The following is a 72,089-nucleotide window of genomic DNA, read 5'->3' on the forward strand; positions in this document are numbered from 1 at the left end:
TAAGTTTTATAGTATTCTTTAAGTCGATTTTTCTCAAGTATTGTATTTTTGAGTTGTGTCACTCTTCTTGCCGAGGTGCGATATGGTAGCACCTCCTTCACCAGCTTGCATGTGACGGTTAGAAGGAATTTTCTAGAACTGATCCGATCCGTCTTCCAACCTGATTCGTCCGACCATAGTCTAAGTGAGACCATCAGATGTCGTACTGAGTCGAGAGGTGGTGGTGGTGTCGGCCACAGTAGGTGCCAGCATTACTTTGGCCCAGCCCTATGTCAGGGTTCAGGTCAGGCGCGTGGCCCACGTAAGAGCCCTGTGACGTTAACCTGTGGCGCCCCCGGCACGGCGGCGGCCAGCTCTTGGGCAGAGCAGCAGGTGATGAGCCCCTTGCTGGGTCGGTTCCAGTTGCGCCTCGCCCAGCCCGCTTTGGTGCACACGTTTTCGGGGCACACCTGCGTCAGCACCTGCACCGCCTTGCACGTCGCGAATGGGTTGTTGAGCCCCACGAAGACTATCGCCGTGCCCGACCGCGGGTCGTGCACCAGCTTCCAGAAGAACAGCGGTACCGCAATGCGGCGGCCCCCCGCCAGGTACAGCTCCTCTGTGTCATCCAGCGACAGCACGCCGTGTGTCCCAGTCCAAACCTGCGCAATGTCAAGGAAAAAAGGTTTTTTGTTTCCAGTGTAAAATTTATAGCATAAAACAAGTAGAGTAGCCAACTCCTTCCCAAAAGTGTCTTATCTACACTCATGCTCATAAATTACGGATAATTACAGAATGTGGTGCCATGCAATGAGACACTACACAAAACTGGCGCTAATAGCATAGGCACAGATCTGTAAGTCCACAGTATTGGTGATAAGTTGAGAAAACCGTCCCGAAACGCATGTGCTACAAAACGCCACTGTTTCCTGCACATGTACCCCGACATCAATATGGGATAAGACCACCATGCACACGTACACAGGCCGCACAACTGGTTGGCTTACTCTGGATCAGGTGGTCGACCAGCTGCTGGGGTACAGCCTCCCATTGTAACACCAGTGTCTGTCGGAGCTCCTGAGGTGTCCTAGGGGTTTGAAGACGTGCAGCGATACGTCGACCGAGAGCATCCCAGACCTGCTCGAAGGGGTTTAGGTCTGGAGAACAGGCAGGCCACTCCATTCGCCTGATATCTTCTGTTTCAAGGTACTCTTCCACGATGGCAGTTTGGTGGGGCCGTGCGTTATCATCCATGAGGAGCAAGGTGGGACCCACTGCACCCCTGATAAGGCGGACATACTGGTGCAAAATGACGTCCTGATATACCTGACCTGTTCCTCCGTCAAAGACAAGAAGGGGTGTACGTGCACCAATCATAATTCCACCCCACACCATCAAACCACGACCTCCATACAGGTCCCTTTCAAGGACATTAAGGGGTTGGTATCTGGTTCCTGGTTCACGCCAGATGAAAACCCGGCGAGAATCACTGTTCACACCATACATGTACTCGTCTGTGAACATAACCTGGGACCACTGTTCCAATGACCATGTACTGTGTTCTTGACACCAGGCTTTACGGGCTCTCCTGTGACCAGGGGTCAGTAGAATGCACCGTGCAGGTCTCTGGGCGAATAAACCGTGTCTGTTCAGTCGTCTGTAGACTGTGTGTCTCGAGACAACCGTTCCAGTGGCTGCGGTAAGGTCCCGGGCAAGGCTACCTGCAGTACTCCGTGGCCGTCTGCGGGCACTGATGATGAGGTATCGGTCTTCTTGTGGTGTTGTACACTGTGAACGTCCCGTACTGTAGCGCCTGTCTGCTGAAATAGTTGCCATAATCTTGAGATCACACTTTGTGGCACACGCAGGGCCGGTGCTACGACCTGCCGTGTTTGACCAGCCTCCAGTCGCCCTAGTATTCTACCCCTCATAACGTCATCAATATGTGTTCTTTGAGCTATTTCCAGCACGCAGTCACCATTAACACGTCTGAAAACATCTGCACACTTACTCGCTGCACCGTACCCTGGCATGCACCAACACACCTCTGCGTACGTAGACTGCTTCCAGCGCCACCGTGCGACGACCGCAGGTCAAATGCACCGCATGTTCATACCCCGAGGTGATGTAAACCCGCAAACCGCCCACCAGAGCGTTGTTTCACCATGTATCAGCATTATCCTTAATTTATGAGCATGAGTGTACATCCATACTGTGAATACTACTGTGTAATACGTGGCAGTGAGTACTTCTGGTTGTACCGAATATCCCCGTTCTTTCTTTCTCATTCATTTAACGAGTGATTGCTTAAATTCCTCTGAGGGCTCTGTCGTACGTGGGTGGTTTGATATGACTGGCAAATTTCCGTGAAAGAATGTAACTTTTTCGTTGCACCCCATATTTGGTAAGTTTGATTATTACAAGGAACATATAAAGAATTCCAACAATGTACAGCGCACAGTTCATCTTTGACATCTGTCATGATTGGTCAGTGTGTCGACTTGAAACTTCTTAATAAAAATTTTACGTATTCTGAAATCTCTGAGAAGGTCAAACTTCTACGTTATTTAATTCTGCTGCTAAGTGAAATTGAATGCAAGTGAACCTACATTCTTTTTACTTATTTCTTATCATGTCAACACTGATCCACAATATTCTGCTCAAAAAATGATAACCTGACTTCAAATAATTAATACAAAAGAATGGCCCTGAATTAGAGGAAATCCTAGCAATAACGTGCACATTACATAAGTCACTTACCTCACAAAAATCTTCATTACCAGAACTACAGCAATGTCGCAAGCACCATTATTGCCAGGTAAATGAAAGATTCTAACTACTGAGGGCTACTGATAGGCATGTGGTTAACAAAGGAAAGATTTTGTTGCAATGCGAACACAGTATTTACCTTAAGAATGTAACACCCAGTTCAAGAACTATATAATCGTCCATGACATCCAGTTCCAAAAATTATATAATCATGACTAATATTCCGTCTCAAAGTCCGACACCTCCAGATCGTCCGCTCGTGCTAATACTGCGCCTCCATCACCGGTGACTACTCACTCCTAACTTCCATCACTGCTGGCTGTTCACCTCCAACCTCTAGTCCGACCAGCCACAGAGAGTCTCTTACAGACTGCCACAGTGCAGTCAGAGATTTAATACAGAGCGCTACATAGTGCTACCAACATACAAACACATAAACAGCCTACTTACAGACTGCGATTGTAAGTGGATAAAACTGAGTTTCTTGCTGTTATCAAACATTTTAATTTGGAGAGCTAGATTTCCCATAAATCAAAACAGTTTCCACCATCACTGAAAACCTTTTACTAATGAATCGACAAATTTAAACGTGGTCCAACAAACATAGAAAGCGAAGCACGCACCGGCCACCCAACTGAGGTCGCTAGAAAGGGAACCATTAACAAAATCCATGGTATGGTGATGCAAGACCGCTGAATAAAAATTAATGAGATTGCTCAGTTAAGCGAGTGCATAACATCCTGCACAGAGAATTGACTATGAAGAAGCCGTGTGTGAAATGGGTGTCGCAGTTGCTCACAGTCGATCAAAAGTTCATCTGGTACAATTCACCACAATATATTGCGATGTTTGATCGCAATCCTCAAGACTTTTTGCGCTGATTTATGACTGTTGATGAAACTTGGATACATCATTACACAAGAATCGAAACGGCGATCAAAATAATGGACAATGGCCGATGAAAGTGCACCGAAGAAAACAAATGCCATTTTATCAGCTGATATGGCGATTACCATTGCTTTTTGGGACTCCCGAGGAATAATCGCCATAGATTACTGGGAAAAAAGCAGAACTATAAGTTGACCCTATTATGCTTCTTGTTGGACCGTTTCAAACTTGCGTTAGCTGTAAAAGTGCTCTTTCACCATGATAATTCACCGTCAGCGATAGCAGTGGGCCGGCCGAAGTGGCCGTGCGGTTAAAGGCGCTGCAGTCTGGAACCGCAAGACCGCTACGGTCGCAGGTTCGAATCCTGCCTCGGGCATGGATGTTTGTGATGTCATTAGGTTAGTTAGGTTTAACTAGTTCTAAGTTCTAGGGGACTAATGACCTCAGCAGTTGAGTCCCATAGTGCTCAGAGCCATTTGAACCATTTGATAGCAGTGGGCTTTGAATTGTTTCCTCATCCAGCCTTTTCACCAGACTTGGCCACAAGTGAGTTTTTCCTGTTCCCTAACTTGAAATTTTGCATTTCTGGGAAAAAATTTTCATAAATTGTGGACATGGTACTCGCAGTCAACGAGCATTTTGTAGAGTTTGATAGAACCTTCTTTTCCGGTGGGATGAAAAAGCTGGACGATCGCTGGACCAAGTGTACATCCCTGAAAGGAGACAGTGTCGAGGAATAAGGTAAATGGTTTACGAAAAAACGTTTTTACCAGTCGTATCAAACCACCCTCGTACACACGGTGCTTGAAAAGCAGTGTCACATATTCCTACAGGAGGTTATATTGATCAAAACTAGAAGAAAACCTCCTCTAAGAGTATGTCCAGAAACCATTACCTGTTAAGGTATGACACAGTCTGTCGTCTCATTCCCATCTGTTACAAAGAAGTACACACACGTGGTGTCGCATCTGGCTACCATGCATTTTGCCACATCCTTCACCACTTCTTTGCAGTGAATCACATGCTCTTTCAAACACATCTGGCTCCAATCTGACTGTGTCACATGCCTTGATTACTCGCTCCCGTAACTTCAGCACACTGTCGATGGATTGAGCCTATTGAATGTCTCCATGCAGGAAATCCAATGGATTCAGTTCTGGTGACAAGACAGGTCATGCTACCGCACCTCATTGACCAAGCCATCATCCATGAAACATGGCTGTGGACTACAGTCGCACGATCTCGGGAAACTGAAGCTATTAACGGATAATCCTTGGCACCGATCGTGAATGGATCGGAATATATGCTCAGTGTACCCTGTTAGTTGTATTTGGTATGGGTCCCACACACTTGAGCAATATTTTAGGACAGCTCTCTCCCATTACCCTATCAGTGAACCGAAGTCTCTCACCTACTTTACCTTTGCCTAAAGCATTTCATTTAGTAAGAACTAACCAGGTATTTTTTGAACTAGGTCGATATGGTGAAATGGTTAACGCCCTGAGTAAGAACTAACCAGGTATTTTTTGAATTAGGTCGATATGGTGAAATGGTTAACGCCCTGTGCTTATATCTGGGACGATGGTAATCCAGATTACGTTTCCCATGGCTCCCCTGGATCACTTACGGTAAATATTGGATTGGTCCCTTAGAAATGGTCACGGTCTATTTTCTTCTCCAACCATGCCCTGTTTGATCTTGTCTTCAGATTTGCCTCCACACAGTTTAATAACGTTCCTGATTAGATGTTGCATCCACTGTACAAAGTTGTGCGTAAAAGGGAGAATAATTTGCAATTATTTCTCTCCCAGAAACATGCAATGGGTTAACAAGAATTTGTGGATACTTGCATGGGCATCTGATATTTTGTTTTGGGCCATCCCAAACAGTTTCAGGGAGTCACTCATGGGGCTGCTTACTCTTGTTCGCTCTCCATGTGTCGCATTCACAATTTTAACCAGATGCACACGATAACTGCCATTTGGAAGACAGTGTCGCACCACGGCTCTGTCGGGCATAGCAGAAGTGACGCATGAATGACTCAGCAGACGCTACGGCCGCAGTTTCGAATCCTGTCTCAGGCATGGATGTGTGATGTCCTTAGTTTAGTTAGGTTTAAGTAGCTCTAAGTTCTAGGGGACTGATGACCTTAGAAGTTAAGTTCCATAGTGCTCAGAACCATTTGAACCATTTTGGCTCAGCAGAGAGGCACCGTCGCACAGGAATCAATGGTGGGAGTTCTTACACAAGAAGCTGTATTCAGATTGTGTTAACATTGCGGAAGTCGTCATCTGAGCCCCCTGAAAAGCAAAGTTACCACACCATCACAGCACAGCAGGACCGCAGTACCGCTGACGTAGGAGAAAGATTGGGCAACCAAAGTAGTGATGTCATGACTGCCCATTGGGTCTGCCTTAGGCCCTGGGTCTGCTACAAAGAGCGTGTTGCAATTTCAGCAACAGTGACAGCCCGAGGTAAGATAAGCATTGCTTATTTTAGACAAGTAGTATCACACACCATTAGGAGCAGATACAAGGAGAAGTCTACATCAGTCAACATACTGAATTGGATCTTCAAGCCATCACTACGAGATTCTGCCTTAGCTAGCGAGTCTGCCTGAGTCTGAATGCTGCTGACTTGATGCTTACCAGCCAGTGGGCCACTTGCAGTCAAACCTCCATCCACTGGACGCCACGCACCTGGGACACTTAGCCACCCAGCTGTCATCACCATGTGAGGGCAAACTCTGGTGCTGCTCGTGTCACTCTGTGCAGACAAACTTTGCTGCTGTTCACACTGTGTGAGAAAACTCCTTGGCTGCCAGCAATAATGCTGCTATCCACACCGAGGTCCATGCTTCGTCTCTGCACGCCTTGATACGTCCTGCACTGACTCGCGCATCTGCCCAGCCAACACGGCTGACTTCACGGTGTCTGTCACAAAGAAGACCCTGTGAGCTGATGCACCACTGTACCAGTGGAGTTATAACTACTTAGCTTCACCTGCCACCTGTCAAACAGGGGAGGCACCGCACGTGGGCAGACAGAAGGCCACTTGTAACTTAATCATGCTTCACCACCCAATGCCAACTTGTATCTTGGGGGTGCTGAACACTGAAGTAATTCGACACAGAACAAACATTTGATTGAATTTCCTGTTTTTATGACTGAAGGTCGGCAAACCATCTGGTACGTATCCACCACATCGATACAACCCCACCTTGGGTGGAGAGCTGATGACCATCCTGAGCACTGAAGGCCCAGCTCCACCACCTACCATAGAGGTCACCCACCTCATGGCCCCTACAACAGTAATCTGACCATCCTCATTAATTGCAGGTAACAGCTCATCCTGGTTGTACTGAGCCCTGTTGTAAAAACTCTGAATCAGGTATGTATATGTCACTTAAAGGAAATGGACATTTTTTGCGTAATTAAAATATCCACAGAGGACCTGCCTGCAGCATGCAGTTTTTCGAAATGACTTCTCGTGTTTCCAAATGAACATGACGTTGAGCTTCATTTATGTGTAGCTGCAAACATGATTCACATGACTGTGTAAAATGTGACAGCGTATGTTGGTGACACTCTGTCCACTGTAATCTAGAAAATTTATAGTTTATAGCACTTCCAGGTTTAGAGAAAGCTCTAGGCAATAGTAACTGTAATACAATCTCTGAAGTCCTGGAGACATCAGGGAGACAAAATAGGGAGTGAAACGTTATCTATAACCCCTACTGTTCCAGTTATGAGAGTCATCCATGTAGGGAAAATATTTTTAGCGAGGAGACGGGATAAAAGTTGGCTTTGCTGGTCTGTCATGACGGCGTTTTGGTTGCATCTAAGGTGTGCTTTCCTTCGAGAGCCGGATGTTTGTCACTACAATATTTAAAAAAGGACCGTCTGTGGTCCCACAGCATTCATATGTCCCTCACGTTACGATTAGCTCCGACACACTGACCCATTTTTAATCCACTGAACTTCCTCCAAGGAACTACCACATTAAACGCATACCTGATTAATTACGAAACTTTATTTATGGTGCGTCTAAAGACGACAGAAGATGGAAGAAAGGCGAGCCTGCTTATATAACATTTCTAGATTTAGGGTAGGCTTTTAAAATGTTGACTGGAATATAATCTCTCAAATTATGTAATTAACAAAGATAAAATACATTAAGCGAAAAGTTATCTACGATTTTCACAATTTTACAGACTGAAGTGTCGAAGGATATGAAAGGGAGGTATCAGCTGCTAAGCAAGTGAGACAGGATTGTAACAGACCCCCACTACTGTTCAGTCTATCCACTGAACAAATTGAAAAGGAAATCAAAGAGAAATTGGGAAAGAGAATTAAAGTTCAGGGAGAAGAAATAAAAACTATGAAGTGTGTCGATGAGAGAGTAATTCTCTCACAGACGGCAAAGGACTTGGAACAGCAGTTGAAAGGAATGAACAGTATCTTGAAACGAAGTTATTAATATTAATGAAATTAAAACAAGAGTAGTGGAGTATAGTCAAATTAAATCAGTGATGCTGAAGGTGACTTTCTGATTCGGAAATGACACACTGAAAATAGTAGATCAATTTTGCTGTTTGGCTAGCAAAATAAATGATGACAGAAATAGAGAGGATATAAAACGCAGTTTGGCATCGGCAACAAATAAGTTTCTTGAAAAGAGATATATGCCAATAATTTGTGTAAATTTATGTGTTAGGAAGTCTTTTTGATAGCAGTTGGAGTGTAATCTTGTACAGAGATGAAACATGTACGATAAGCAGCACGGACAATACAGATATGTCAAACGTGGAGTTGGAGAAGGATACTGATGATTAGATTGCTACGTCAGATTACTAACCAAGACGTACTGTGTCTAACAACTTGATAAAAGAAAGGGGTCGGATGACATAACACATCCTCAGCCTATAATGAATGTTCAGTTGTTAACTGAGAAAGTGTGGTGTATAAATTGTAGAGGCAATCCAAGGATTGACTACTCGACTACAGTATGCAGCTTCAAATGGATGTAGGTTGAATCTGTTACATAGAGTTGAAGAAGGCTGCATAAGATAGATCAACTTGAAGAGCAGCATCATACGATTCTTCCAACTGAAGACCACAACAACAGCAGCAAAAACGAGGTTGGGAGTACTCAACAGACCTACAGCAATTACTGAAACCATGATCATTGAATAACAATACGTATGCCAACAACTGAGTTCTACATGAGTGATGTGTTTACAATGGGAAAAAAATGTTGAGAAAATGTAGGAATTCAAACTGAAAACGCATTTGCGTCTACGTCTATGTGTATACTGCGCATGTCAACTTACGATGTTCGACGTAGGGTAGTCCTAACTTGCGTACTGCTGTCACTACCTGTCTTTGGTGTTCCAATCGCGAATGGTTGGTAATAATCCTTCTGAGATCGAATCTCTCTAGTTTTACCTCTGTGGACTTCTCGTGAGATATCCATAGGACGGTGAAATATAATAACTGATTCTTCTAGGAAAATGTGCTCTCGGAAATTTAACATTTAAACCACACTAAGACTCTGAGCGCTTTGTATCGACGACCACCGGAGATGGATGAAAATCTCCGTGATGCTTTCGCGCAAAGTAAATTAACCTGTGAAAAAACGAGCTGCTTTTCTTTGAATCTTACCTATTCTCTGTCAACCCTATATGACACTAATCCCAGACTGAAGAGAAATACTCAAGCGTTTGTTGAATGCGGATTTTGCAGACGACTTCCCGTGTGGGTGGGCTATACTTTCTAAGGTTTCTACCTTACGTGCGGTTAGTTCATATAATCATTCCACTTTAAATCGTTTCGTATCCTTCCTTCTAGACATTTTGTGGATGTTGCTGCTTCCATTGATTGTTCTGCAATTTCCCGTGTACTCATACGAGTACAATAACAGTTCTTTCTGCTTATTTATGGCCGGCCGGTGTGGCCGAGCGGTTCTAGGCACTTAAGTCTGGAACCGCGCGATCGATACGGTCGCAGGTTCGAATTCTGCCTCGGCCATGGATGTGTGTGATGTTCGTAGGTTAGTTAGGTTTAAATAGTTCTAAGTCTAGGGGACTGATGAGCTCAGATGTTAAGTCCCATAGTGCTCAGAGCCATTTGAACCATTTTTGCTTATTTATGCGCAATATGCTACGTTTGTTTATGTTAACCGCCAATTGACGATCTCTGCACCAAGTGTCAAACCCATGCACGGTTTCCTTAATTTCCGTACAGTTTCCTAGCGTTGCAACTGCTCTGTACACAATATCATCGGTGAGATGCCTCTTGGAACTTCTAACGTCGTTCATATGTCAGTTGTATATATAGTTAAAAGTAATGGGACCCTCCTTTGGGGTACATCTGAAGTCAATTGTACACTTGAAGATTTCTCTCCCCTAAGAATGACAAGCTCTTTCCTGTGCGTTAAAACAAAACACCGTCTGAACAGACCTTGAAGGTCCAACGGTACTTGTTGGCCGCCGTGTCATCCTCAGCCTGAATTCAAATACAGAAGTATGTAAACAGGCAGAATACAGCGCTACGATCGGCAACGCCTATATGAAACAACAAGGGTCTGGCGCATTTGTTACATCGGTTATTGCTGCTAAAATGGTAGGTTATCAAGATTTAAATGAGTCTGACGTCGTGTTACAGTCGGCATACGAGCGATGGGACACAGCATCTCCGAGGTAGCGATGAAGTGGGGATTTTTCCGTACGACCATTTCACGAATGTACCGTGCATATCAGGAACCCGGTAAAACATCAAATACCCGACATCGCTGCGGCAGGAAAAAGATTCTGCAAGAATGGTACCAACGACGACTGAAGAGAATCGTTCAAGGTGACAGAAGTGCAACCCTTCCGTAAATTGGTCCAGATTTCAATGCTGGGCCATCAACAAGTGTCAGCGTGCGAACCATTCATCGATATGGGCTTTCGGAGCCGAAGTCCCACTCGTATACCCTTGATGACTGCACGACACGAAGTTTTACACCTCGCCTGGGTCTGTCAACACTGACATTGAACTGTTGATGACTGAAAACATGTTGTCTGGTCGTATGAGTATCGGTTCAAATTGTATCGAGTGGATGGACGTGTACAGAAAAGAAGACAACCTCATGAAGCCATGGATCCTGCATGTCAGTAGGGGACTGCTCACGCTGGTGCAGGCTCTGTAATGGTGTGTGCAGTTGGAGTGATATGGGACCCCTGATACGTCTAGATACGACTCTGACAGCTGACACGTACATAAGCATCCTGTCTGATCACCTGCATCCATTCATGTCCAGTGTGCAATCCGACGGACTTGGGCAATTTCAGCAGGACAATGCAACTCCCCACACGTCCAGAATTGCTGCAGAGTGGCTCCAGGAACACTCTTCTGAGTTTAAACTCCCCAGATATGAGCATGGTTGAGGATATCTGGGATGCTTTGCAACGTACTGTTGAGAACAGGTCTCCACCTCCTCATACTCTTATGGATTTATGGACAGCCCGGCAGGATTCATGGTGTCAATTCCCTCCAGCACTACTTCAGTCAGACATTAGTCGAGTGTACGCCGTGTCGTGTTGTGGCACTTCTGCGTACTCGCGGGGGCCTTACAAAATATTAGGTAGGTGTACCAGTTTCTTTGTGTCTTCAGTGTATATACTGTGAAACGTAACGGTCTCATAACAGTCCCTTAGGGACTTCTGAAGTTAATTTTTCAGTATGCTAGGAACTCTTCACTTCGAACATACATTTGGTCTGCTATCCCGTACTATCGGATTTTGTTCATTAGGCGGCAGTGGGGATCTGTATAGAACGCCTTCCGGAAGTGAAAGAACACGACATCTGCCTGGGCACTGTTTCTTACTGCTTTCTGTATTTAGTGGACGAAAAAAGGGAGCTTAACTTCATATGAACGTTGTTTTCCGAAACCGTGTTGGTTCCTACACAAACTTTCGGTCTCCAGAAATGTCATAACGCAGAAGCATAAAACACCTTACAAAATACAACTGACCGACGTCAGAGATATAGGTCTACAGCTTTGTCTGTCTGTTCGACTTACTTTCTTAAATACAGGAATGACGTATGCCTTTTTCCAGTCATTACGAATGCTTCACTTCTCCAGAGCCCTACGGCACACGCTGCTAAGACAGGGACAAGTTCTTCCGCATATGTTATACAGGTTGTCTCAGAAACGTTTCGACAAACTTCAAGAAGTTGTAAGTGGCGTCTTCAGGAACAAATCGAGGACAGGAACCTCTGTCCGGAAACGTTATTCAGCAACACTACAGAACGTTGAACTTACAGGCACCCGCGCCTGGCACTAGGCTACCAATTCGGCAGCAAACGCGACTTCGTACGCTGACGAAGCGTAGGCGGCACGTCTCGTAATGTTGCTTGTTATTCAGTGATCGAGCAAGATTTTCACGGTCGCCAGTGGAAAAGATGGAACTAGTGGAGAAGATAGAGCTAGCTGCCGCGTAGACATGCCTTGTTTGCTATGAATACAATGCTCTGTTGTCCCAGTAGATGACGGTTTCCATCTGCTGTTCATTTTTCTCTTAGAATCTGTAGTGTTCTTTGGTATACAGGAGAAACATAAACTGCACATGGAAACCTGTGAACAAAACTGTCATGCACTGAGACAACAGAGCATCGCATCTATAGGACACGCAACTATCTTCATCTTCTCCACTGACAGTCGTGATCACTGAACAACAGACAACATTGCGAGCTATTTCTCCTACGCTCCATCAACGTACAAAGTCACGTTTGCTGCCGAAGCGGTGGCCCGTTGGCAAGTGCCGGCGCCTACAACTTCGACGCTCTGTAGTGTCTTTGGATGATGTTTCCTGACAAGAGTTCCCATCTCCGATTTCTTCCTCAAGATACCCTCTACAATCGTCGAAGTCTGTCACGATATTTCTAGGACACCCTGCATAGGTGCCTGAAGAGGTCCAGTGGTCTCTTCTCTGTTGATCGATTTCAGTTGATTGTCTATCCCGCGATCATTTATTTTGATACCCGTTAATTTGTCACTAACGAAACGATTTTAAACAAAGAAAAACAGTACGGTCTTCGTCAGTGAAAGAGTTGTCGAAAAATTACTTTTTTATTTCGGCATTCTCTGTGTCATCCTTCATTTCGGCGTCATTGTGGTCACAGATAGCTTCGATCCGTAAAACGACTTCGGACCTTCTGTCATATTGGTAGATAGAATTTTACTTTCGACTTTTCTGAAAAATTCACGCGTGGCTCCCTTTCCCCAGTTTGTCTGAAGCTCTGGCAGTTTTGCTTTTTCTTAGCACTTTCCTAACACGGCTGTTCAACAACGGCGGGTCTTGTCACAACTTTGCTCGACACATAACTGTCTTAGGCGCAATGTACAATACTCTTGAACTTTGTCCGTTTATGCTCAACATTTTCAGTTCTGGAGATGAATGTTTATGTTGAGCGCTCAAGTAACCTTGTAACAACGACTCTGTACTATTGTACATGTAAGTAATTCTTTTCATCTGATTTTACGATAAACTTATGTAATTGATGTTCTGATTTCATTTATTTTTGTTTCATGCCATTATATTAAGAAAACTGTAAATAAGTTTCAATGTGAATATTAATGTTTATGTCAAATGTCAAGTAATATTGTAATAGAGTTGAAATGTAACAAATGTTGAAACTGTTGTAAGATGTTTAAAATTGTAACTGTGTGTCTGGTCGATACGTAGGCAATGTGTTAGGATATGTAGAATGCAAAACCTCGGGTGAATACCCGGTCTGTCAGGGAGCGGTAATAGGTGGATGGCAGGCGAGCGCGGGAAAATGCGCGCGGGCACTGCACGGCAGAACGGGCACAGGAGTAGTTGGAGTTTGGCACTGGTTTGAGCATCACCTTCTGGAGCGAGGAGGCTCTCCTGGAAAACGTAGCTTCACTGAGCCTCGGGTATGCCGTTCCAACACCCACACAGCATGGCAAAATTCTATAGGCACTAAATGAAAAAGGATTGCGATGCTAAGAAGAATTAAAGTGCCGATACGTCAAGAGCCATAGCTGTGGCTGTATGTGTGCTCTGTGCCTCGCCACCTTGCCGCCCACCAACCGCCGCATCGATACTAGCAGGTTGAAACTTTTAGTATTGTATTCGTATTGATCAGAGAGTGAACTGTGTTTGTTTGGTGCAATAATAACGTAAATCTTACCAGAAACTTTCCATCATTTAATTATCCTCACAACTAACCTATACAGGGTCCTTTCCAAACGTTGTGCAACCCGAGTGTCCCGAAATGAAAATTAAAAATTGTGTTAATAATAATTATTTGCAGAACTAGCTATATTAGAATGGTGTTTAAAGAAATGTATTGTTAATGAACCAGTAAATGAATAGCGAAGGTCTAACGAAGTCGAAAGATAACTTTAGTATTGATACAGTAATGAAGTTTATTACTTCGAGACAGATTTAAATGAGCAGTAAATAAGATGAAAAGAGTAGTAACTTATATACTGGAAATCTTGAATGAATAATAAATTCCGTAATCATTTTTTAAATACAGCGATCATAACAGTTTCAGGGTTCCCCCCTCATTCATTTGAATTCTGAAGTATTCTAAATTGGTTTGACCAGCAAAAGTTAAAGTCAACAGAATATTCAAAATTTATCAGTTGTTTTTTTAATCAAAATTGACATTTTGTGTGTGTGGCATGAAAGTACAATTTCTAGGGTAACCTATGCCCGATTTTAATCAGATTAACAGACAGTATAAAGTTTTGTAGTAAACATTATAGTGTAGTGTTATGTATTCATGATTTTCCATATCATTACAGAACGTGAAACTATCAGTTCAATAGATTTTCTGGTTCTAAAATTCTACTATATTATGCAGTGTTACAACTTGCTGTTTTGCATGAATATATACCAACTTGTACAGGGAAGAAACTCAGTTAATGCCTAATTAGTCTGGCGGCCATATTATTGTCACATTGGTAGCATCTGACTTGTGATTGCATTTGGAACTTACTTGACGAAACATTGTTATTACAGAGTGGATGTAAGTCTGACTGACCACCATTCAGGTACACGCGGTCGATATCTATGCGAAAATCCTTTCTCATAAGGTGAATCCCGCTCACTTACCATAGCACAGGCTTTAACGAGTACTGTGTCAGGGATTACAGCCTATTGCACTGTTTTTAGTCTCACTTTCTAAGTAGAAATATCTTCCTACTTTTGTTTACATTCCTAGTTACAGCAGTATTCAGTTGTTTTGTAACAATCTTATAATCACTGATTCTGTTAACTGAGTCGAAATGTTGGGTCCAGTTGGTGACAAGGAGAACTTAGATGCTACCTTTTCGAGTCGGTTTTGCGATTAACTACTTAAGATAATTTTCAGATAAGACATTTAGAATTTATTTCACACACTTCCCCGTCCAAACGCCTGCCCTGATCACTTGACTCTCGCTGTCTATAGAAAGTAAGTGGAAATCTCTCCATAATACTTCAATATAACCAAAAATGTACACGAAATCTTCCCCAAATTTTCCCTCGAATATTCCGCCATTAGTGCTTCTGTGGCAGGGGGTCTATAAAAGCATCCGGTGACCATATTTGATCCACCTTTAACACTTATCTTCAGACAAATTACTTCACATCCGAGATTGTGCTAATCGATTACGAACCAATAACACGTAACGTATTATTTACAGCTATAACCACGCGTTCTCCAACAGCGTTCAATTTTTACGATATGGATTCCAATCTGAATGTATAATTTCAAAGCTATTAACAAGTGGTTTCAGCTAGATTTCTGTCCTTAGTACTACATGAGCCTTATTAATGATAATAAGCGAGAATAGATCTAGGATCTTTCCATTGATACTCCTGCCATTTAACAATTGCTTTCTCTGGTGAATGCTACACCATGTAATTATATGGACTCATTTTCTTCCCTGTGTGATGTCATAACGTGCCTTATAGAGCCCGTGAAGGGATTTATCTACCCTAAAAAAATCCACAAACACCACACTTATTGAGCTACAATAGAAGCCGTTTCATGCGTGCGGTGCACTCCTGGAAATGGAAAAAAGAACACATTGACACCGGTGTGTCAGACCCACCATACTTGCTCCGGACACTGCGAGAGGGCTGTACAAGCAATGATCACACGCACGGCACAGCGGACACACCAGGAACCGCGGTGTTGGCCGTCGAATGGCGCTAGCTGCGCAGCATTTGTGCACCGCCGCCGTCAGTGTCAGCCAGTTTGCCGTGGCATACGGAGCTCCATCGCAGTCTTTAACACTGGTAGCATGCCGCGACAGCGTGGACGTGAACCGTATGTGCAGTTGACGGACTTTGAGCGAGGGCGTATAGTGGGCATGCGGGAGGCCGGGTGGACGTACCGCCGAATTGCTCAACACGTGGGGCGTGAGGTCTCCACAGTACATCGATGTTGTCGCCAGTGGTCGGCGGAAGGTGCACGTGCCCGTCGACCTGGGACCGGACCGCAGCGACGCACGGATGCACGCCAAGACCGTAGGATCCTACGCAGTGCCGTAGGGGACCGCACCGCCACTTCCCAGCAAATTAGGGACACTGTTGCTCCTGGGTTATCGGCGAGGACCATTCGCAACCGTCTCCATGAAGCTGGGCTACGGTCCCGCACACCGTTAGGCCGTCTTCCGCTCACGCCCCAACATCGTGCAGCCCGCCTCCAGTGGTGTCGCGACAGGCGTGAATGGAGGGACGAATGGAGACGTGTCGTCTTCAGCGATGAGAGTCGCTTCTGCCTTGGTGCCAATGATGGTCGTATGCGTGTTTGGCGCCGTGCAGGTGAGCGCCACAATCAGGACTGCATACGACCGAGGCACACAGGGCCAACACCAGGCATCATGGTGTGGGGTGCGATCTCCTACACTGGCCGTACACCACTGGTGATCGTCGAGGGGACACTGAATAGTGCACGGTACATCCAAACCGTCATCGAACCCATCGTTCTACCATTCCTAGACCGGCAAGGGAACTTGCTGTTCCAACAGGACAATGCACGTCCGCATGTATCCCGTGCCACCCAACGTGCTCTAGATGGTGTAAGTCAACTACCCTGGCCAGCAAGATCTCCGGATCTGTCCCCCATTGAGCATGTTTGGGACTGGATGAAGCGTCGTCTCACGCGGTCTGCACGTCCAGCACGAACGCTGGTCCAACTGAGGCGCCAGGTGGAAATGGCATGGCAAGCCGTTCCACAGGACTACATCCAGCATCTCTACGATCGTCTCCATGGGAGAATAGCAGCCTGCATTGCTGCGAAAGGTGGATATACACTGTACTAGTGCCGACATTGTGCATGCTCTGTTGCCTGTGTCTATGTGCCTGTGGTTCTGTCAGTGTGATCATGTGATGTATCTGACCCCAGGAATGTGTCAATAAAGTTTCCCCTTCCTGGGACAATGAATTCACGGTGTTCTTATTTCAATTTCCAGGAGTATATTAAGGGGTGTCCTACAATTCTCCACTTTTAATCTTTCTTTTATTGATATAACTACCACGAACAGGGAGAAACAGTAGGATATACGAGGTGCGACAATAAAGTAACGAGACTGATTTTCTTTGCAAGATGTGACAACCCTGCGGCCTTGTGTAGGCACAATATCTTTGACCTTGATCTATAAGCTGCTTCTAGTCCAAGTGGCACATCGATGCAAATACTCAGTCGTGAGTTGTGCTGTAATAAGTTCACACGTGTTTCTGTCTCTCGTCAAGAAAATGGAACCGTATGATACTGCCCAACGATATGCCATTTCTTTTTGCGTTAAATTGGGTGAAAACACGACGACACCTTACGATAAGCTTCAGAAGGCTTTTGGAGAGGAGGTCATGTCAAGAGCTCAAGTTTTTTGTAAGCATAAAATGCTTAGTGAAGGCAGCACGAATGTTGAAGATGAAGACCGCAGTGGACGACCATCAACCTCACGGACGGATGTCAACTTGGCCAGGGTGCGTGAACTCGTACGATCTGATCGAAGATTATCCATGAAAATGATTGCTGAAGAACTGAACATCAATCGAGAAACGGTTCGTCTGATAATAACTGAAGATCTTGGTATGAGAAAGATTGCAAATGGTCCCCAAAAATCTCACATCACATCAGCGAGAAACACGGAAAAATGTGGCAGCTGATCTGTTAGAGCAAACGGAAATCAATCCAGAATTGTTGAGCTGTGTTATCACTGGTGATGAAAGTTGGTTTTTTTCAGTACGATCCTGAGACAAAACGTCAAAGTTCGCAATGATGCTCAAAGGGTTCACCCAGACCCAAAAAAGCTCGCATGTCAAAGTCAAAAGTGAATTGCGTTTTTCCGCTCAAGTATGATCTCCATAGCGCCGCTGTCCGCGTTTTCGCCACTTATCACGTCCGAGGCGGAAGATAAGAAGTTGAAAATCATTTCACTCTTTTAAGCTGGGTCGATGAGACTGACATGGCACCAATAAACCAGATTGTATGTTGAAGGGGAAAAGTAAATAGTTGGGTTCTGTAGTAAAACTGTGTCTTCTGAGTTCGTTATTTGGATATGTACTCTTCGAATTTAGATGTTATAGTATCCGTTCTCCTGGATTCCATACCCAAGCACTTTAACTAAATCAAGTAAACATGCAACCAAGAAAAAGAAAAGCAGAGAGAGAAGATATTTCATATACGACACACAGAACATGGGACGCTATGGTTAGAGGGTCTTTAAAAGTTAGCCTTATCACTGACGAGTATAAGAGGAATGCACATGCGCAACGCATGGAAGACTACAGAGCCCTCTCAGACGACGACCACTGGGAAGACCCTGCAAAAGATAACGTGACTGAGACGGAGATGGTCGACAGGCCTAAACCTTGAAAGGAAAGAACGAGAAGATTCCGTTCACATATTTATCACTAACAAGGAGAGTATCTGGTCTCGGACAAACACATGTACACCACAATCCCGATCGTTAAAAGGTCCCTTATTGCACCGCTGATATTCATTTATCTGTAAACCTCTGCAGTCGTCCATTAGAGGACCCTGAATATGCCATGCCGAATTCGACGTTCGTCTACCGCTACGCCAGTCGAGACCAGTAGAGATGGTGCAGTGTGTATGTGAAGTTGCATTCTGTGAAGTTATCTGCGTAGCCAAGCGTCAGATTGATCGGCATTTGGTAACCAATTATCCTAATGCATTGCAGTTGGTTGACACGAAGTTATGATGAACTCTTCTTCGTGAAAATCGTATTGATGTAGATGCATCATTCGTATGTCCGCCCCAATAGCTTGTAAGTAGGCTCTTTAGGTTTTTATGCTGGTAACACCACGTAGCGCTCTGTACGAAAATCACTGGCTGTGCTGTGTGCAGTCTGTGGGTGGTTGGCATTGTTGGAACATTCGTTATTTTATTGTTGGGCAGCTGGATGTGAACAGCACGTAGCGTTGCGCAGTTGGAGGTGAGCCGCCAGCAGTGGTGGATGTGGATTTTTGAGAGCGGATGTTCTGGACGTGTGTCCGCCAGAAAGAGTAAATTTGTACGATATATAATGACTTTTGAACACTATTAAGATAATACATTGTTTGTTCTCTATCAAAATCTTTCAAAAAAAAATGGCTCTGAGATTATGGGACTTAACATCTATTGTCATCAGTCCCCTAGAACTTAGAACTACTTAAACCTAACTAACCTAAGGACAGCACACAACACCCAGCCATCACGAGGCAGAGAAAATCCCTGACCCCGCCGGGAATCGAACCCGGGAACCCGGGCGTGGGAAGCGAGAACGCTACCGCACGACCACGAGATGCGGGCCAAAATCTTTCATTTGCTAACTATGCCTATCAGTAGTTAGTGCCTTCAGTAGTTAGAGTCTTTTACTTAGCTGGCAGTAGTGGCGCTCGCTGTATTGCAGTAGTTCCAATAACCAAGATTTTTTTGAGGTAAGTGATTCATGAAAGTTATAGGTTATTGTTAGTCAGGGCCATTCTTTTGTAGGGATTTTTGAAAGTTAGATTGCGCTGCGCTAAAAATATTGTTTGTCAGATTAGTGTTGATCAGAATAAGTAAAGAGAGAAATGTCTGAGCACGTTCAGTTTTGCTCAGCTGTTTGAAAATCAAATAATGTAAGAGGTTTATGAGCACAGTAATTCATAAATTTTTCTAAGGGGACGTTTCAAGCTGAGTGGTGCCGGCACAGTAGCTCAGCGTGTTCGGTCAGAGGGTTTAGCTACGCTCTGTAATAAAAAAACTGAGTGAACGGATCAACGAACAAGCTGAACGGGTGTCATCGGACGTCCGCCACGAATAAATTCAACGAACAATATATATAGAACAAAATGAGATTATAAAAAAAGAAAAAAGAGTGGTCAGCGTGACGGATTGCCGTCCTACGTGCCCGGGTTCGATTCCCGGCTGGGTCGGGGATTTTCTCCGCTCAGGGACTGGGTGTTGTGTCGTCTTCATCATCATTTCATCACCATCCGGCGCGCAGGTCACACAATGTGGCGTCGAATGTAACAAGACCTGCACCAAGGCGGCCTGACCTGCCCGGCAAGGGGCCTCCCGGCCAATGACGCCAAACACTCGTTTCCTTTTCCATCATTCGTATGTTTCCTGGTATCTGTTATAGCGCAAAAACATTATCACCGACTAGAAACGTATACTGTTGTAACACTAACACATAATTATGATGATAATTATCATATTATGATAATGGAGAACACCTCACTGCAAGCGGTAATGAGACGGCAAGTTCGAGAAGAGGTGATGAAAGCAGTGAAATTGAATTCCAATCTTCTCCTGATAAGAAGTCTTAAAGTCGAAAGTGTCATCTCGGTGTTTGACGACAACACACTCAAGAACATGTACGATGATTATAACGTCAAAGGTTTCAACACAGGTGACAAGCTCCTGGTCCGCAGCTCGTGGTCGTGCGGTAGCGTTCTCGCTTCCCACGCCCGGGTTCGATTCCCGGCGGGGTCAGGGATTTTCTCTGCCTCGTGATGACTGGGTGTTGTGTGCTGTCCTTAGGTTAGTTAGGTTTAAGTAATTCTAAGTTGTAGGGGATTGATGACCCTAGATGTTAAGTCCCATAGTGCTCAGAGTCATTTGAACCATTTTTTTTGACAAGCTCCTGAAAAGATACTGCAAAGTGAAGGCTTAAAGCAATATTAAAAGCTTACTGGACAATGTGGCAAATAAAAGAGAAGGCAATACAGTTTTCAAACGAAATCATATTCTGCAGTTCAGAATCACCAAGCAGAGTGTACTGTCGAAGTTTGATGAAGCGTCAGAATGCGCATCTTCCGTTCATTGTTGGCATTGGACGTAGTTAGAAGTCACGAAAGTACAAACTTTACTACGTCACTGGGATTTATTACTAATTTGAAATAGGGGATTAGAATAACCGTATAACTAAGCTCCAAGCACGAAAAGATAAGAACGACGAAGGAGAGATAGCGAAATATTTGTAGCTGAAATGGATCTGTGATCAGAGCCAGTTCAACTATGGGCTTTCTCCCGAAGGAACGCTATCCATAAAATGGGAGATAAGTCCTGTCTAGATGTTGCAATCAGTTAACAGTTTAACACTCAGATACACTATCTACGTTGCTGCATCAATGAATGGACGATTGGCAGACGAACTCTATCTATGCTTCCAAGAACCAAACAGGAAGTTTGGACCCCGTGTGTCACGGGAAATAAAAAATTGTGCTATCCAAATGTCTTCCTAGATGCTAGTGTGAGCGAGGAGATGCCGAAAGAACATCTGAAGATGTTTTTTCAATCAGTTTTGTTTCCACATTTGACGACAAAGTCACTGCCACATTGTGACTTCTGGTCCGGACGTAAGGGTCAACAAGAGCTACTAGAAACCTCTGAAGGAAAAGATGTAGTTTTAAAAATCATTCTGTCTGAAAAAAATATGCAAAGCTCTGGACGCGTATTTTTCCAGGCAAGAGAATCACAGGCTTTCGTAAACAACCCTCCAGGAATATGAAGCGATAACAGCATGACAGATTCTTCATCACGGAAATGCATTCTATCATTTAAAATCAATTATCTGTGCAATTGTACAGACCAGTGCTTCGTTACGTGTGGCCGAACAGTGGTTACGACATTGGTGACATTGGTGAAAGTGTGGACAACTTCAAAAGTGTCGTTGACATAGCGTCTAGCACTGATATCTTAGAATATTCTGTTATGACTTCTGATCAACTTGCTTTTCTTCACTGTGTGTTCTGTAGTCTTCATATTGCTCTGAGCATTTCATTGTGAGTCCTCACTCGCATTTATAGTTAAGATATCTTCACTGTACTTGGCTTCTGCGACCACATCTGCAGTGACATCTAGCACCCGTTTACAGAGTCATGCGGAAAAACGACACTTACCAGCACATTGCGAGGTACGTAATGGTCCTGCATCCAAAATTTCATATAGGTTCAAATGGTTCAAATGGCTCTGAGCACTGTGGGACTTATCTTCTGAGGTCATCAGTCCCCTAGAACTTAGAACTACTTAAACCTAACTAACCTAAGGACATCACACACATCCATGCCCGAGGCAGGATGCGAACCTGCGACCGTAGCGGTCACGCGGTTCCAAACTGAAGCGCTTAGAACCGCACGGCCACACCGACCGGCTTTCATACAGGTATCTTCGTTCTAACACAGAGTCTTTCCTTGTAAGCTGTCTCTCATGGCAAGTGCAGATGAAGGTAAAAGCTCTAAATTACACTGATGGAAAATTGCCAGAAATCTTATTTTGTGCAACGTTTTGTGACGTTACTGTCACAATGCGACACTATTGTCACATATCGCTGGACAATATTGTATCATTTTTCTGCAGCTATTTCGCAGCTGTATAGTGGGTATACTGAAGCAGTGTGTCTGAGAAGGCAGCCCTGCACTCTCCACCGTGGGTAGTGTGCCGCCGGGAACGTCTCTATAACTTCCTCTATGGGCAGAAAGACAGTCGCTGAATCTCATTAGGTCGAGCGGGCCTACTCCGGGTGGCGGGCGGGGGGAAGAATGGGGCGGGGGAATGGGCAGATAGCGGAACCTGGTACTACTGAACGCTGGGCTAGCGACCGAGCGAGGTGGCGTAGTGGTCAGCACACTGGACTCGCAGTCGGGAAGCCGCGTCCGGCCATCCTGCTTTAAGTTTTCCGTGAATTCCCTAAATCGCTTCAGGCAAATGCCGGGATGGTTCCTTTGAAAGGGCATGGCCGACTTCCTTCCCCATCCTTCCCTAATTCGGTGAGACCGATGATCTCGTAGTTTGGTCTCCTCCCCCCTCCTAAAATTGACCCATTAACCGGCCTGGCGTCTGCATCTCTGGGTTCAATGTACCCCAGGCCACCCTACAGCCCCCAGAGAATAACTGAGCACGACATTCTTTTCTGCGAGACTTCGAAGGTTCAAATACCGTGGCACCACCTCACCAGATGGGAAAGTCTGTCGTGTTCCCTCTAAAATATTGGTTCAGCCAATAGTGTTGTGTCGCCCGGGACAAGTTCTCGGCACGTAAGACTGACCAATCATGAACGCATTGCTTTGGCTGAGGGCCAACTTCATGTTCCAAAATGTCTCTTTTGGCAGTTTCGTGTGCTTTCCCCAGCTTTTCCAAGAACGTAGCGACAATACCCACCCGTCACATTGGCAACTGCATCCTCTCCATGTTACGTTTTTTAGTGAGTAGAGAACTGAGGGCCGTGTACTTGGATTCTTGGCATTCTGTTCCAGGCCGTCATGGAGAGAGCGTTCTCCATCAGGCCGCTAGAGAGAGCGTCGTCTCCGGACGCTGTTTGGTGTTGATTGGCGCACGGTAGCTGTCTAAGGGAATGTAAGCAGCGCAATTGCGGTAGCGCGATCAATTTTCTGTGCAGCTCATTACTTGCTTACTTTGTCGCGCTTCTTGAGTTGTTTGCTTTGGTCATATTTCTGGCTTCTTGTGGTGATGGCGACCTTGGGCTGGCCAGATAAGCAGATGATAGCTCCACGCTGTCTTCCACAGTGTTTGGCACCTGCTACTGCTCTCTGTTGATATTGTGAATTCTGTCAATAATGGAAATGCCGTGTGGCTAGGGTCTCCGGTCGGGTAGAACGTTCGCCTGGTGCAAGTCTTTCAAGTCGACGCCACTTCGGTGACTTGCGTGTCGATGGGGATGAAATGATGATGATAAGGACAACACAACACCCAGTCCTTGATAGGAGATAATCTCCGACCCAGCCGGGAATCGAACCCGGGCCGTTAGGTATGACATTCCTTGGAGCTGACCACTCAGCTACCAAGCGCGGACATTTCTGTCAATAATTATCGCGAATAAACAATTGTCATGACATAGATTTCAAGATCCTTGAACTCTCCCTAAAACTTGTCCTCGATAGGCGACACATTAAAAAACAAATATAACCGATTGTGTTTCCAGATGTTTATTTCGCTGTGTTGGCATTGCACTTGTGCACAGAGGGCTACTACTAGGATAACTCACTTATTATTTTGTGAAAGTAAAGAGCATCGAACCTGTTCTTCTTATATCAGTACTACTTAGTTTCTCCAGATATTGCTTTGTTAAAACAACGTCCATTGCACACACACGTCTTACATCAGTACACTGTACCCTTCAAGTGCTGTCGTGTAAAAGCAACGAGCACTGTACCCGCTCGACTTGCATCGCCGGACACAATGGGATACCGTTTCATTTTATAAAATTGTTTCAATAAGATGCGCTAAAACGGAAATGTATTTATCAATATTGTATTGATTAGGTTCTTGCTTAATAATTATTTTATTTTGATGACCAGCCTGACTTGAATGGAACGCGTTTACAGGTTCGCTACAGCGTTAAACATGCTAATTTAATTCAGCTTTCACTCGTGTTGCGCCACACTCATGCGTCACCTTTTGAAGCTACTTTCCTGCAACAAGCCGCGGTCATGATAGAGTTAAAACACTGGGGACTATACAATCGCAAATGTCGGAGGGTAAATCAATTATTATCCGCAAAGTAGTTATAAAATTTTATTGTAATGAAATGCACTCCAGGAAATGGAAAAAAGAACACATTGACACCGGTGTGTCAGACCCACCATACTTGCTCCGGACACTGCGAGAGGGCTGTACAAGCAATGATCACACGCACGGCACAGCGGACACACCAGGAACCGCGGTGTTGGCCGTCGAATGGCGCTAGCTGCGCAGCATTTGTGCACCGCCGCCGTCAGTGTCAGCCAGTTTGCCGTGGCATACGGAGCTCCATCGCAGTCTTTAACATTGGTAGCATGCCGCGACAGCGTGGACGTGAACCGTATGTGCAGTTGACGGACTTTGAGCGAGGGCGTATAGTGGGCATGCGGGAGGCCGGGTGGACGTACCGCCGAATTGCTCAACACGTGGGGCGTGAGGTCTCCACAGTACATCGATGTTGTCGCCAGTGGTCGGCGGAAGGTGCACGTGCCCGTCGACCTGGGACCGGACCGCAGCGACGCACGGATGTACGCCAAGACCGTAGGATCCTACGCAGTGCCGTAGGGGACCGCACCGCCACTTCCCAGCAAATTAGGGACACTGTTGCTCCTGAGGTATCGGCGAGGACCATTCGCAACCGTCTCCATGAAGCTGTGCTACGGTCCCGCACACCATTAGGCCGTCTTCTGCTCACGCCCCAACATCGTGCAGCCCGCCTCCAGTGGTGTCACGACAGGCGTGAATGGAGGGACGAATGGAGACGTGTCGTCTTCAGCGATGAGAGTCGCTTCTGCCTTGGTGCCAATGATGGTCGTATGCGTGTTTGGCGCCGTGCAGGTGAGCGCTACAATCAGGACTGCATACGACCGAGGCACACAGGACCAACACCCGGCATCATGGTGTGGGGAGCGATCTCCTACACTGGCCGTACACCACTGGTGATCGTCCAGGGGACACTGAATAGTGCACGGTACATCCAAACCGTCATCGAACCCATCGTTCTACCATTCCTAGACCGGCAAGGGAACTTGCTGTTCCAACAGGACAATGCACGTCCGCATGTATCCCGTGCCACCCAACGTGCTCTGGAAGGTGTAAGTGAACTACCCTGGCCAGCCAGATCTCCGGATCTGTCCCCCATTGAGCATGTTTGGGACTGGATGAAGCGTCGTCTCACGCGGTCTGCACGTCCAGCACGAACGCTGGTCCAACTGAGGCGCCAGGTGGAAATGGCATGGCAAGCCGTTCCACAGGACTACATCCAGCATCTCTACGATCGTCTCCATGGGAGAATAGCAGCCTGCATTGCTGCGAAAGGTGGATACACACAGTACTAGTGCCGACATTGTGCATGCTCTGTTGCCTGTGTCTATGTGCCTGTGGTTCTGTCAGTGTGATCATGTGATGTATCTGACCCCAGGAATGTGTCAATAAAGTTTCCCCTTCCTGGGACAATGAATTCACGGTGTTCTTATTTCAATTTCCAGGAGTGTGGTAAACTTACAAGATCACCATTTTTCGACATAGTCTCCATGCGTTTCAACGCACTTGGTCCATCGTAGTACAAGCTTTCTGATGCCCTCATAAAAGAAGGTTCTCGGTTGAGCTGCTAGCCAGGAATGCACCGCGTCCTTCACTGCTTCGTCAGAGGCAAATCGACGGCCTCTTAATGCCTATTTGAGTGGACCAAACAAGAGATAGTCAGAAGGGGCAAGATCGGCACTATATGGAGGATGATCCAGCACTTCAAATTTGAGTTTCTGGAGCGTTTCAGCAGTGTGGGCAGCAGCATGCGGACGGGCATTGTCGTACAACAATACAACACCTTCTGACAGCAATCGTCGGCGTTTGCTTCGAATTGCAGGCTTTAACCTGGCAGTAAGCATCTCACAGTAACATACACTGTTTATTGTTGTGCCCTTTTCCCCATAATGTTCCAGTACTGGACCTTGTGCGTCCCAAGAAACCGTAAGCATCAGTTTTCCTGCGGATGGTTGGGTCTTGAACCTCGTGCGTAACATCTGTGAAACCATTTCGGAATTTTTCAATCCATTCGTAGACACTCTGTTGTGGCAAAACAATGCTCCTGTACTGTACCGATAATCTTCGATGAATTTCGTCCCCTGCTACGCCTTCCGACGACAAAAAACGGATCACTGAACTTTACCAAACAGACAGCGGAGCAGCCATGATTAACAGCACGGCAGCGATAACGAAACTAACCTAACAGCTTGAAAATTGCAAAGATATAACAACAAATATAGCATGCGTCATCAACGTAAAACGAAAGTACGAACAAAATTAACAAAAATATAACTAAATTGCGGATAATAATTGACTTATTCTCGTATCATTAGGCTTTTTTTTTTTCGAAGAGATAAAGAACACTTCGTAGCTGACGAATACTGGAAAGGGAGCAGCAACTACTAGGATGTAATTTTAGCTAAAAAGCGACTATAAACTTGTTCAAAGGCTCCTTGGATAGGGTCAATTTTAATAAAATACATTTCGGTGTTTGGCTGCGTCATTATTAAACACTAAAATAACTAACGTTTCGACCATCTTTCTAGCGTTGCTCTTCAGCGTGACTAAACTGCTGGATTCTGGGAATATATATACCGGGTGATCGAAAAGTCAGTATAAATTTGAAAACTGAATAAATCACGGAATAATGTAGATTGAGAGGTACAAATTGACACACATGCTTGGAATGACATGGGGTTTTATTAGAACAAAAAAAATACAAACGTTCAAAAAATGTCCGACAGATGGCGCTTCATCTGATCAGACTAGCAATAATTAGCATAACAAAGTAAGACAAAGCAAAGATGATGTTCTTTACAGGAAATGCTCAATATGTCCACCATCATTGTTCAACAATAGCTGTAGTCGAAGAATAATGTTGTGAACAGCACAGTAAAGCATGTCCGGAGTTATGGTGAGGCATTGGCGTCGGATGTTGTCTTTCAGCATCCCTAGAGATGTCGGTCGATCACGATACACTTGCGACTTCAGGTAACCTCCCAAAGCCAATAATCGCAGCCGGCCGCGGTGGTCTAGCGGTTCTAGGCGCTCAGTCCGGAACCGCGCGACTGCTACGGTCGCAGGTTCGAATCCTGCCTCGGGCATGGATGTGTGTGATGCCCTTAGGTTAGTTAGGTTTAAGTAGTTCTAAGTTCTAGGGGACTGATGACCACAGATGTTAAGTCCCATAGTGCTCAGAGCCATTTGAACCATTTTGAGCCAATAATCGCACGGACTTAGGTTTGGGGACCTGGGAGGTCAAGCATGGCGAAAGTGGCGGCTGAGCACACTATTATCCCCAAACGACGCGCGCTGGAGATCTTTCACGCGTCTAGCAATACTTTTTTTTTTTTTTTTTAGTTCTAACAAAACCCCATATCATTCTAAGCATGTGTGTCAATTTTTACCTGTCTTTCTACATTATTCCGTGGTTTATTAAGTTTTCAAACTTATACTGACTTTTTGATCACCCGGTATATATATATATATATATATATATATATATATATATATATATATATATATATATACTGTCTTATTTCGAGTGTAAGGTGGCAACTGATGCCACAGTCTGGTGTGTTCTGAGACAGTTCAAATTCAAGTGGTGATACGGTAGGCTATTGTCTGTGATTCTCTAGCAGGTTATACCATATTGTCAGGCTACACGAATCACGGGAGAAGCGTTTACTTGCAGCAAATGTTCGATGGCGCACATCAACTTTCTTGCGCCCGTTTGCTGATCTTGTTGAGTCGCAATCTCCTGGAGCAGCTGGCTTGGAAATAGAGGCGACCCATTCGACTGGAATCGCTGGCAACTAGGCTGTCAGTTGTTTAAAACTATCCTCCCTGTTCACGTTGTTGCGTTGTTTATTATGTAAATATGCTCTTCAATTCCGTTGATGCACCCATGTTTTCCGAACGAGCAGATGCGTTTCTTGAAAATCGATACATCGCCTACAGTCGTAGTGTTCAGTTATTGCTGAATAGCTGTGATGCCCCAGTCTCAAGTAGCATTCATGTTCCGCTACGCGAATATTAATACACTGATGGACAAAAATCTCAATATCAAGTAATAGTAGTACGACAAGGACGAAAGTTGATTGGCGTGTTTCTGCAGCTGAAAGATATCTTCTCAAATTCTGCGCCGGTTGCCTTACAGTGGCGTAAGTAAAGAGCCACTACGGACGCAAATCAGGTTTGATTTATTTATACGCTTTAACGGTCATGAGCTTTAGTTACCTTTAATATTCGACATGGTGAGTTGATATTAGTCAAGAACGTCTTTAAGGTGACAAAGACCCCATAACCGACATCTCACTGAGTTTGAATGAGGTAGTGTAACTGCGCTGTGAGAAGCTAGATGTTCATTCTGCGATATTGCAGGAAGACTTGGCAGGAACGTAGCCACTCTACACGATTGCTGGCTGCAGTGGTCACGATAATGTAGAGTCGCTAGAAGAGCGGGCTCCGGACGGCCACTTTGCAATACCGAGAGGGAAGACCTTCGTGTTCGCCATATGGTGCTGGCACATCATACTGCATCTGCAGCAGCTATCTGACCAGCTGTTGGCACCCCGGTAACACAACGAACTCGTACTAATCGATTACTCCAGGGACAGCTTCGAGAAAGAGGCTCTGTAGCGTGCATTCCATTGAGCACAAACCACCGCCATTTGCGACTTCAGTGGTGTCAAGAGAGAGCTCATTGCATGCCGGGGTGGAGGTCTGTTGTGTTTTCTGATGAAAGCTGTTTCTGCCTCGGTGCCAGTGATGGCCGTGCATTGGTTGGGAGGAAGCGAGTTGAGGCCCTGCAACCACCCTGCCTGCGCGCTAGACACATTGGGGCTACAGCTGGAGTTATGGTCTGTGGCGCGATTTTGTATGACGGTAGGAGCACTTAGTGGCTATCCCACGCATTCTGACTGAAAACTGTATATCAGTCTGGTGATACGACCTGTTGTACTGTCATTCATGAACAACATTCGGTGTTTTCCAACAGGATAACGTTCGCCCACATACAGCTGCTGTAACCCAGCTTGCCCTACAGAGTGTCGAATGTTGCCTTGGCCTGCTCTACCACCACATCTGTCTCCAATCGATGACATACGGGGCAGCTCTAGCGCCACCCACAAACATGATTAATTGTCCCTTTATTGACCGACCAGTGGCACATGCATGGAACGTCATCCCACGAACAGACATGCGGCACCGGTAAAACACAAAGCATACACGTCTGCCTGTTTGCATTCAACATTCTGGTGGAGACACCGGTTATTAATGTACCATGTTCACATGTTCAGTGAAGTATCTCGGGCTAGCATTAACCTGCGACCTTGCAATGTTAATTACTTAAATATATTACCTAGACAAATGTATTTCCGAAATTTCATTACTCTACATTAATTATTTCTTGTTGCTGCAAGTCTTTTTTTTGCGTCGGTGTACGATTTCCAGTAGACTTCGCCGCACTCACATCGAAGCTTCTAAACGCCTGCAGTGAGGAGAGGATCTATGGACTCTTATGGGCTTCACTATATGTCGAATTCGTCGGCCACTCTTTGATAGAAGCTTACTTCCTGTGTGGCACAGCACCTTGCCTACGCAGTAGCTGATATCTCTCATGTAAGGTACGTGAGCAAGAGGATGACGTTTTTCTATTTCACACGAGGAAACTCGATTATTTACACGAGTTGGCATTTTCATTCTCTATTGCTGCGGTGGCAGCTGCAGGCCGGCCTTCGCAACCAGCCAAGGGATATACGGACCAGTCGCTGACGTAATTCTTCAGCTGGCCGCTGCATAGTGCATGCTCAGCTTTCCGAAACTTGGTGTTCTGCCGTCAGTGGTGGACTACAGAGGGTGGACAAAAAAATGGAAACAGCGGGAGGCATTCGTGCATGAAGTACATGGAAGAGACAAAGAAACTGGTACACCTGCCTCATATCGTGTAGGGGCCCCCGCGAGCACGCAGAAGTGTCGCAACACGACGTGGCATGGACTCGACTGATGTCTGAAGTAGTGCTGTAGGGAACTGACACCATGAATTCTGCAGGGCTGTCCATAAATCCGTAAGAGTACGAGGGGGTGGGAGATCTCTTCTGATCAGCTCGTTTCAAGGCATCCCAGACATGCTCAATAATGTTCATGTCTGGGGAGTGTGGTGGCCAGCGGAAGTGTTTAAACTCAGAAGAGTATTCCTGGAGCCACTCTGTAGCAATTCTGGACGTGTGGGGTGTCGCATTGTCCTGCTGGAATTGCCCAAGTCCGTCGCAATGCACAATGGGCGTGAATAGATGCAGATGCTCAGGCAGGATGCTTAAGTACGTGTCACCTGTCACAGTCGAACCTAGACGTATCAGGGGTCCCTATCACTGCAACTAGACGCACCTCACACCATTACAGACCATCCACCAGCTTGAACAGTACCCTGCTGACATGCACGGTCCATGAATTCATGAGCTTCTCTCCATACCCGTACACGACCATCCGCTCGATACAATTTGAAACGAGACTCGCCCGACCAGGCAACATGTTTCCAGTCATCAACAGTCCAATGTCGGTGTTGACGGGCACAGGCGATGCGTAAAGCTTTGTGTCGTGCAATCAACAAGGGTAGACGAGAGGACCTTCGATTCCGAAAGCCAATATCGATGATGTTTAGTTAAATGGTTCGCATGATGACACTTGATGGTCCAGCACTGAAATCTGCAGCAATTTGCGGAACGGTTACAGTTCTGTCATGTTGAACGATTATATTCAGTCATCGTTGGTCCCATTCTTGCATGATCTTTTTCCGGCCGCAGAGATGTAGGAGATTTGATGTTTTACCGGATTCGTGATTTTCACGGTACACTCGTGAAATGGTTGCACGGGAAAATCCCCACTTCATCGTTTCGTCGGAGATGCTGTGTCCCATCGCTCGTGCGCCGACTATAACACCACGTTCAGATTCACTTAAATCTTCATAACCTACCATTGTGGCAGCAGTAACTGATCTAACAACTGAGCCAGATAATTGTCTTATATTGGCGTTGCTGACAGCAGCGTCGTATTCTGCCTGTTTACATAACTTCGTATTTGAATACACATGCCTATACCAGTTGCTTTGGCGCCTCAGTGTAAATGCAGATATTAGCCAACTCTGCCAGTTACGCTGTTGGGTTTCACAACGAACAACACCTGTGCAGTGTCCTCAACAGGTTGCAAGTGTCAGTTGTGCTCAGAGCGGTGTTCCGTCTAGTTGTGTCCGCATTACGGCGGAGCTCAATGCATTCGAATGTGGGCAAATTGGCAGTGCGTGTACGGTGGGTGCTTCTGTAACCACGGTAGCCGAAGTGTCTGAGGCACCGCATCGAAGAACTATAGACCTATATCTCTAACGTCGATCAGTTGCAGAATTTTGGAACACGTATTATGTTCGAGTATAATGACTTTTCTGCAGACTAGAAATCTACTCTGTAGGAATTAGCGTGGGTTTCGAAAAAGACGATCGTGTGAAACCCACTCTCGCTATTCGTCCACGAGACTGAGAGGGCCAAAACACGGGTTCCCAGGTAGATGGCGTGTTTCTTGACTTCCGCAAGGCGTTTTATACAGTTCCCCACAGTCGTTTAATGAACAAAGTTATGGATTATCAGACCAGTTGTGTGATTGGATTGAAGAGTTCCTAGATAACAGAACACAGCATGTCATTCTCAATGGAGAGAAGTCTTCCGAAGTAAGAGTGATTTCAGGTGTGCCGCAGGAGAGTGTCGTAGGACCATTGCTATTCACAATATATATAAATGTCCTTGTGGATAACATCGGAAGTTCACTGAGGCTTTTTGCGGATGATGCTATAGTATATCGAGAGGTTGTAACAATATAAAATTGTACTGAAATGCATAGGATCTGCAGCGAATTGACGCATGGTGCAGGGAATGGCAATTAAATCTCAATGTAGACAAGTGTACTGTGCTGCGAATACATAGAAAGATAGATCCCTTATCATTTAGCTACAATATAACAGGTTACCAACTGGAAGCAGTTAAGTCCATAAATTATCTGGGAGTAGGCATTAAGAGTGATTTAAAATGAAATGATCATATAAAATTAATCGGCGGTAAAGCAGATGCCAGACTGAGATTCATTGGAAGAATCCTAAGGAAATGCAAACCGAAAACAAAGGTAGTAGGTTACAGTACACTTGTTCGCCCACTGCTTGAATACTGCTCACCGGTGTGAGATCCGTACCAGATAGGGTTGATAGAAGATATAGAGAAGATCCAACGGAGAGCAGCGTGCTTCGTTACAGGATCATTTAGTAATCGCGAAAGCGTTACGGAGATGATAGATAAACTCCAGTGGAAGACTCTGCAGGAAAGACGCTCAGTAGCTCGATACGGGCTTTTGTTGAAGTTTCGAGAACATACCTTCACCGAGGAGTCAATCAGTATATTGCTTCCTCCTACGTATATCTCGCGAAGAGACCGAGAGGATAAAATCAGGGAGATTAGAGCCCACACAGAGGCATACCGACAATCTTTCTTTCCACGAACAATACGAGACTGGAATAGAAGAGAGAACCGATAGAGGTACTGAAGGTGCCCTCCGCCACACACCGTCAGGTGGCTTGCGGAGTATAGACGTAGATGTAGATGTAGAAGAGTTATACTGCATACGGGGAAAGCGGAAGATCATCCATTATGCCACAACGCGGACGACACTGTATCTGAAGTGATTGCGTCGCGTGAATCTGACTCACCTGACCTAGCTGCAATCTGTTTTTGTTAATTTACATGAAGAGGGACATGAACAGAGACCGATTTGATGACATAGATGCCATCAAGAACAGAAGATGGAGTTGTTCGCCATCATTGCAGATGTGTATCAAATATATTTCCAGCAATTCAGTTAATGATTGAAGAAATGTGTTAAGTGTAACGGAGCGTTTTGAAGGTGATAAAATCGATTTGTGAAAAATGGAGAGAAGGAGGGGAGAGAGGGATACAGAGAGAGAGAGAGAGATCATGTATTGAAGTGATTTAGTAATTGATAGTGATTAGGTCCCATGGTGAAGGAAAGTAATTAATGTTAGTCATATGCGTGACTGTAGGCATTCCCGGCGTATAATACTGATGCAGATTTCTCGGGTCTCCAGCCGGGTGGTAGCGTTGATATACCGCGACGTTTAGGGAAGTCTCATACTAAGCATATTCTGGCGAAATGTCGAGATTCTTTTTAATGAAGGATGGGGCCCCTCCACGCCCACACCAACGTGGTGACCAAACCAAAAGTTCTACTGTCACCTCCGTATAACATGTTAGTTATCAAATCGTGAGTCACAGGAGGCGGGCTGTGATGTTATCCACGCGTTTGGGTAGGATTACTCATTGACAAGGTCAAATACCACGGTGTCTGGCTGAACCGGAAACTACTCCAGGGGGACCGCATTCAACATGTGACCAACAAAGCAAACGCGAGGCTCAAACAACTCTACCCTATGCTTAACAGGCGTAGCACACTGAATAGGAGGGTGTCCAGGTCCATGTACATGACACTTATTCGACCCGTGACGACGTACGCAGCCCCTGTCTGGGGATACGCTGCGCCCTCACGCCTGCGCCGTCTGCAGATCATACAGAACAAAGTATTCACAAGGGAACCTCCCCATCGCACCCCCCTGAGATTTAGTTATAAGTTGGCACAGTGGATAGGCCTTGAAAACCTGAACACAGATCAATCGACAAAACAGGAAGAAGTTGCGTGGAACTATGAAAAAAATAAGCAAAATATACAAACTGAATAGTCCATGTGCAAGATAAGCAACATCAAGGATGGTATGAGTTCAGGAGCGCCGTGGTCCCGTGGTTAGCGTGAGCAGCTGTCGAACGAGAAGTCCTTGGTTCAAGTCTTCCCTCGAATGAAAAAGTTACTTTCTTTATTTTCGCAGAGTTATGATCTGTCCGTTCATTCATTGACATCTCTGTTCACTATAGTAAGTTTAGTGTCTGTGTTTTGCGACCGCACCGCAAAACCGTGCGATTAGTAGACGAAAGGACGTGCTTCTGCAATGGGAACGGAAAACATTTGATCGCAAGGTTATAGGTCAACCGATCCCTCCACAGGAAAACACGTCTGATATATTCTATACGACACTGGTGACGGCATGTGCGTCACATGACAGGAATATGTTGTCGACACACCTAACTTGTACACTTGGCGAATGGGTAAAAAGTATATTCTGCCTTGCCCGATTTAGGTTTTCTTGTGGATGTGATAATCCCATTGGAGAGGCACGTCCTTTCGTCTACTAATCGCACAGTTTTTCGGTGCCGTCGCAAAACACAGACACTAAACTAATTACAGTGAACAGAGACGTCAATGAACAAACGGACAGATCATAACTCTGCGAAAATGAAGAAAGTAAAATTTTCACTCGAGGGAAGACTTGAACCAAGGACCTTTCGTTCTGCAGGTGCTCACGTTAACCACGGGACCATGGCACTCATGAGGTTACACTGTCCTCGATGTTGCCTATGTTGCACATGGACTGCTCAGTTTGTATATTTTGCTTATTTTTTTCATAGTTCCACACAACTTCTTCCTGTTTTCTCGATTGATCTGTGTTCAGGTTTTCAAGGCCTATACACTGTGCCACCTTATAACTAAATCTGAGGGGGGTGCGATGGGGAGGTTCCCTTGTCAGAATCACAAGCAACGCTCCGCGCTACACACGCACCGCGGATCTTCACCGGGAATACCGGCTAGATACCATCTTGCAGGTATTCCAAAAACTCTCCACACGACTGTACAGAAACACGAGACACTCGCGTAACCCGTTCATCCTATCTTGGGTAACTGCGACCACAACCATAGATGGAAACATAAGAGACCAAAGACACTATTGGCACGAAACTAAACATCTATGGTCCATAGCACGTTAACGCGACAATACTGGCGAGCCCCTTCAACACAGCTACTACTGGCAACCCTCCGTAAAACAGGCAATCGCAGGGAAATCGTACCGTACACAGCACGCAAACAAGCCACACACACCCCCTACACTGTGAGCTGATCTATGACCATCACCCACTAATGTATGACGACCTTGAACTGTTACGAGGACGCTGCAGCAGCAGCAGGCCCTACAACGAGCACCCGCAACGACAAAGGTAACGATTCACGATACTCGCACTAACATAACCACACCTTGCATGCACTGTCGCAGCTAGCAAGCGGCTACTGCCCTTACTACCCGTCCTCCTGTCGCAGAGGTTTTTTTTTCCCTTGGCGCTTGCCTGGGCACTTTTGTCCCTCTGCCCTTACAAACGGCTACCCTTCGATCGCTTTCGTCCACTTTCTGTCTTCCACGGAGAGCGAGGTATTTAGATGTAAGGTCTCCCCCCCCCCCCTCCAGTAGTCCTCGGGAGGCTGTGGTGGTCCGGCCACGGGCGAGCGGTGGTGGGGATAGCGGCCGCCCCGGCTGCCGCGTTCGTCTCTCGGTGTGGGCATTCTGTCTGCGTCTGCGGCAGAGGATGTTGGCGGCCGTTCTCCCGACGAATTGCCGCTATCGCAGGGTTCCATGCTGCTCTTAGTTGGTATCCTTCATCCCTGCTGACCAAGTTGTCGTGAAGCCGTATTTCTAAGGATTCTTTGATAAAACTTTCCCAGAAGCCAGATGCTCGGCACAGCACCTTCGTGTTTTCGAGGTTGAAGGTGTGTTCTTCCTGTATGCTGTGTTCTGATATGGCTGATTTTTCTGTGTGTCCTAGTCGCACACATCCGATATATTCTTCATAACGCTTATCGCGAGTGGTCACCTTACCGTTAGGCTATCTGTGCACACTTCCTGGACTTACAGACCTCCGTATGCCGTTAATATCTACACCCCCACTGCTCGCAACATAACTTCTATTCTCGCAAGCAGGTTTATGAGACAATCGTATTCAACGTTAGTATTATGATGGTCGATTTGTCCGTATAGGTATGTAGGAGGGGCATTTGAAAAGTCCATGAAAAGTCCGAGAGATGGCTCCACCGGCGCATATCGAGGTCATGTTTAGTTAATAGCATCTTTGGAAAGAACGCACACCAAGTTTCAGCCATAATGGTCTATTTCTTTGTGTTTGGCATTCGTGTGAATCAAGGAAGTCGAGTGATTGTCAAAAAATGGACAAAAAAGAATTTCGTGTGGTGGTTATACATTACTATGTGAAAGGCAAAACGCCTCAGGAGACTAAGGAGGAACTTGATAAAAATTACGGTGACTCTGCACCTTCTATTAGAACAGCTTATAAGTGGTTTCAAAATTTTCGGAGTGGCCATATGGGCACGAGTGATGGTGAACGTTCTGGACGCCCCGTGGAGGTTACGACTCCAGAAATCATTGGTAAAATCCATCACATGATGATGGATGACAGAAGAGTTAAGGTACGTGAGACTGCTAGTGCTATGGGCATCTCGAATGGACGGGTACATCATATTTTGAATAAACATTTGGAAATGAGAAAGCTATACGCAAGATGGGTTCCGCTATTGCTCACGCTTGACCAAAAACGGAATCGTGTGAAGTGTTGCGAGGATGGTTTGCAGCTGTTCAGGAAGAATCCGCAGGGCTTTAAGGGTCGTTTCGTCACTGTGGATGAAACACGGATACATTACTATACTCCTGAGACCAAACAGCAATCGGAAGAATGGGTTACCAAAGGAGAATCTGCACGAAAAATGGCCAAGACCATTGCTTTGGCTGCGAGGGGTACGGCGACTGTCTTTTGGGATTCACAAGGGATAATCCTCATCGACTATCTGGAAAAGGGTAAAACTATTACAGGTGCATATTACTGCACCGTTCGAAAACCGAGCTTCTAGAAAAACGCCTGCGATTGGACCGCAAGAAAGTCCACTACCATCACGACAATGCACCAGCACACACCTCAGCAGTTGTGGTCGCAAAATTAATGGAAATAGGATTCCAGCTCGTTTCAAATCCCCCCTGTTCTCCAGACGTGGCTCCCTTGGACTACTGTTTGTCCCGCAATTTGAAGAAATGGATGGCAGGACGAAGATTTTATTCAAACGAGGAGGTAATTGCAGCAATAGCTATTTTGCAGACTTGGACAATTCCTATTATTCGGAAGGGATTAACAAACTAGAACAGCATTGGACGAAGTGTATTAGTCTAAAAGGAGACTATGTCGCAAAATAAAATGTGTTTACCCCAAACAGGTAAGTAGTTCTTATTTTTGCACCGACTTTTCAAACGCCTCTCGTAATAGCAGTTTTACAGTGTCTGTTCCTTCAGACATGCACGCCTCTTTTGGTCTTCGTTGACTGGGCTATTTGTGCAAAGTGTAGCGGTGTGACTCACCTCCAGATCCAGGGACTGGCGCTGAGCGTGGTTGCGGAGCGCCGATTCGACAGACAGCCAGTTCCCGTGATTGAATGTCTGCCACTGCGGCGCCGCGTTGGCGTAGAAGAAGGACGCGTGCTGCTGGGTGTTGAGGATGAAGTCTCCGGAGGGAGCGAGGTGGCCGCGGCTCAGCGTCGACTGCGAGAGCATCTGGCTGGCCGCCTCCCGCGACCCCAGCGCCGCCGCCAGGGTCTCCAGAACGGCAGAGGGTGAGTACACTTTGGGAGGGGAGACGCCCACGTACAGCGTCCCGGTCTCGCTGCCCTGCGAGAACGACGGCCGCGCCGTCTGCTTCCGCCGAAATCGCTGCAACGACCTGCGAGTACAGCAAGAGGGCTCCATCAGACCCCTTTCATATATACATACATACAGGGTGGTCCATTGATCGTGACCGCGCCAAACATCTCACGAAACAAGCATCGAACGAAAAAACTACAAAGAACGAAACTTGTCTAGCTTGAAGGGGGAAACCAGATGGCGCTATGGTTGGCCCGCTAGATGGCGCTGTCATAGGTCAACCATACATTAACCCGCCAAGGTCGCTGATGTTCCACTTGTCGCAGCCATCGTGGATTTTCCGTTGCCCAATAGTGCATATTATGCCGATTTACGTTACCGCTGTTGGTGAATGACGCTTCGTCGCTAAATAGAACGCGTGCAAAAAATCTGTCATCGTCCCTTAATTTCTCTTGTGTCTAGTTGTAGAACTGTACACGACGTTGAAAGCCGTCGCCATGCAATTCTTGGTGCATAGAAATATGGTGCAATCGATGTTGATGTAGCATTCTCAACACTGACGTTTTTCAGATTCCCGATTCTCGCGCAATTTGTCTGCTACTGATGTGCGGATTAGCCGTGACAGCAGCTAAAACACCTACTTGGGCATCATCATTTGTTGCAGGTCGTGGTTGACGTTTCACATGTGGCTGAACGGTTCCTGTTTCCTTAAATAACGTAAGTATCCGGCGAACGGTCCGGACACTTGGATGATGTCGTCCAGGATACCGAGCAGCATACATAGCACACCCCCGTTGGGCATTTTGATCACAATAGCCATACATCAACACGATATCGACCTTTTCCGCAATTGGTAAACATTCCATTTTAACACGGGTAATGTATCACGAAACAAATACCGTCCGCACTGGAGGAATGTTACGTGAAAGCACGTACTTTTACGTATGCGATTGTTAACAGCGCCATCTATCACAAAGCGAAAAAAGTGATCCAACTGAAACGTTCATATTTCTTTACGTACTACACGAATATGTAATTAAAATGGAGGTTCCTATTTTAAAAAAACGCAGTTGATATCTGTTTGACCTACGGCAGCGCCATCTAGCGCGCCAGCCATAGCGCCATATGGTTTCCCCCTTCAAGCTAGACGAGTTTCGTTTTTTATTTTTTTCGTTTGATCCTTATTTCGTGAGATATTTGGCCCCGCCACTATCAATGGACCACCCTGTATACGTACATAGACAAGGTATTTGCGTAAGAGCGTGCAAAATGTAACACGGCATAGAGAATGCTCCACTGAACAACTTGAGATACGGAACATAGGGTCGGAGAAGCCAGCTTAAGAAGATATGGAAGTAGATCTGTCTCCCCCTTTGTTTAGAATTACTGTTTTCCAGCTTATTTACAACTAACATGTGTACAAGTTAACACCTACTGTGCTGTTTATTTATATGTACATTCTTGGCCGGCTCTGTAGGCGACAATCTCATTGGGCCATATCTTCTACGTTGCCGTCTGAATGGCCATCTGTACTTAAGTTTCGTGCACAGAGTTCTACCAGAGTTGTTGGGGAACGTACCCTTGGCTGTTCATGGGACGATGTGGATACACATGACGGTACACCGCCCCACTTCAGTGTAGATACCCACAACCATCCTAATGCTGTATTTCCTGGTCGCTGGATTGGAAGTGGAGGTCACCCTTGATTATTTCCTATGGGGATATCTAAGGTCACTTGTGTATGAAACCCCAGAGGATACAGAGACGGAATTAATTGCCAGAATTGTAGCTGCCTGTGGTGTGATTCGAAACATACCAGGGATATTTGTCGGGGTGCGTTACAATCTTGTTCGCTGATGCCATGCTTGCATTGAGGTTTATGGCCGTCCGTTTCAGCACATTTTGTAAGATACAGTACAAATAGTACGTTCATTGTGTCAATGATGGTGTTTGCAGTTAACTGTAAATAACGTAAATAAAAAAGTATACAGTAAAGTGATTTTATTTCTATTATCTCCTTAAACTGGTTTCTCCGACCCAAGGTTCCTTACTTCAAATCGCTCAGTGGAGCATCCTCTAAGTCCTGTTAAATTTTTGCGCGCTCTTACGGAAACACTCTGTGGAGATCTTTATGCCTACATAATGGTATCTGTTGCATGTGCGCCACTAGTCTCTCAGAACGAAGTGTGTCGTTTATATGGGTGTGTCTTTTCTTTTCTTTATTATGTTATAAATAAGTGGCCACCTGCGTAACCCCCACATCCTTGTTGCAACACTTACCCTTCAGTGCATGACTGCAACGAGTGAATGTCAGTTTTCGTGAGAGTAGCCAGTATCTGTCTGCTAAAGTAGTTTTTTCTCCAGTTTTGTCAACAGCTTTCGCGAAAGTAGAAAGGCAGAGAGGTCTAGCTTGGTAGTCAGAGCTGGTACAACAGCATACAAAAGAGTTAGGTTGGCGTGTAAGACGTCTGGACCTTTCGTGCCCCCCTCCCCTCCCCACCACAGAAGTGGCGGAACCGGTGAGGGGGGAAGGGAAGAGTTACTGCATTGCTGGAGCCTGGTGAGTACGGACTGATATGTGGACAGTCCACAGATGAAGGCATTTGAATTATTTAACATTTGAATTTCAATCATTTTTATGTCAGTTCCTTTGGTGGTCAGGAGTAATTATGCTAGTTATCGTGGAAATAATTTCATGTGAAAATTTAATATCATTCTTGAGTTGCTGCCGTACTGCGGTCACGAAGTGGGGCCAAGGCTGTTTCCCAGATAAGTTATTGCAATATGACGATGTATTACTATATTATAATTTTTAGTTTTTGACATTGTCCGTTAAGGACAAATCGTGGTTCCTTTTATTCTGAAGAAGGTTGGGTTATCCCAACTGAAACCTAGGTAAATCTAGGTAAACGTTGCAACCGAGGCTGTTGTTAATTTAAAATTAATACTAGAAATGTGGTTTGACATCCACAGAGTGCCTGAGTCGTATGTAGAGCTTTCCTCTTCCTGTCTATTTCTGTAACACACTTATTCTTGTTCTGTTTTCTAGTGAGGTAGTTTCAAAGCGTGGTGCAACGCTGACATAATACAACATAAATCAGTGTTTCAGCAGTATCTTACGGTTTGAGTTTTTTGTCTTTACATCACTGGCTCAAAGCAGAGTAGCAAGGCGCTGAGATACCACAATGAGAAATGGATCATTAGCCCCGACGTCATCGTTATATCGCTACATCTCCTTCGAAGTTTTGTGGGCAGGGTAGAAGAAAATCTGCCTAAGATAACATTCCGAACCGGCAAGAACAGAAATATGAACTATTATAGAGTTTATAGCTCAAGGTGGAAGGCAGTAAAGCACCCGTGGTTAACTAAATACATCTGTAGTATTGGGGGAGTTACGAAGGAAGATACGCACGAGTCGGACAGGAAACTGCATGCGAGAAAGAAAATATGGCGAGGGACAAAATGTGTCACTTCGCGTCACTAATGACTTACTCCACTGAGAATAACAAATTCAATAAACTCAAAAAGTACTGAGCTGGGACTAACGTGCTGGAACGAAATGATTCAGAGTCCACTGAACCAACCACTTGTAGGGGCTGGAGTTGGGTAAGAACTCCATGCAGGGAAGGACAGATGTGAGTTACGAAACGTTTCAGGCAATAACAATACAGTACTTACGTCTCGTAGAATACTCATTACTCAGTAACGAATACATACGCTACGCAACAGCCCTAGAGTGAACCCAAGCACCGAAATGGCCAGACTTGCCTACAATGGAACTCAGATTACGCCACATTCTCAGTTAGAACTGTGAACTCAACGGTATTAGTTGGCGATATTACTCTCCTTGCGATCAACAAAAAGTTGCCGAGGACGTTGCCACATTGTTTCCATAGTGTACACCGTAACTCTCCAACGACAGACTGGGTGGACCATAATACTACTTTTGAGGTAAAAAACTGCCTAGGAAAATCGTCGTCGCCCAAAAAGATTCTTGCATAATACTTAAAATGTTTTCCCTTAGACTGTGCGGGAGCTCCTCCTTTCAACGGAGCACGGGAAGACGCCTTGGGTATTCGTTTTCTGGAAATTGTCTTAAATGATTAATTATGTCATTTTATGCTCCTAACATGCTTTTCCTCCTCTTGAATTTCAGTATTCTTCTATAAAAACGGAAATTAAATTCAAATAATTTGAAAGCCCCCTCAAACGCTCCATTCGAGTAGTGTGATGCCTGTGACGTCACTTGCTAGTTCGCTGTTCCTACTGTCATAATGCTAATTCACAGTGATGTCCTGGTTTGGGATTTACGTTTCGGAAAATGGGTTACAAACGGTGTGTAGTACAGTACTGTACAAATACATCTATAGAAACTACTGAAAAGTTGTTTGTGACTGTTTCAGTGAGTGAGAAGATGCATACATTGTGGTTGCACTGTACCAGTAAGTTGCCAGCACGTCGACACACAAGTTAACTAACTTGAGACTGTGTTGCAATGTGAAGTTAACATTAACCTACCTCATAAATACCCTCTCCCATTGTTACAAGGAAGGACAGCGCCATTCAACGAAATTAAACTACTACTGAAAATTGTCGTTTTAACCCAACTACACCTCAGTTCTTCGGCAGCTGAGTTGTTAGAGCAATAGACCGCCGTATTTTATGAGCTGATCTCCATGGATCGCTGGTTCGAATCTATTGTCTACCATGGAACCACAATACTGGCTGCTAGTGGCAACACGGGCGGGACGGCAGGTATGGTGAGCACAGCATGAGACTACGGAGCGAAGTAGAACTGCTTAGTCGACAAAGTAACTCACAACAGTGCTACAGTGCTAGCGGTGTCCATACAAAGCAGAGTAATGGCAATGATGAACAAATCAAACATTGCACTATATCTACAGCAATAGTTGCAGAAGTTGCCATTTCGTCAGGAAGGAGCACGAGGAATTTCGCAGAGTGAGAAAGAAGTGGTACATGAAATGTTAGCGTTTCTGCAAGATGAGGCAGCGGAATGTGTGGTGTCGTATACGCTCGACTGTGTGGGCGATGTACATGAGAAGTACAATAATGAGAATACGTGCTTAACAAGTGAATGTGATACCGAAACAGGTGTCGAGTCATATCCACTCATGCTCATAAATTAAGGATAATGCTGACACACGGTGAAACAACGCTCTTGTGGGCGGTTTGCGCGTTTAATAACCTCGGGTTATGACCGTGCGGTGCATTTGACCTGCGGTCGTCGCACTGTGGCGCTGGCAGTAGTTCACATACGCAGGTGCATGTCGGAGTACGCTGGAGCGAGTAAGTGTGCTGACGTTTCCAGACGTGCTAATGGGGGCTGTGTGTTGACAACGGCTCAAAGAACACATATTGATGACGTTAAGAGGAGTGAATGGAGGCTGGTCAAACACAGCAGGTCGTAGCACGGGCCCTCCGTCTGCCACAAAGTGTGATCTCAAGATTATGGCAACGATTCCAGCAGACAGGAAACGTGTCGAGGCGCTACAGTACGGAACGTCCACAATGTACAACACCACAAGAAGACCGATATCTCACCATCAGTGCCCGCAGACGGCCACGGAGTACTGCAGGTAGCCTTGCTCGGGACCTTACCGCAGCCACTGGAACGGTTGTCTCCAGGCACATAGTCTACAGACGACTGAACAGGCATGGTTTATTCGCCCGAAGACCTGCAAGGTGCATTCCACTGACCCCTGGTCACAGGAGAGCCCGTAAAGCCTGGTGTCAAGAACACAGAACATGGTCATTGGAACAGTGGTCCTGGGCTATGTTCAGGGACGAGTCCAGATATAGTCTGAACAGTGACTCTCACCGGGTTTTCATCTGGCGTGAACCAGGAACCAGATACCAACCCCTTAATGTCCTTGAAAGGGACCTGTATGGAGGTCGTGGTTTGATGGTGTGGGGTGGGATTATGATTGGTGCACGTACACCCCTGTAAGTCTTTGACAGGGGAACTGTAACAGGTCAGGTGTATCGGGACGTCATTATGCACCAGTATGTCCGCCTTTTCAGGGGTGAAGTGGGTCTCACCTTCCTCCTGATGGATGATAACGCACGGTCCCACTGAGCTGCCATCGTGGAGGTGTATCTTGAAACAGAATATAGCGAATGGAGTGGCCTGCCTGTTCGCCAGACCTAAACCCCTTCGAGCACGTCTGGGATGCTCTCGGTCGACGTATCGCTGCACGTCTTCAAACCTCTATGACACTTCAGGAGCTCCGACAGGCACTGGTGAAAGAATGGGAGGCTATACCCCAGCAGCTCCTCGACCACCTGATCCAGAATACACCAGCCCGTTGCGCGGCCTGTGTAAGTGCGCATGGTGATCATCCCATACTGATGTCGGGGAACATGCGCTGGAAACAGTGGCGTTTAGTAGGTTTCCTCAACTTATCACCTATACCGTGGTTGTACAGATCTGTGTCGTGTGCTTTCCCTATGTGCCTATGCTATTAGCACCAGTTTTGTATAGTGCCCAGTTTTGTGGCACCACATTTTGCAATTATCCTTAATTTATGAGAATGAGTGTAGTATACTTCATCCTTGTAGGACAGGGAGCCACAAATCCCGCCTGCAATGAAAAGTAGTAAAAGACAATCGTTCTCCAAGTGCGAGTGCTAAACACAATTGTGTAAATTGAAGATCATCCGCGTTATAGTAAAATGAGTACTATAAACAGATTTCGAGAGAGTCCGCAGCAAGATTAATGTGTAGAGCATAAGAAAAGCTAGGGATATTCAAGGGAAAACAAGGTGCACTTCTGAAAAGAACTGTTGTCTACTCGTTTCAAGGACTTCAGATATACGCTATTGGCCATTAAAATTGCTACACCACGTATATGACGTGCTACAGACGCGAAATTTAACCGACAGGAAGAAGATGCTGTGATGCACATGATTGGCTTTTCAGAGCGTTCACACAAGGTTCGCGCCGGTGGCGACACCTACAACGTGCTGACATGAGGAAAGTTTCCAACCGATTTCTCATACACAAATAGCAGTTGACCGGCGTTCCCTAGGAAACATTGTCGTGATGCCTCGTGTAAGGAGGAGAAATGCGTACCATCACGTTTCTGACTTTGATAAAGGTCGGATTGTAGCCTATCGCGATTGCGGTTTATCGTATCGCTACATTGCTGCTCGCGTTGGTCGAGATCCAATGACTGTTAGCTGAATATGGAATCGGTGGGTTCAGGAGGGTAATACGGAACGCCGTGCTGGATCCCAACGGCCACGTATCACTAGCAGTCGAGATGACAGGCATCTTATCCGCATGGCTGTAACGGACCGTGCAGCCACATCTTGATCCCTGAGTCAACAGATGGGGACGTTTGCAAGACAACAACCATCTGCACGAACAGTTCGACGACGTTTGCAGCAGCATGGACTATCAGCCTGGAGACCATGGCTGCGGTTACCCTTGACGCTGCATTACAGGCAGGAGCGCCTGCGATGGTGTACTAAACGACGAACCTGGGTGCACAAATGGCAAAACGCCATTTTTTCGAATCCACGTTCTGTTTACAGCATCATGATGGTCGCATCCGTGTTTGGCGACATCGCGGTGAACTCACATTGGAAGCGTGTATTCGTCATCGCCATACTGGCGTATCACCCGGCGTGATGGTATGGGGTGCCATTGGTTACACGTCTCGGTCACTTCTTGTTCGCATTGACGGCACTTTGAACAGTGGGCGTTACATTTCAGATGTGTTACGACCCGTGGCTCTATCCTTCATTCGATCCCTCCGAAACTATACATTTCAGCAGGATAATGCACGACCGCATGTTGCAGGTCCTGTACGGGCCTTTCTGGATACACAAAATGTTCGACTGCTGGCCTGGACAGCACATTCTGCAGATCTCTCAACAACTGAAAACGTCTGGTCAATGGTGGCCGAGCAACTGGCTCGTCACAATACGCCAGTCACTACTCTTGATGAACTGTGGTATCGTGTTGAAGCTGCATGGGCAAGTACACGCCATCCTAGCTCTGTTTGACTCAATGTCCAGGCGTATCAAGGCCGTTATTACGGACAGAAGTGGTTGTTCTGGGTACTGATTTCTCAGGATATATGCACCAAATTGCGTGAAAATGTAATCACATGTCAGTTCTAGTATAATATATTTGTCCAATGAATACCCGTTTATCATGTGCATTTCTTCTTGGTGTAGCAATTTTAATGTCCAGTAGCGTAATTTACAGAATGCGAGTGATAGTGACCTCCTATGTTATGCACATCAAATTGCGCGCTACATAGATTACCGTGATTTCAAGTTAAGCAGGTGATGGTTGCATAACTTCAAACAGTGCTACAGAATTGGAAAGCGGAAGATAGCGAAATTGCAAACAAAGCGTCAAGTTTACGATGCATAGCAAACTGCGGAATCAGCCCGATAATTTGTAGATGAAATAAACAAACTTATTCCATCGTTCAGTAAGGAATTTGTTTTCAACTCCGACCAATGGGGATTTGAAGGTGAAATGCATGTGAAAGGCACCCTGGAAATTAGAGGTACCAACAGATTTGTATCAAGATCGACTAACATCAATGCCTTAACGCATTCGCATATAATTACGCCTACTGTTAATCTGTGTGGTTGGCTGGAAATTTATTTATTGATCTGTGAGAAGTTGCAGGTACTCTGTCCCCTACGATTCTATATCGTATGATTGCTGTAGCAAGGTCAGTAGGAAATATTTACGTCACAGCAAACAAGAATGGGAAAATGGCCGTGAGATAACTACAACGATACTATGAGCACTGCTTTTGGCCAATAGCTGGTTAAAATAACTTGCATTTGCTTGATTCCATGTCTGCATACAAGAGTCATACTCCTTTAGAGCAAAATATCCTTAGTGTAAAATGTATGACATTGCCTTTCCTACCACCTGGAACCACTAGACAAATTCAGCCTCTGGATGTTTGATTTTTTCTGCGCCTACAAAACAGTATCGTAGTATCTGCAGCTACGCCTTAAAGGATAGCCAGTTTCACGTAGACCGTTTCACATTCGGTTGCATGCCATCATAATCCATCAGTTCTCATCACCTCGTTACACCAATATGATTCTATATGCAGTCTTTGAGACTGGATACCTAGCTGAACATCCTATCCAGTTTGTAACACCCAAAGAGTTCGCCTTCGATCTTGATGATGCGAACCTATGTGAAGACTGTTGCGCACCATTTTACCCTGTGTTCATGGTGCAAGCTAATGGTTTGTTCTGAACATTCCTTGAATGTCAACGATGTCCATTTTGTGAAGTGTAATGCATACATCCCATAGAAAGTTTGTCTCTGCTCATCCAGTGCACTCATTTCCTGTCGCACTCCTGATGCACATGGTGAGTTATTAGCAGCTAATATTTTTCCAGTCACAATTGTTAACACATCAGTTTCAAATGAGCCTTACTAAAGGCTGAACTTGCGACCTACCACTCAAGAGCTTCTTTGTAAACTTTCGCATTCCCGACCGCAGGGCGACGAGTTGAGCGGGCGCACAGCCGCACACAGAGATCCCGAGGCGTCCAATTGCACCTTGGCGTTTTTCTGATGCAGTTATTTTGAGTTAGTGTCGCATTTAGCCCTTACACTACTTTCTGGTCTGTGAAACTCGGAAATGCGTAATTATTCAGCAATGGGAATTGTTCGGTTATTTATCACAGAAAGATTCCACTACAGAAATTGCGAATCGATCTTCCCCAGTTTAGTAGCATTTGTGAGCTGCTCAGAATAGTCGTTTGATTTATCCTTGCAGCCCTCTTCGACATGAAAACGTCAAGTGCCATCGGCACATACAAGGATAATAAATTCAAAATGGTTCAAATGGCTCTGAGCATTATGGGACTTAACTTCTGAGGTCGTCTCCTAGAACTTAGAACTACTTAAACCTAACTAACCTAAGGACATCACACATATCCATGCCCGAGGCAGGATTCGAACCCGTGACCGTAGCAGTCGCGCGGTTCCAGACTGTAGCGCCTAGAACCGCTCAGCCACCCCGGCCGACGGATGATTAGTAGTCCAGAATAACCACATACTGCTAACTGATGTCAATAATTTTTGCGTCATTGTAAGCCTATTAAGGTTGATCTCGTATGCAACAATTTGTAATTGCATTGAGTAATTAAATATTTCAATTGAATAAGAACGGTTTTAGTATCAAATTTTCTTCCTTGTAACTAACTGATGAGGCATCCCAACAGTTAATAAATTACGACAGTACATTCCTAAACTATGGTCTTGCTTTGATGGTGTTTTTCCTTGTAGAACTGACGCCCTTATTAGGGACATTCCCAAAAGGAAGGAGATTCATAAAATTATTTTATTTTGAGCAACTGATGGCCATCTGCAAGTGAGCGATCTTCCATTGCTAATGTGTTTTATGCTGTTATTTTTCTTACAAGGCGCAATATTAAATACAATGTGTTCAGCTGGCAAGTGTGGCAGGCAACTTGGATTTACCACTGCCGAATGGGGATGAGCAAATTATAAATATCGATGTATATTTAGTATCGATTTACGCAAAAGAAGTTGATATTACAGAGACAAAACAATCGATATTTTGAAATAGCGATGTGTTCGGCTCATCGCTACACGAGAAAAGGCTCTGCAGTGAAACACTTCTGATATGTGTTCTGTGCTTGAAATATTGTACTTACCATAAACAGACAACAAGTGTCCATTTTCCATCAATATCAGCGCAATAGTGTGTGCGACTTTTGTGCTCAGTTTAAGTTACTTTCACAGTGCGTCTATCGTTTCTTGATCCAGGCACTCATGGGGTAAAGAGAGCACACATTCTGCCTCATAGTTGGAGCAGGGAGTGGTAATTTCCACCGTTCTCATACAACGCTGTCACCAAACGTGTTCGTTTTGCACCTCGTGCCTATAATTTGCAATGTTAGAAATGACACACGGAAGTAACAAACTTTCATAGATATGCAGTACAGACACATTCTACATCTGCATCTACATGGATACTCTGCAAATCACTTTAAGTGCCTGGCACAGGGTTCATCGAACAACCTTCACAATTCTCTATTATTCCAATCTTGTATAGCGCGCGGAAAGAATGAATACCTATACCTTTCCGGACGAGCTCTGGTTTCCCTTATTTTATCGTGGTGATCGTTCCTCCCTATGTAGGTCGGTGTCAAAAAAATATTTTCGCATTCGGAGGAGAAAGGTGGTGATTGGAATTTCGTGAGAAGATTCCGTCGCAACGAAAAACACCTTTCTCTTAATGATGTCCAGCCCAAATCCTGTATCATTTCTGTGACACACTCTCCCATATTTAGCGATAATAAAAAACGTGCTGCCTTTCTTTGAACTTTTTCGATGTACTCTGTCAGTCCTATCTGGTAAGGATCCCACACCGCGCAGCAGTTTTCTAAAAGAGGACGGACAAGCATAGTGTAGGCAGTCTCCTTAGTAGGTCTGTTACATTTTCTAAGTGTCCTGCCAATAAAACGAAGCCTTTGGTTAGCCTTCCCCACAACATTTTCTATGTGGTCTTTCCAATTTAAGTTGTTCGTAATAGTAATACGTAGGTATTTAGTTGAATTTGCGGCTTTTAGATTAGACTGATTTACCGTGTAACCGAAGTTTAACGAGTTCCTTTTAGCACTCATGTGGATGACCTCACACTTTTCGTTATTTAGGATCAACTGCCACTTTTCGCACCATTCAGATATTTTTTCTAAATCGTTTTGCAGTTTGTTTTGATCTTCTGATGACTTTATTAGTCGATAAACTACAGCGTCATCAGCAAACAACCGAAGACGGCTGCTGCTCAGATTGTCTCCCAAATTGTTTATATAGATAAGGAACAGCAAAGGGCCTATAACACTACCTTGGGGAACGCCTGAAATCACTTCTGTTCTACTCGATGACTTTCCGTCAGTTACTATGAACTGTGACCTCTATGACAGAAAATCGAAAATCCAGTCACATAACAGACGATATTCAATAAGCACGCAATTTCACTACGAGCCACTTGTGTCGTACATTGTCAAATGCCTATCGGAAATCCAGGAATACGGAATCAATCAGAAATCTCTTGTCAATAGCACTCAGCACTTCATGTGAATAAAGAGTTAGTTTTGTTTCGCAGGAACGATGTTTTGACTGTTGACTGTGTGTCAATAGACCGTCTCCTTCGAGGTAATTCATAATGTTCGAACACAATATATGTTCTAAAATCCTGCTGCATATCGACGTTAAGGATATGGGTCTGTAATTTAGTGGATTACTCCTACTACCTTTCTTGAATATTGGTGTAACCTGTGCAACTTTCCAGCCTTTGGGTATGGATCTTTCGTCGAGCGAACGTATATTCTTATTAAGCATGGCTCAAAATGGTTCAAATGGCTCTGAGCACTATGGGACTTAACGTCTGAGGTCATCAGTCCCCTAGAACTTAGAACTACTTAAACCTAACTAACCTAAGGACATCACACACATCCATGCCCGAGGCAGGATTCGAACCTGCGACCGTAGTGGTCGCGCGGTTCCAGACTGAAGCGCCTAGAACCGCTCGGCCACACTGGCCGGCTGTTAAGCATGGAGCGAGTGCATCAACATACTCGGAAAGGAACCTATTTGGTATACAGTCTGGACCAGAAGACTTGCTTTTATTAAGCAATTTGAGTTGCTTCACAACTCCGAGGATATTTACATTCATGTTTAAATCTGGTGTTCATCTTTATTACTGAATGTCAAATTAAATTAGTCCCGTTGTAATAGATTTACTGCTAGATTGCCATAATTGGTAGTAGCGGGAATTGGCAAGAAATTTGCCTATGAGAACTATAGTGCCTACGAGTCAACAAAAGACAGACAATAAAAAGTATCACTTTCGATACACAATATTTGATGCTGACGAATCAATATATCGATAATGATCTGTTGGCGCTATTGATCGATATTGTTATTAAAATAGCGATGTTTTCATAAGTCGATATTTACTGCCCATTTCGACACCACAGCACTCATCCGCAAGACACGTATAAAGCACCGAACAGGTAGCATATAGTCTATAATCTACGGAAATTTCTTAGTGACTTGTCAGTATCTGTAAAAGATACCAGCGCTGGTGTGAGCGACGTACCCGAGCAGCCGGTGGTGGGAGTACAAGGTATTGGCAGCGTCGGTGTCGTGGCACACCTCTATGGCGGGCAGCCAGCGCCGGGAGACGTTGAAGCCCAGCTCGAAGACGTGCAACTTGCTCTCCGGGCCGCAGCGGCGTCTCGTCATGTGGGCCACGGGCAGGGAGCGGCTCTCGCACCACAGGTCGCCAGCCGTAACTCGTTTGCCGGATACCTAGAAAGGCAGTCGTCTCCACAGCTGAACACGTTACAGAACATGGAAACGCAGCACCATGAAGCAGCGTACGGGCATAGCTCGAAGTGTATACAGAGTTGATGGCTTTACGCGCAGAAGGTTTGACTCATACTTAACAAACATAATGCGAAAGGTTGTGCTGAATAATTCCGACAATAAATTTCTCTATTATGGGCACTGCAGCATATATTATGTTACAGTAGGACATTACACAGACAATTAGTAGACAGTATGCTGCTTGATATTTTATTTTTGTATATAAGCTTGTTTCGGCTTTGTTACCTTCGTCAGCGCATCTGTAAACCATTGCATATATATATATATATATATATATATATATATATATATATATATATATATATATGCAATGGTTTACAGATGTGCTGACGAAGGTTTATATATATATATATATATATATATATATATATATATATATATATATATATACAATGGTTTACAGATGCGCTGACGAAGGTTTAAAAAATATATATATATTAAATAATATACAAATTATAAAGGCTTGTTTATATTAGATGTTGTACTCACGTCCTAACGAGACGAGGAGGAGGCTTCGATACGAGTCGTTGGCTCTGGAGAGTGATTTAAAAACATGCGAAAACAAAACAAAAAAATAACGTCGCCCAGCAAATACTTCGGATTATGAATATTATAACGAAAGAAACAGTTTTCAGAACGACAAGGGAATCGAGCAGGCCCTATCGTAAAGACACACTCTACCGCTATAATGGACGTCAGAAGGTTAAATATGACATGGAAAGAAATGATTCTGGGAGAAAGTGAAACTATTCGAAAATACGCTTCACTTATATATATATATTCATTTTATTACGACATAACAAGCGCATTAGATGACAGCCGAGAACTATAATTACCAGTATCTGAGGAAAACGCCAGAAATTACCAAAGTAAGAGCTACAGATTAATTTTCTCAAAATACAGCCCATGTATCTGAAAAAAAACCATGCTAAAGGAAAGAGTCAAAGCTATTATATAAACTGTAAACTAGAAATACAGTACAGACTTTTCCAAAGTCTGCTACTGTTGATGATGGCTCCCACGATTCTCAGAAACAATATTTGCTCCGCGAAAAACCGTAGCTAATATTACACTCGGAAACAGCGAAATACTTCTGATAAATAAAAATATGGCTCCAAGCGCTATGGGACTTAACTGCTGTGGTCATCAGTCCCCTAGAACTTAGAACTACATAAACCTAACTAACCTAAGGACATCACACACATCCATGCCCGAGGCAGGATTCGAACCTACGACCGTAGCGGTCGCGCGGTTGTAGACTGTAGCGCCTAGAACCGCTCGGCTACTCCGGCTGGCTCTGATCAATAAAGTCATATTCAGAACTAAGCCAAACAAGCATCACAACAAACAAGCTCTTAACGTTAAATCATTAGTATGTGTTCAGCCTATAACAATACTCATTCGTAGGTAATATCAGCTGCAGATTTCTACTAATAACTCGTAACTGAACCACATAGTCCAAGTGTTCACCAAAGTCGTAAATACAAGAAGGATATTACGAAGAGCATCATATGTCACGACATACGATATACACTCCTGGAAATTGAAATAAGAACACCGTGAATTCATTGTCCCAGGAAGGGGAAACTTTATTGACACATTCCTGGGGTCAGATACATCACATGATCACACTGACAGAACCACAGGCACATAGACACAGGCAACAGAGCATGCACAATGTCGGCGCTAGTACAGTGTATATCCACCTTTCGCAGCAATGCAGGCTGCTATTCTCCCATGGAGACGATCGTAGAGATGCTGGATGTAGTCCTGTGGAACGGCTTGCCATGCCATTTCCACCTGGCGCCTCAGTTGGACCAGCGTTCGTGCTGGACGTGCAGACCGCGTGAGACGACGCTTCATCCAGTCCCAAACATGCTCAATGGGGGACAGATCCGGAGATCTTGCTGGCCAGGGTAGTTGACTTACACCTTCTAGAGCACGTTGGGTGGCACGGGATACATGCGGACGCGCATTGTCCTGTTGGAACAGCAAGTTCCCTTGCCGGTCTAGGAATGGTAGAACGATGGGTTCGATGACGGTTTGGATGTACCGTGCACTATTCAGTGTCCCCTCGACGATCACCAGTGTAAGTAGGCTGTTTATGTTTTCTCTATGTAAGTAGGCTGTTTAGGTTTTTTATTGGTAACGACACCTCTGTATGAAAATCAATGGCTGTGCTGTGTGCAGTCTGTGGCTGCTTTGCATTGTTGTAATACTCGCCATTGTAGTGTTAGGCAGCTGGCTGTGAACAGCGCGTATCGTTGCGCAGTTGGAGGTGAGCCGCCAGCAGTGGTGGATGTGGGGAGAGAGATGGCGGAGATTTGTAATTTGTCATGAACTGCTATATTTATATATGATGATATCAAGATAAATACATTGTTTGTTCTCTATTAATATCTTTCATTTGCTAACTATCCCTATCAGTAGTTAGTGCCTTTAGTAGTTTGAATCTTTTATTTAGCTGGCAGTAGTGGCGCTTGCTGTATTGCAGTAGTGGGAGAAACGAAGATTATTGTGAGGTAAGTGATTTAGTGATTTGTGAAAGGTATAGTTTAATGTTAGTCAGGGCCATTCTTTTGTAGGGATCTTTGATAGTCAGATTGCGTTGCGCTAAAAATATTTTATGTCAGTTTAAGCACAGTCGTGTATAATTGTTCAAAGGGGACGTTTCATATGTCGACCCTTGGCCTAGGATACCTCACTGGAGTCTTCTGATTTTTTTTCTTGTAGTTTGTGTAATTAGTGTAGCCTTTGTTTATTGCTAGCGCGTAATTGTAGAGAGAATCTCCTTTGTAGTTGCAGTCTTTCATTGTGGTACAGTAAAACAGTTGTAGCATGCATGCAGTTTTACACCAAGTATTTCTCAGAAGCGCGTGCAATTAACTAGATATTTTTTCAGTGTTATGTTAATGTGTTCTCTTATTTTTGCTCTTCAAATTGTGCTTTTCTGTGTTGTCGTGTGAAATATTGTAACAATAATGGCGTGTGAAAAACGTAATACTAGGCTCCAAAGTAAACTGAGAAATGACAGTGAAAATGAAAGCAGTGTGTTAGCGCCACCGAGTAATGAATTAACTGATGTTCAAAGTAGTAATTTGGTAATCGTGCATAGGGAAATGGAGCGGGCGGCAAACAATGGCGTGGACAGTGAAACAATTAGTGAAGAGGGACGCATTATCGAACGATCGGTCGGCAACAGCTCGCCTCAGGAATCCGAAATGACAGGAAACAATCTCGCAAATACTGTAGATTCAGGTTTTGGTTCCTCACCGTTTTCTCAAATAAGTCAAGACACATTTTCTGCTTGTCAAAATGTGAATGTTGTCGGTGCAAATTCACTGCCGAAAAGCACTGAGGAACATGTTCCAGACACCAGTGCATTGTTATTACAATTAATACAGCAAATGGGACAAACACAGCAAAAGCTTCAAAAGTTAGACACAATGGAACAAAATCTTCGAAAGTTAGACACAGTGGAACAAAATCTTAAAAAGTTAGACACAATGGAACAACATCAGAGACAAACACAGCAACAGTTAGACACAATGGAACAAAATCTTCAAATGTTAGACACCACACTTGAACAAACACGTGAAGATTTAACTACTGAGTTACATAACATTGAATCTAAATGTCAAAAAGTCTGTAATGACGTAAAAACACAAATTTGTGAGCATTTTCAACCTATTTTTTCGCGGCATGAAAATGCATTACAGAATCACGAAGCAGCCATAAAAGAACTGCAAATTATTGTTCATGAAAATCATGAGACCTTGCAAGCTAAATTTGACTCAGTTGCATCTACCGATTCGGTTACGCAACTTGCAAAAACTCAGGATAACTTAAAGGACACAGTAGATTCGATTTCAACACAAATGGACACTCTGAAACTTGGTTCAGAAAATCACACTGAGGAAATGTGTTCATTATCAGAGAAAGTAGTTGAACTTTCGGATCAGCTAAATAATTTATCTACGAAGGTAGATGATAATCTGAATGACGCAAAACCGGTAGTCTTTAATGACACAGAACAGAGCGAACAAATTAGGAAACTGAAACAAAATCTGAATCAAATTGATACGCAACACCAAAGAGAAATCCGGGAAGTACAAGATCAGCTGACACAGGTAATACAAGAATTACGTATTTCAGAAGACACTCGCGCTCCAACACGGGAAGAGGAACTTAGAAATACGCAAAAGCCACAAAATAATAACACAGGGCATTTCGGTAATTATGAAAGAAATTGGCAAGGTACACCGAATTTTGAGATGGAACCGCCGACACGACGTAACTATGACCGAGATGCTACTCGCCGACACGATGATTTTGACTATAAGCTGTTCATTACTACACGTAAATTCAAAACGTTTAAGAATTCTGCCAACAACATTCATCCACAAGCGTGGCTCCATCAATTCTCTCATTGTTTCCCTCCCAACTGGTCATTGGAGCACAGGTTAGAATTTATGTGTGGCTACTTAGAGAATGAACCAGGTGTAAGAATGCGATCGGTCATTCACGATTGTCACAGTGAAGGAGATTTTTATCATGCCTTCCTCTCAGCGTATTGGTCTCAAGCCACACAAGACCGTGTAAAACATAACATCATAATGATGAAACACTTCGAACAATCTGAATTTTCCAGTCTTGTGAAATATTTTGAAGACATGTTGCACAAGAATCAATACCTGTCAAACCCATACAGCCCCTCAGAACTCATCCGCATTTGCTTAATCAAACTGCCTAAACATTTACGACATATTATTTTAGCAGGACGTTGCAAAGACGACATTGAAGCTTTTCAGGGACTGTTACAAGAATTAGAAATTGACACAGACAGTCGCGGGATGCGAAAACAGGAAAACAATCACTACAGGTCACATCCGTCACAATTCCGTGACGACAGAAACGATAACTGGACGCGACAAGGCTATTCTCACCACACAAATCGTGACCAAAATAGACACCACCCGTATGACAACCGTTGGCAGAGTAGTAATAAATACAGGGAAAGATCACCTCTCCGCAGTAATGACTATCACAGAGACAATCAGAGAAACAGACAATATGGGAACCAAAATAATTATTATCAAGGGAGACAGAATAACTTTAGACGCAACGGTCCAGCGCGCAGTTACGATTCAGGGAGAAACTCTCCACCACGTGACCGACAAACAAGAAACTATGTAAACTACCGACAAAACGATAGACGTGAATTTCATCAGAACTGGCGGGATTCTAACAGAGCTGGGCCCTCTCGGCAAGGCGAATTTGTAGAAGTTAGGTCTCCTAATCCCAATAACAACGCGCGTCAACAAAGAGACAGACAATGACTCGCACCGCAGGCAGCCGCGTGCGCCGGCTGGCTCAGAGAAAAATAACAAAGACGCTAGCCTTGAGAAAAGATTTAGCATTCTTTACCGATGTAAACAACATGATAATTGCTTTGAAATTGAAAGTCTGCGTACTAGGAAGAGTAAAGGATTGCACCACACTTCACATGTAAAACCGCTTACTGACAGATAATCTGCTTTTTAACTTTGTCTTTGCCATAAAACTTTTCACTTTACATTACTAGTATGCTTTGAAAGACTTAAGAAACTGTTAACATGCAACAATGTTTGAAGTTAAATATCCAATCAAGAACCAAGAGAACTTATTTAAATAGAAATTACGAATGCATTGTTATAGTGAACAGACGACACAGTGTTGTATTTGTACATTCTTGCTTGTTAGTTGCACGATTACGTAACGACTATCAGGGTTACATACTTAGGACACATACTGGTACTGCTACTGAGATTTTAATGCAACATTTTGGTTTACTTGAAAATACATTCCGGATTTAAAGTACTTTCTGTGAGATACCAGATGAGACAATAGTTAGTTTATGTGACAGCTACACGATTTTATCACGACGCTACTAATGAGTGACAATTTACAATGTTGATTTTGCGGTGTTTCTGTTTTATATCTGCACAGTTTTTCTGTATTATTCTGGAAAGTAAAACATGTTTTAGTAGTAACTTTTATGGTATAGCTACAAGGAGACAGCCTTTTCTGTAGCACAACAATACGTTACAGCACAGTACTTTCTTCATCACGGCAATAAGCGTAATAAGTATGATATCTATACGCAAAGCATTTCACTTTGTTTATCATGAGGTCAGTACATTGACTTCTGCAGAACTTAGCTTTGGGGGACGATAACTACGACACTTCCACAGAGATTATCTTACAGCAAGACGCACATTTAGCGCTACAGGACACGTATTTGAGTGATCAATTTTGTACTAAAAACATTTATTTTCAAAGATATTTGAAATACAATCATACAAAGTTTTTCCGTGATACATTTCATTCCATTGCAATAATCTGTAGCACCTGAGGGTATAATTACATTAATCCTCAGGGGGGTACACGCTTACTTTGTGTACCATGTGTTTGGCAAGCACAAGGAACCCTAGCTAATATGGTATTTTGCTTATACAACTTTACACATCGGTACCATATTTCTCTAAAACACAGAATTAAACAGCTATCTGATCATTTAACTGAGAGATAAACATTTTTTTACTACATCAGTGACACATGTTTACGCAATTACACAGTTGGATAACTTCACACTTATGAAACTGTATTTTGTCTGTACTTTGTAAACTGTTCATATTTTTTCGGAATCATTGTGATACTATGAGAGCTTTGAATGATGTATTTGGTATGAGATCATGATTTTTAAAGTACGTTTGAGGCAGCTGACACTTTTGACATGAGCAGAGAATTTTTTTAATTATTGGAGGAAGCTACGACGATTTTGAGATTTGACTGAGGTGTTATGATGTTATTTTTACGACGACGATGTGTATTATGCTGCTGAGGTATGTTTACGATTAATAGGCTGAGGCTATATGAGTTATTTGATTATGCTTCATATTTATAATGACGAAATATTGACGAGTGTCGATGGATACGTATATGTGTAATAAGGTAAGGAGTAATGAATAGTGGGTAGGGACTCTTGACTTGTGAAAAAGGATGTTGGAAACCAAGAATCGTACTTTAAGAGTTATGACATGTGTGAATCATGTGTGAATGTATCACAATGCCACTGAACATTTTTTGGACACTGTTATATCAATAGCATTTTGTTTCTACAGATTTGTAACGCTAATTCTTGACCTGTGAAATATTTTTATATGAGACTGCAACGGTAACAGAAACTGCTGTCGTAAATATTTCCGTAAGAAAGTTAAGTGACCACCTGCACGTAATGTGTCGCGGGCACCCAGCTGTGTCAGACGCCTGGAGAAAAAGCCATTATTGCGAGCCCTTTTCAGCGGCACAGGTAGAAAAAAAAGGGGACGCCATTAACCTCGCTTCTGACATTCCTTTGTAGAAAGCATCGCAAAAACGACACGGTCGAACTTGAAAACATATGATTTTTGTAATGCGTTGTGGGCACACAGCTGTGTCAAACACCTGGAGAACAAGCCATTAGGGTGTGCCTTTCATCGCTAATGCGACACCCTCGTTACTTGAAAACATATGATTACTCGCACTTTGTGCTAATTACTGAAATGCTTATGAATTGATGGGAAATATTCGTACATCTGCACACCTGATTACGACAAGCTTCTTTCTACGAGAGTTGAGAGAATTTCTACTAACTTATGAAATGTCACATGACTATTGAATGATATTTTTATGCTTTGGTTTGCGTAATTGCTTATTTCATTTGATACCTGTTTTTCAGCTGTGTTGCAGCATTGCTTTTATAAAATGAAATGCATTTGCTAATGTGAACACTTTCTGTCAACAGATCTATTAAATAATTATTTTATGATCCACATTCTTTAAAAAAAGGAGCACTTGGAAAGGAAAGAACAATAAGAAGGAACTAGTAACAGTAACACATAATTTTCTTTTCAAGTACTTGGTAATTTCTTTTGTAGAATAAATTGTGATGCATCACTCTAATGTTAAGATGTGACATAGGTATTAGACATGGCCATTTTAGTGTAATATTTTTTCTGCTTGCGCTATGTCATGTTTAGGTATAAGTTGCTGCTGTTTGCCAGGCATAGTGTTATTGAATTTGACTTTTGCTCATTTATGCTGCTAGCTTTGCCAATTTGTATTTTTTGCATTGCTGTTTGTGTTGATTTGTTATGTGATGCTGCATTGCCTCGTCCCTTAGTTTAGCATCTGAGCTCAGTAGATTTAAGTTAGCTTAAGAGGGGGTAGCCTCTAAGAGAATGAGTTGCGATGAATTGGAAGAAATGCATTGAGAAAACAGGTTTAGGTAGGATTTTCTTGGAAATAAATGTTGAGGTAAGAAATATGTGAACATATAAATACAGAAAGCATGCTTAGATAGAATTTTTTTGGTGGAAACAAAGGATGAAATAAGAGGAAAGATATATGAAGTTTTGGGTTGGACTGCAGTACCAAATGTTACACTGAAAACGAACCCTGTCCTTTCCTATTGGTGTTATCCCACTATGTGTTTGTGTACCCTTGAGTATTTGTTTTCTTCCTGTCTCTGTGTAGTTTCATAGAATTTTTTCTTCTTTTAATATTAAGCTACATTCACTATGATGAGGAATACTGTTATCCTCGAATATAATTGGCATTAATAATATGTTATTTACTTTGTAAAGATGTTAGACATTATTAATTCCGTTCTGTTTAATGCTCATGTGTGAAGTTGATGTTTCGAAAGTTATTCTGATCTTTTATGTATGTACTCATGTCATAATTCCACTGATGTACAGTGGCGGTCAAAATAATAGAGCCACCTGGCAAAGGTTTGGAATAAAGTGCACATTTATTACTAGACATGTTTGAACTATGATGGAAACCATTACAACCGAGTCACATTGTACTATAGTCGGTTATATCGATAACGCAACACAAAATAATCAGTAATAATCAATAATATTCAAAAGAATACCAGACCACAGGGTCAAAGAAATAGAGCCAATTGAAACAAATATATTGTACTTGATCTCAGTCTTATGAAACGTACAGGAACAGTCTTTTTTGCATAGGACTGCATTAGTACTTCGTGGGGTAACCCTTATTTTTGAGGATTGCCCTGCACCTCTTACCCATAGAGTCTACTAAACGCCTGCATTCGTCACTACTGATCGCATACCAGGCTCTCTGGATTTCTTCCCACAGTTTTTCTGAAGATGTAGCTTTTGAGCGGTCAATTCTCTTGTCTAAGATCTCCCATAAGTTCTCAATGGGTGATGCGTCAGGGGACTGAGGTGGCCACTCTAATACTTCGATATTGTGCTCTTGAACAAACTGCCTTATGATCCTTGCAGTATGCTTTGGATCGTTATCGTGCTGAAATTTCCATTTCAGCGGCATTTCCTCTTCAGCATAAGGCAGCATCACATTTGCCAAGTTGTCTTTGTACATTTCTGCGTTCATTATGCCGTTGATACGGTGTATTGGACCAATGCCGTACCACGAAAAACATCCCCATACCATAACACTTCCGCCACCGTATTTCACAGTTTTTAAAGTGTACTTGGGATTAAATTCCTGGTTTGGTGGGCGGCGCACATAGACTTTTCCGTCTGAGGCAAACCTATTAAACTTGGATTCATCGGACCAAAGGATGTTCCTCCACCAAGTATTAGGTTTTTGTTCATTTCTCCGGGCAAAGGCTAACCTTTTCCGAACATTAGCTTGTGAAACATGTGGCTTCTTTCTTGCAATGCGCCCATTCAATTTTGCAGATCTCAGTCGTCTTTGAATCGTTGAGGTTGATGGTTGAACATCATGTTCGTCGCTAAACAAAATGGCTTTCAGTCGTGGTGTTGACAAAAATGGGTCTTTCTTCACTTCCCTAGTGATGAGTCTGTCTACGCGAGGAGTAGTTACACGAGGTCGCCCCATGTTCTCCACCTGCGGCTTTGTTTGTTTTGACCGTCTCATGGCGTTCTGGACTCGTTTTCGCGAAACGTGCAAGACATTGGCTATTTTATTCATGGACATCCCACTTTTGAACATCCGGAACATTACTATACGCTCATCTTCACTGGTATGCTTTGCTCTGCCCATCTAGACGAATGTAAACAAAACCACACGTCAATTTACATACAAAACAACTGCATAAAAATCAATTTAAAGGCACATGTGTAAAGCGGCTCTATTATTTTGACCCATAAGATTCTTACCTTTATGCCTCTTTTCACACGTCTAGCTCAAACGCTTCCTTTCGGACGACTAAAGATAGCAGCAACGTCTTCCCTGATGTTGTCTACAAGGGACTGACAACACGGCACTCGTGGCGATTTCGCGAACTAATAGATATCCTAGTTCTTAATCTCGTCAATAGAGGTGGCTCTATTATTTCGACCGCCACTGTATATGTTAGTTCAATTCTTTTGTAAAGCCTGTACTACAAATGTTATCTATATAGTTATGTTCTTTAATGATGTATTTTGTACCTTTTTAATTGTATTCTCATGTTATAATATTGTAATTGACACCAGTTCATCTTATTATTAACTTGTAAGTTACATTTCACTGCACACGTTTCTGTTGGTCATAGTATATGGACAATATGTGAGAAGTAGGGACTGTTAGTATTTGCACGTGTGTTACTAATTCAGCAAAGGACTGGATAACAGCATTGCTGGTTCTAAGGACAATTCCAAAAACGTTGTGAGTGCACAAGTGGTGGTTTATGGACTTGCTATATTGTCCGCAAGACTCTTCAGTGGTGATTGTGCACCAGCACAGTCACAACAGATGGCTGCTGGCCATCTCTTCAAGGACTACAGTGGGTCTACATCTTTGATGATCCATCAATACCATTATCTCTACAAGGACTGCAGTGGGTCTGCACCTCTGGTGGCCCGCCAATACCATTATCTCTACAAGGACTACAGTAGGTCTACATCTTTGATGATCCATCAATACCATTATTTCTACAAGGACCACAGTGGGTCTGCACCTCTGGTGGCCCACCAATACCGTAATCTCTACCAGGACTACAGTGGGTCTGTTCTGTGATGACCTACCTACCAATATTCTTCCAAACTACGACTGACTCTGCTGTGGGTTTGCTCTGTTGTGGCCCATTATCTGTCAGCATGTCAAGAGTCAGCACTGTCTTTCCGTTGGAAGGACAACGCTACTTCTTCAAGATTGCATGGAAATCCACTACTTCCGTGTGCATTTTCTTTTACTGCTCAGACTTTGAGAAAAACACTGCTATTCTACTGTTATGTATGATTAGGACTGTCTTTATGGACTGTGAGAAAATTTGAGCTTTTGACCAACGTTGTATCAATAAGTGTGTGCATTTGATATCTTTGTTATTGTAATTATGAAAATTTTTTTTCAATTCTGTATTGGCCACTGCCCAATCCTATTTGTAAAAATTTTTGTGGGGAGCATGGGGGCTATGTAAGTAGGCTGTTTATGTTTTCTCTATGTAAGTAGGCTGTTTAGGTTTTTTATTGGTAACGACACCTCTGTATGAAAATCACTGGCTGTGCTGTGTGCAGTCTGTGGCTGCTTTGCATTGTTGTAATACTCGCCATTGTAGTGTTAGGCAGCTGGCTGTGAACAGCGCGTATCGTTGCGCAGTTGGAGGTGAGCCGCCAGCAGTGGTGGATGTGGGGAGAGAGATGGCGGAGATTTGTAATTTGTCATGAACTGCTATATTTATATATGATGATATCAAGGTAAATACATTGTTTGTTCTCTATTAATATCTTTCATTTGCTAACTATCCCTATCAGTAGTTAGTGCCTTTAGTAGTTTGAATCTTTTATTTAGCTGGCAGTAGTGGCGCTTGCTGTATTGCAGTAGTGGGAGAAACGAAGATTATTGTGAGGTAAGCGATTTAGTGATTTGTGAAAGGTATAGTTTAATGTTAGTCAGGGCCATTCTTTTGTAGGGATCTTTGATAGTCAGATTGCGTTGCGCTAAAAATATTTTATGTCAGTTTAAGCACAGTCGTGTATAATTGTTCAAAGGGGACGTTTCACCAGTGGTGTACGGCCAGTGTAGGAGATCGCTCCCCACACCATGATGCTGGGTGTTGGCCCTGTGTGCCTCGGTCGTATGCACTCCTGATTGTGGCGCTCACCTGCACGGCGCCAAACACGCATACGACCATCATTGGCACCAAGGCAGAAGCGACTCTCATCGCTGAAGACGACACGTCTCCATTCGTCCCTCCATTCACGCCTGTCGCGACACCACTGGAGGCGGGCTGCACGATGTTGGGGCGTGAGCGGAAGACGGCCTAACGGTGTGCGGGACCGTAGCCCAGCTTCATGGAGACGGTTGCGAATGGTCCTCGCCGATACCCCAGGAGCAACAGTGTCCCTAATTTGCTGGGAAGTGGCGGTGCGGTCCCCTACGGCACTGCGTAGGATCCTACGGTCTTGGCGTGCATCCGTGCGTCGCTGCGGTCCGGTCCCAGGTTGACGGGCACGTGCACCTTCCGCCGACCACTGGCGACAACATCGATGTTTTGTGGAGACCTCACGCCCCACGTGTTGAGCAATTCGGCGGTACGTCCACCCGGCCTCCCGCATGCCCACTATACGCCCTCGCTCAAAGTCCGTCAACTGCACATACGGTTCACGTCCACGCTGTCGCGGCATGCTACCAATGTTAAAGACTGCGATGGAGCTCCGTATGCCACGACAAACTGGCTGACACTGACGGCGGCGGTGCACAAATGCTGCGCAGCTAGCGCCATTCGACGGCCAACACCGCGGTTCCTGGTGTGTCCGCTGTGCCGTGCGTGTGATCATTGCTTGTACAGCCCTCTCGCAGTGTCCGGAGCAAGTATGGTGGGTCTGACACACCGGTGTCAATGTGTTCTTTTTTCCATTTCCACGAGTGTAGATCAACCGCGCACCGAACATTCGCGTTGGCATTCGTTTCCTTCGAGACCTCAACGAAATTGGCACATTACACCCAACACTACAGGTGAGTCTCTTAATACATGTAGTTTTCTTGGTTTTAACGAGAAAAACCATTGAATTATGACCTACCTAGACCTCAGGCTAGGCAACAGATCAGTCTGTCACCACAGAAACCTTTTCCGCCCTCACATTCGTTGCCGGCCGAAGTGGCCGTGCGGTTAAGGGCGCTGCAGTCTGGAACCGCAAGACCGCTACGGTCGCAGGTTCGAATCCTGCCTCGGGCATGGATGTGTGTGATGTCCTTAGGTTAGTTAGGTTTAACTAGTTCTAAGTTCTAGGGGACTAATGACCTCAGAAGTTGAGTCCCATAGTGCTCAGAGCCATTTGAACCATTTGAACCTCACATTCGTTGCTTCGCCAACTCAAAACCAAACCGTTGCATTCCAACACAAGCTAGACCACAGGCTACGTTCCGATCAGTCTTTCACCACAAAAATCTTTTCCGCTGTCACATTCGTTGGCTTTGCCAGCTCACGATTGAACTGTTGCATTCCAAACTAACATAGATCTAGGTCTAAGCTGCAGATCAGTGTTGTTGTTGTTGTTGTTGTGCTCTTCAGTCCTGAGACTGGTTTGATGCAGCTCTCCATGCTACTCTATCCTATGCTAGCTTCTTCATCTCCCAGTATATACTGCAGCCTACATCCTTCTGAATCTGGTTAGTGTATTCCTCTCTTGGTCTCCCTCTACGATTTTTACCGTCCACGCTGCCCTCCAATACTAAATTGGTGATCGCTTGATGCCTCAGAACATGTCCTACCAACCGATTCCTTCTTCTAGTCAGGTTGTGCCACAAACTCCTCTTCTCCCCAATCCTATTCAGTACCTCCTCATTAGTTATGTGATCTACCCATCTAATCTTCATCAGTCGTGTGTCGCCACAGAAATCTTTTTCGCTCTCAGACTCATTCGCTCCGCCAACTCAAAACCAAACTGTTGCGTTCCAACCTAGCCTAGACGTCAGGTTACGCTGAAGATTAGTGTAGCACCACAGAAATCCTTTCCGCTGTCAGATTTGTTGGCTTTCGCCAGATCAAAACGAAACTGTTGCATTCCAACCTAACCTAGACCCCAGGTCACGCTAGAGATCAGTGTGTCACCACAAACAACTTTTCCACTGTAAGAATGGTTGGCTTTGCCAACTCAGATCTAAATCGTCACATTCTATCCTAACCTAAACCTCCACCTAAAGCAATCCATTATAGCGACATTAAGCTGTTCACCTGACTCACGAGGTAACCACTCTTTCAAAAATTCGTAACTTCTTCAATAATTTCAAAAAATACATCTCTCGTTTTCAGTCCACCTACTCTTCTACATGTACTCAGTTGCAAATTCGCTAACGCCAACGTCAAACAATTGCCAACATGAGCACACAATGCAGCAACCTCCATACGGCAAGTCACTGTTAGACAAGACTAACATAGAAATTAAAATTACGGAAACAGGGTACGCACCAGTACTTTCCAATAGCAGATTATTATCCCCTATACGCTGACGTCCAAAAAGTCAAGGCTATCTATGAACTATTAAATCAATATCCTAATACTTCAAAACAAAACATGAAACAAAATTAACGATAGAAAAGTAACGGCAAAAATTAAAATAAAAAAACTAAAAATGCACCTAATTCTAAAACTGTAACTTATCTCTCTTTCTTTGGCACATACATCCTTCCGGACATACTCATCTAAATGACTCTGTAGTACTGAAATTATCCTTTTTTCTCTGCAAGCTAACACTTTTTGTTGCCCCCCCCCCCCCCCCAATTCCCTTCAATTGTGTTTGTATGTGCCCGTGTTTTTTGTCCCTAAATTCAAAAAATGGCTTTGAGCGCTATGGGACTTAACTTCTGAGATCATCAATCCCTTAGAACTCAGAACTACTTAAACCTAACTAACCTAAGGACGTCACACACATCCATGCCCGAGGCAGGATTCGAACCTGCGACCGTAGCGGTCACGCGGATCCAGACTGAATCGCCTAGAACCGCACGGCCACCCCTAAATTCAACGGAATGATTCGCAGCCAAATGCATGTACCAAATTTCGTCTAATCCCTTATAACCAACCCACTCACCTGATGTCCTTGACCCATCTGCTACATAACTTTTTACTAACTGAAATATACTACAAGCTGTCCTATCCTTAATTAGCTTAAAATCATGTCTCGAGAAGAGTGATTCCCTGAAACAACTGCCCCCCCCCCCCCACACCCATGGGCCGGCCGCGGTGGCCATGCGGTTCTAGGCGCTTCAGTCAGGAACAGCGCGACTGCTACGGTCGCAGGTTCGAATCCTGCCTCGGGCATGGATGTGTGTGATGTTCTTAGGTTAGTTAGGTTTAAGTAGTTCTAAGTTCTAGGGGACTGATGACCTCAAAAGTTGTAGCACAGTGCTCAGAGCATTTGAACCATTTTTGAACTGGCATGTGATTAGATTTTCACGCAATTTGGGTGCATAAATCCTGAGAAATCAGTACCCAGAACAACCACCTCTGGCTGTAATAACGGCCTTGATACGCCTGGGCACTGTGTCAAACAGAGCGTGGATGGCGTGTAAAGGTACAGCTACCCCTGCAGTTTCATCACGATACCACAGTTCATCAAGAGTAGTGACTGGCGTATTGTGACGAGCCAGTTGCTCGGCCACCATTGATCAGACGTTTTCAATTGGTGAGAGATCTGGAGAATGTGCTGGCCAAGGCAGCAGTCGAACATTTTCTGTATCCAGAAAGGCCGGTACAGGACCTGCAACATGCGGTCGTGCATTATCCTGCTGAAATGTAGGGTTTCACAGGGATAGAATGAAGGGTAGAGCCACGCGTCGTAACACATCTGAAATGTAACGTCCACTGTTCAAAATGCGAACAAGAGGTGACCAAGACGTGTAACACATGGCACCCCATACCATCACGCCGGGTGATACGCCAGTATGGCGATGACGAATACACGATTCCAATGTGCGATGTCGCCAAACACGAATGCGACCATCACGATGCTCTAAACAGAACCTGGATTCATCCAAAGAAATGACGTTTTGCCATTTGTGCACCCAGGTTCGTCGTTGAGTACACCATCGCATGCGCTCCTGTCTGTGATGCGGCGTGAAGGGTAACCGCAGCCATGGCCTCCGAGCTGATAGTCAATGCTGCTGCAAACGTCGTAGAACTGTTCGTGCATATGGTTATTGTCTTGCAAACGTCCCCATCTGTTGACTCAGGGATCGGGCCGTGGCTGCACGATCCGTTACAGCCATGCAGATAAGATGCCTGTGATCTCGACTACTAGTGATACGAGGCCGTTGGGATCCAGCACGGCGTTCCATATTACCCTCCTGAACCCACCGATTCCATATTCTGCTAACAGTCATTGGGATCTTATGAAAGTCGGAAACGTGATTGTAAGTATTTCTCCTCATTACACGAGGCATCACAACAACGTTTCACGAGGCAACGCCGGTCAACTGCTATTTGTGTATGAGAATTCCGTTGGAAACTTTCCTGATGTCAGTACGTTGTAGGTGTCGCCACCGGCGCCAGCCTTGTATGAATGCTCTGAAAAGTTAATCATTTGCATATCACAGCAACTTCTTCCTGTCCGTTAAATTTCGCGTCTGTAGCGCGTCTTCTTCCTGGTGTATCAGTGTTAATGGCCAGTGGTGAACAAACCGAAATGATTGTAAAATTACCTTTAAAAAAAAAAAAAACAGAATGTTGAATAAAGTATCACATACTCCTACCGAAGGCAGTATTCGTCAAAACTAGAAGAAAGGTTCCTATAACGATATGTCCGGAAAACAGTACTTGCTGAGTATGAGCAAATTTGTCCTCTCATTGTCCGCCCCTGCTAGCTGAGTGGTCAGCGCAACGGAATGTCATACGTAACGCACCGGGTTCGATTCTCAGCTGGGTCGGAGATTTTCTCCGCTCAGGGACTGGGTGTTGTGTTGTCCTAATCATCATCATTTCATACCCATCGACACGCAAGTCGTCTAAGTGGCGTCAACTCGAAAGACTTGCACCAGGCTAATGGTCTACTCGACAGGAGGCCCTAGTTACAAGGCATTCTTGTCCTCTCATTGGCATCTGTCCGTTATGTAGAAGTAGGCACTACAGGCAGTGTTGCATGTTGTTACTGCGCATTCTGTCACATCCCTAATCCCGTCTTCGCAGTCAATCACCCACGCTTCGAAGCAAATTTGCACAAGTTTGTATTGCATCAGATGCTTTGGTCACACACACCTATTAAGTCTGCACATTTTCGATGGGTTGAGCATACACCTATAACTTTAAATGTTCCCACAGCCAGAATTCCGACGTAATAGGTAAGGCATGAGGACTGCTTCAATATCAATGTAAGGCCTGGAATTGCCGGTGATGGACTCATTCGCCCACGCAACCTATCAGACAGACTAGCAGGTGCTGAGTATCACTGACTGCTACGCGACGAATGACCAGCGCAATCGGAGAAAGTTGCCCTCGCAGAAAGACAACGACTATGGTTTATGCTCGACGGGACACAGTCCTATTTTCTACTTTCTCAGTGCAACGTTTCATAGGCGGTGGTTTGGGCGAGGGTGTCCCGAAGCATGGCCTTCCCGATCACCAGACCTGATTGCAAGAAGGGCTTCTTTGCTGCAAAGATGGGCTGAAGGATGTGCCAGGATGCGTGGTAAACACTCGCAGCACTGTCTATAGTGTCTGCTTCTACTTAAGGGACGTATGGGAATGAGAGGACAGAAATATGTGCTCTAAAACGCGTAACTTAAAACCTATGAACACTTCTTCATCTTCGATAGTGTGAAACAAATCTACTCTACTGCAGGTTCTTTGCTTTCCATACACGCAGTAAACATAGGCTCTAAAGAACTATGAGGAATTGTTTACCTTCACTACTGTAAAATACAACTCTTCTACTGAAAATGTGCACTTAGGTCTTAAGGCATGCATTTTAGAGCCCATGTTTACTAAATGTTTTAACTTCGAATTAATCTTTTCTATCATATTCCTGAATATTGGCCTTTTCTCCTGGAACATACTGTATGTGAATATATTCCGAATGATGAAACCTTGCAGTCGAGACTGTAGTACAGTTTTGGACGATTTTCGAAAATCAATGCACACGATCTACTGGTTCATCTAGGCCAACTACATGCTTTTCCCCCTCCAGTAACGACAGTCTGGGATCAAAGGATGGCTCAAATGGTTCTGAGCACTATGGGACTTAACATCTATGGTCATCAGTCCCCTAGAACTTAGAACTACTTAAACCTAACTAACCTAAGGACAGCACACAACACCCAGCCATCACGAGGCAGAGAAAATCCCTGACCCCGCCGGGAATCGAACCCGGAAACCCGGGCGTGGGAAACGAGAACGCTACCGCACGACCACGAGATGCGGGCATCAAAGGATGCCTTACTATCCCGCAAAGGTGCGTTTGTGACATTGGTCTATAATTCTGCTCAAAGCTTCTTTTCCCCATTTTCTAGGCGAGAGTAAGGTGCGCTCTTTTGTTGTCACGCGGAACTCTTCGGTGCACTTTCTGTTCTCGATAAATATGAGTTAGGAAAGAGGTTAATTCCGCAGTAATGTTAAGTCTGAAAAGAACTCGTTCTCGAACTGCTTTCTAGACCGTTTTGAGAAGCCTTTTCTTTCAGTGCATGTTGTAGTTGAACACTCGTGTGGCTGTATCCATATGGCGGGTGCGTTTAAAAACACTGAAATTAACAGTTTGGCTGTCTGTCTCATTACTTCAGCTTCAGCACCAGGCTCATCCACTAGAACAGCGTTTTCTAACCTTTCCGGTAAGAGGAAGCCTTTTTAATGAACACTTTTATCGTAGAACCCCTGACTTGCTTCTGAAGCAATTTTTTAAAACAGCACTTGTAGCTGTTGCGATACATAAATCGATGATGAAGGGGAAATCAATTACCACTTACTTATCAACAGGTAAATGAATTATTACCTGCATATCAAGTGGTCCTGATCGTGGCAGCATCGGACAACGATACAGACGGAGATACTGGGAAGGCCACAAAGAAGTAAGACGCAAGCAGGTAATTGATGGAATAATTATATACTGAAATTAAAGAAACATATTTGAATGCGAAGTAGTCTTGTTGAGCATGGATTACTTCTCGGATAGCCGGTAACAAGAGAAAATCTATTGAATAAGAAATAAAGATCGTCCACCGCCAAGAGAGTTCTAAATAGTGAAACTTGAGATACCATCGAAGGAACGTACGTGAGATATAGTTGTTGACCTTGAGAGATGTGAGATACGTATACAAAGAGCAGCAAGTGCAGCAATACTTACTTCATGAACATCGGTGTGTGTGCTGTGCAGAGGGCTTGAGGTGCAAGCTGCATGCTCGCGTAATTACAGCAATTGAGGTAGGCACGTGCATACACTCACTGCGCGGCCGGTATTCTCCCGATGTGGTTTTACACAAGATTGATTCCAGAGTATTGGTAGTCAGTTCATTTTACTTAACGAGGACAGTGAGTTCCACACTAATGACCGATAATATTCTGCGTCCGTACCGCTCCGTCAAAAAGATGTTTCCGAGTGGACTCGTGTCAGAATCAGTTCTCCGTAGTTTTATTTTCTCGGAGGAACAACAGTGGAGTACCTGAGGCGAAAAAGGGATTCCTATGGCGAACCTTACCGAGAGGTTGGGGAGGGGGGAATGGGCAGAACTAACACTTCCTTTTGCTTTTTTGCCGAAGGGGCAGTAATAATTCACGTTTTTTAGGTTGGACAAGCTAAGATGGCGCCAGGAGGGTGACCCTCCATGAGAAAACAGCCTCCTCTCATTCTGGGGTCTCTGCCTCACCAATCTTAACACAATAATTGTTATTATGGCATTTGTGCCATCTTGTGGCTTTCTTAAACAAGTTGTTTGACTGACATTACAATTAATTCGCCCCCACAATCTGATGGCCCTGCATCCGGCAACACATCTGTGGGTTCCGAAGGCCGAAGAAAACTGATAATATTAAACAATTTTGCCTAGCAGGCTTTCCAATTCGTTAAATATTAACATAATCGGCACATGATTACCTTCAGTGGATTTGTAATTTAACCTTCAGTATGAATCTATGACAGGAAGCATTATTTGTCAATCAATTTAGTACTCATCCTTTGCGGAGTATTGGACTATACAGCCGTTGAGGCCTCTCCTCATGTGTGCGTGACACATCGCGCACAAGTCTCAGGTTTCTACATTCTGTAAATGGATTATCTGCAACAAAAATGACCCCAAATAACGTTTATTTGCTTCGGAAGGTCATTTCTTAATCAACCCAAGTCTCTTAAAGATACTTACATTTAACATAGCGCAATCAAAGAGCTCTGTTAAATTTGAATTTTAATGAAACCAGTGGTACTATTTCTTATTTTCCAGAT

At 44.4% G+C, this 72,089-nt stretch overlaps 1 protein-coding gene across 1 annotated transcript; it reads right to left on the reverse strand.

Annotated features, from left to right (window-relative positions):
• Positions 1-284: 284 nt before the first annotated feature.
• On the reverse strand, positions 285-51,561 carry LOC124605997. The gene is made up of 3 exons (XM_047137960.1): positions 51,416-51,561; positions 37,993-38,350; positions 285-641 (listed from the first exon to the last, which is right to left on the reverse strand). The coding sequence occupies exons 1-3, from the start codon at positions 51,559-51,561 to the stop codon at positions 285-287; spliced, it is 861 nt and encodes a 286-aa protein (XP_046993916.1).
• Between the last annotated feature and the right edge of the window lie 20,528 nt (positions 51,562-72,089).

This window comes from Schistocerca americana, chromosome 3 (genome assembly GCF_021461395.2).
Source record: "Schistocerca americana isolate TAMUIC-IGC-003095 chromosome 3, iqSchAmer2.1, whole genome shotgun sequence".
NCBI classification, from domain to species: Eukaryota; Metazoa; Arthropoda; class Insecta; order Orthoptera; family Acrididae; genus Schistocerca; species Schistocerca americana.

Coding starts and splice junctions, on each gene's coding strand:
- LOC124605997 (XM_047137960.1), bottom strand. CDS start 51,561: ATGACGAGACGCCGCTGCGGCCCGGAGAGCAAGTTGCACGTCTTCGAG. Junction 38,351..51,415: donor TCCCACCACCGGCTGCTCGG/GTACGTCGCTCA, acceptor CTGTACTCGCAG/GTCGTTGCAGCGATTTCGGC. Junction 642..37,992: donor GCCAGTCCCTGGATCTGGAG/GTGAGTCACACC, acceptor GACATTGCGCAG/GTTTGGACTGGGACACACGG.